Below are 72,089 nucleotides of genomic sequence, written 5' to 3'. Positions count from 1 at the left end.
GTCCAAAACCTCTCCATACAGGTCTTACTCTGGGATATATAACCACTGGATCTTTCCTTTTGTTTCTGCTATTTCTCTTTTGACTTCACTCATGTATATGACTGTGTTGGTTTTACCTTACTAGGCAGCTGAACTTCACCACACCTGCTCTCTCACTCCCGCTCCTTCTCTTCCAAGTACTTATTATCTACCAGCACAGCTCAGAATTACAAATGATTTCACATCTTGGTAGATGTCTGTGCTCTGGATGGAGACTCTTCTTGTTTCACTCACCTGATTCCATAAAGGAATGTAAGCATATCTTTTATTTCTATAAATTAAGATCTGAACGTTACACTTATTAATTTTAATGGTTCTTCAAACAACAAGAAAATAAAATGTTGTCTCCTTTTTCCCCTGTTTTTAGTAGGAAGCATGTGAATACTGTTACCTATACTTCTTTAGCCCCTTTACTTTTCCAGAAAGACTTGTTCATAGGTAACAGCTCCAGGAAGTCTGCTGTGATAACTGCAAGGGTGACAGAGAATCTACTTGACAGAAAATGAGTGTGGCTTGTGAGTGCTGAAGGCCTCCTGCATATTGGGCTGCTATAGCAAATTCATAGCCAGCAGGTTGAAGGAACTGGTTATTTCTCTCTACCTGGCACTTATGGTGCAGCAACTGAAATATTGTGTTAAGGTTCACCTCTCCATGCAAGAGAGATCAACCAAGTGTCAAGAACCTGTCACAGAGGCACCAAAATGATGAGGGGGGTGAAGTACATGTTATATGAAGAAGGGATGAGGAAGCTGGGTTTGTTCAGCCTGGAAAAAAGAAAGCTGATCTGATTTCAGTCTTCAATCACCAGAAGGATTTTATGGAGAAGAGATGGACTTTTCAAATTAGTACACAGTGAAAGGACAAGCTGCAGTGGTCACAAGCTGAAGGAGGGGAAATTCAAACTAGCTATAAATTCACTGTGGGTGTGGCCAAGCACTGGACTAGGTGCCTGGGGAAGCAGTGGAATATCTAGCCTTGGAGATACTCAAAACTTGACTGGGCAGGACCCAGAGAACTCTTTCCTGACTTTGAAGTTAGCTCTGCTTTGACTAGAGATCTGAATGAGATGACCTCTTTTGGTCATTTCCAGTCTGAATTACTCAGTCATTCAAAGCACCCTGATGCTTGGCATAGACAAGGAAACCTCTATAGAGAAAAGGAGGAAACAAAGCACTAATATATGCAAATAAGGAAGGAAAGAAACTTCTTGCAATTTGGCAATACTCTACTTAACTTTGTTCCTGTCCTTCATTAAGCATACCCAACAGATATCAGTCCACTTACTTACCTGTATCTTGACCCCTGCTGATGGAGACCCCTGCTCATGTGGTTTTATCATTGCATAAATAAGCTCTTCAGCAGAGGATAAGAACAGTCTCTCTCACCAAACCAGGATGAGAATTCACTATAAGTCCTTGAAATTTGAGCTCACCAGGTTATAATTATCTCCCAAGAAGATGGTTTATACAAAAGAATTTCCCTTTTCATTTAGTGGGGGTAAGGACAGATCTTTTTCCCATCTTCTGCCAAGAACTTACTTTTAGTCTTTCATTGAACTTTTCTCTTTTTTTCTTTGATATCTGATTTGCTTTTATTTTCCACGAGGCATTTTATTTTACTTTTAATTGATACATCCAAAAACATGTGAGGTTAGTGATGCTTTCAATTATCCTGGCTGAACTTATTATTATTTAATATAATATAAAGATCAGAAGCTCAGGAATACTTTATTTCCTTTTAATTATCTCTGATCCTCCTGTTCCTTTATCAGTTTGAATCAGTTTTATCAATTTCATACTAGCAATGAACAAAGCAATAGTACATCTTACAGATGAATGTAATTATTAAAAAAATGAAATATTAATATTTTTACCCACTAAATCCTATTGCAACCTATTGAAGCCCTATCCTAACTAGTATTTAGTATAACCAACAAGGAGCTCTACATTTTATTTCATTTTAAAACCTTTAGCTATTTACATATAGCTATGGATATAGCCTAGGGTCCTAAAAATTTAAGAGCTATTTTACCTCTGAAAGAGGTAAACATTTAAAAAATCATTACAAAAATATATCTTTGTTTGATTCTTTCCTATTTAGTCTTTACCCAGACTTTGTCTACACTCATTTTTAATGCTTTTTAGAGCATGAATTGTTATAAATTATTCTCTCTTAGATTTATACATCATTTTCACTCTCCAGAGATCCCAGAGTAGGTGCTGCCTGGGTAGCAATGCCTACAGCAGCCTTTCTGAGAGGGGATAGGACTGTGCTGGCTGAGAACTTCCCTGCAGTCAATATCAATCAACAATAACCAGGTTGGCACCAAGCAACTGAGTAAGTGCATGAACAGACCTCACAGGTTTTATCACCAAAGAACTCATATTTTCTTCAGGGAGTGGTATAAGATGCACATCTTTGGTGAAGTTCATGCGATTTTAAAAAGCACTGAGAAAACCAGACTTTTGAAACTCAGTAAGGTGCCTCAGGTACAATAGCAATTCAGCGTGGCAGACTGTTGTTCCATTTTTGGATGCGGAGTGTTTGCTAATAGATACCTGACTGATTTAAAAACGAAGTAAACCAAAACAAAATGCTTCATTTGACTTGCTTCTTTGGGGAGTTAAATTTCACATAGATATGTAGATAGGTTAATTGTGGCAGGACTTGCTGATTCAATTGGAATTACTTAAGACTTGGGAAAAGAAACAAATTGAAATCAACAGGGAGTCTTCCATATGATCCTTCTCTTACTAGCCTGTCCTGTTTCCAGAATGTGAGAGGGAAAAATGGACTTTGACTGGATGCTATTTAAATACTAGAGCAGGCAGAGAAAAATATTCTGATCCCAGAACCTACAACATTCTTGTGCTTCCCGATTTCTAAATATGGTCATCTATGCTAATTACAAGACTTTTTTTCTTTCCAAGTCATCCACATTGCATTATGTCTCCTACATGCTGTTGCTTGGCAGCTAGATACTTGGTAAGAGTACAGGATATGAGAAAGTAGGAATATTTTCCTCTTGGCAGTCATGAATGAACCTTTCCTAGGACGCATGCTTTCTTTCAAAGACTTCTAAACCCTTCTCTGGGGAAGTAGGATACAGTTGATAGTATAGAATTTGTTTTTAGAAATAAAAAAATGCTGTTGTATGCTGAATGAGTTTGTGTGCATAAATATGTTGTTATTACTTGGGGAGCTGAGAGAAGGAGGAGGAAATATTAAAAATAACAAAAACACGGTTACAGTTATCAACCACCCAGATACCCAAAGGAATGCAAATCTTGCCCTATTCTGACTAAGAAGAATTGATGTAAAAATACTGATCTCGGCAAATATGGTTGTTATGCTCTCATTAAAGTCAGTCCTTCAGTCTGAGACATAATATTACTTATGCTCAAAATTAGGACTGTATAATGACTGCAACAGTCAAACCTTTGTATATCATCATCACCTTGCAGTGCATACAATATAGGTTTGCAAGCTCTGAGACAGGAATTAATTTGTCGTGGTTGTTTTATCTTGCTGGTTTACGTAAATTAATTAACAGTGATAATCACAGAATTTTTTGAGACAGCTGTTCTTATACTTAAAATTCTGCAGGCAGAAGCTGAAATGTTTACAAATATAATCCTAGAACCAGTAATTATGTAAATTTTATGTTTTCAGAATGACAATCCACCTGCAAGATACCTGGTCACCAATGGAGGTACGTTGCTTCTTAAGCAATAACAACAAAAAAATTCTACGTACATTTTTCTTGTGTTTTAGAGATTTGTCTCATGACTTCAAATGTTGCAAAACAAGATGGCATGCTGTGACACAGCGTGGGAGAAAAGAAAATAATGCATCAGCAGTGAGAAATAAAACAGTTCTGCAACTTGTTATCGGGATAAAGATAGTGAACATTTGGTGGGAATATATTGCACTGATCTTCTTCAATTGCTTCAGGACTTCCACAAGAACATTTATTATTATTATTATTTTCTTTGCCATTCCTTTTCACATCCATGAGTAAAGGAGCTCTATATTATTATATCAAGCATATTGCAGAATAAATTCCCTAGCAAAACTATAGAAATTAGAGATAAAAAGTCCAATATAATGAGTGATTTCTGCTGATGTAGTGATCAGACATAATTTCTTCTGTTATTCTGCTGCATTTTATCTAGTTTAATTTTAAACTGTTATCGAAAATGGACTACATATATTATCCTTTTCTAACTAAAGAACCAGAGAGATCATCTTAAGGACAATTTCCTATTTTTTTTTCCCTCTGAATTTGCCTTGAATGTGTAATTTCTTTATTTTGAATCAAGTCTTTTAATTAAGAAATACATTTATAATTGTATATTATAAAATACATTTAAAATTGAAATGGAAAAGGGAAAGGGAAAGAAAAAAAGGAAAGGGAAAGGGAGAACAAGAAAGAAAAAGAAAAGGAAAAGGAAAAGGAAAAAAAGAGGAAAAAATACAAAAAAAAAAAAGAAAAAGAAGAAAAAGAAGAAAGAATTTTTAGCTATGATACATAAGGGATGTAAAACAGAAGAGCTCTGAAGTTTCCTTTCCCATAAACAAATGTGTGCATTTAAACTAATTTAAGTACACTTAAGCAGCATTTCATTAACAAACAAGTAAAATCATGGAATTCTAAAAACATTTCTTTATGACAAACTCAGGGAAAAAAATAAGTCATCTGCTGTGTTTGCAATAAAAAAGACTAACCTGTATAAAGAAATACATTGTGCAGCAACCATGGGAAAATGAGAGCAAAAGGATATAAAAATCACAGATTAACATATTTTAAGAGCTAACAACAATAATACATTTAAAAGATATAATGAAATTGTTTGTTAAATTAAAACTTGTGCTTTTTGTCCAGGGGTTTGCAAAGAGAGAACACAGAAAGAACATAAAAGACTATGTAAAGTCTCTAAGACGTGCATCTTGAAGAGGATTTTCAGGACCTGTAGTGCCATTCTGCCACCTGACTGAGTCATTGACCCAAAATATTCACTGACTTCTCTGGAAAATACTTATCCTGGTACATACAAAATTCTACAATTTCTGAAGGAAATAGCATAGCTCCAGATGACAGACACAGAAAACACTGGTTTTCATGAAAATTTGCTAAGTGCTAAAAGACATCGAGATGTAGAAGAAATCACTGGAAGTCAAGGTCATTTACAAGATGGTGGAAATGCTTGCGCTCTCTCGGTCCATTTCCCCCTGTATTTCTGTGAAAAGATGTGGCCAAAATCTGAGTTTCTTATCCGTTGGGCTGATGATAATACTGAAAAATATTAAGCTATACCTAAAAATACAGAAAGGTTTTGGTATTTTTTGAGCAAAACCCAAGACAAATGAGGGGAGTCCCTGTCAATGTGCATCGTGCTCCTGGTTCTATGTGTCACCCTGAAGAAGTTTCAAACTGGTTCAGAACATGCAATTACTGTCTTTAAGTCAGAAAGTCTCAGTCGGTATTTTACTCATTTCTTCATTCATAATGAATCACAATTAGAAAAAATAATAACTCAGTTATACTGAGTAGAATGTAAGCCACAGATTCCCATATATCACTAGAAGAGCAAACTAATATATCAGTCCCGACAGTTTCCTTGCATTTCAAATGAAAAAAAAAAAAAAAGTTTATGATCATTTTATCTTGTCTTCTTTCAACAGATTGTATCATTACTTAATGATGAAACTTCTTGAGTAATTTTAGTGGATATATTTTCCAGTGAGTCTGCTTTTGTTTCAATGTAATAATTTATTTGATTAGGCTTTTTGTGAATGTTATGTATGTTATTAGAAACTATCTTGCAAACCATCTGTTTAAACAGACCTCAGCCCGAGATTTATCACAAATCTATTCACAGGAGTTTTCAGGTAATTCTTCTGCTATTGGTCTCTGAAGTCATGTGACAGTGTTGATCTAACTTGATTTTTTTCTTTATTTGCATAATTGCATAAGGGATATCCATTTCCTTTTGAAACAAATATAATGTAGATCTCAAATTAAGTTTCATCAAATGTATTTTCTTCATCAAATAAATTACTACTATAGTCCTGAAATGTACATTTCATAGACATTCATATTATAAGATTTAGTTAGAAAATTACTAAGAAAGTTACAAGCAATGTGGGATCGTAGTATGACTAGGAAATAATAATTATAAAACAAGCAAATGAACACTTATTTCTTACTGCTATTACACACTTTCAGTGAGGTTTTGTTTACATACCTTCCAAAAGAATATCCCTACTTTGGAAATAATCAGAATTTCTTAGTTTGACAGAACAAAAGTTCTTACCACTCCTGAGATTTACATGGATGATTCAAATGGGCTGTTTTAAAGTCATTTCATCAGAGGTCCTTATTCCTCCATTGTTCTTCTCAGAGGTGAATGCTCTTTCCTGTAGGTCACTATAAAACTTGTTGGTGTTACCTGTTCCTAATGTTATTGTGCTGTTGCAATATTGCTGAATGTGACCCTTACACTTCCCACAGACAGTCAAAGAACTGGAGATGGGCAAATCAAAGCTTTATAAAATAATAAAGGCAGGCAGCATCAAATAAACAGTCTGTCTCCGCAGCAGAGGGGCAGTTTATTTTAGTGGTTTTCAAAGATGAAAGCAAGTTTCAGTGACAGACTGTCCATGTAATACCAGGAGGTTGAAAGTAACAGAACCCCAGAGATTATCCTGCTCTAAAGATATTTCAAGTACAAGGAACCAGTGAGTGCAAATGTTATTCTGCCAGAAGGTAAGGGAAAAAAAAAAATGTAACGGAAGGTAAGGAGTCATACAAACTCAAAACAGGCGTATCATATGGCTATTGTGAGTTGGTGTTTTTTGTTTTTTTTTTTCCAGTCCAATGACCAGTAAAATGTGTGTGAAAAGATTCAGCGTCTTTCCCTGTCTTCTCCTGTAATCGATCTCATTTCAGTTACACAGGAAAGAACAGAAAAAAAAATCTAACTACTCTTTTTTAATTTGAGAATAAAGTACCAGCAAAATAAAAAGGTTCCAGCCTAGCCAAGTCCATCTCATATGACTGCTTTTAAATGATTATTTTAACATTCTAAAGCCTTTATAAATCTTCCACATGTGTACAGCTGTCTTGCTAAGCCTCAAGTTCAATTACTGCAGTAGAGACTGTGGTTTAGTGCAGGATGTATGTAGTGTTGTGTACTAAATACAGGTCCTCCACTTAGGTTATTATACATGCATAGTATATTGAATGTATATTTGGATAGCACAAAAAATTCCTAGGAGTTTTATTCCTTGCAAGATTATCTGCTAAGAGTAATAACAATTATATAGTTGTACACAGTGGGTTATATATATGGCTATGTGCTAGTAAAGTTTTCCAAGTGCAGCTGGAACATAAAAAGGGCAGAAGTGGAGTTAGCAGAAGTCGGTTCCCATTATTATGGGTTTGGATGGTTAATATAGAGTTGAGCACACTGTAAATCCACCTCAATTTCCTGTCTACCTAATTCAAGAATGACCTAAAAATCTCTGATTGCTATAAATACCAATGAAGGAAATCACTATTTAGAGAATAAAGAGGGAAAATACATATTGAAAAATGCAGAAATATCTAATATAGGCCAAATATATGAAACTGTCTCCTGATCTTGATGATCTTTTAGAATGTTTTTTGGGTTTTTGTTTGTTTCTGTTTGATTGTTTGTTTTGGTTTGTTGTTGTTGTTTTTCTGAGGAAAGTGGCAAGGACTTCTGGTGTGGAATTTTTAAAATGTAAAATTATGGCATAGACAACAGGATGGAGTGAACCCTCAGAAAGTTTGCAGATGACACCAAGATGAGTGGTGCAGTTGATACACCAGAAGGAAGGGATGCCATCCAAAGGGACTTGGACAAGCTTGAGAATTGGACCCACATTAACCTAATGAGGTTCAACAAGTCCAACTGTAAGGTGCTGCACCTGGGTTGGGGCAATACGAGATGTGCGAACAGACTGGGAGAACTCATTGAGAATAGCCCTGCAGAGAAGGACTTGGGAGTTCTGGTGGACCAAAAGCTTGACATGAGCAAGCAGTGCATGCTTGCAGCTCAGAAGGCCAACTGCATCCTGGGTTGCATCGACGGAGGAGTGACCAGCATGTTGAGGGAGGTGACTGTGTCCCTCTATTATGTCCTTGGACCCACTTGGAGTACTGTGTCCAGGTCTAGGTTCTCCAGCACAAGAATAATGTTGATCTGTTAGAACAGGTCCAGAGGAGAGCCACAAAGATGATCAGAGGGCTGGAGCACCTCTCCTTTGAAGAAAGGCTGAGAGAGGTGGGGCTGTTCAGCCTGAAGAAGAAAAGGCTCAAGGGTGACCTTATTGCAGCTTTGCAATACTTAAAGGGGGCTTATAAAAAAAATGGAGAACAACTTTTTGGTTGGGCAGATAATGACAGGACAATGGGGAGTGGTTTTTAACTAAAAGAGGGGAGATTTAGATTAGAGGTTTGGAGGAAATTCTTCTCTCAGAGGGTGGTGAGACACTGGAACAACTTGCCCAGAGAAATTGTTGATGCCCCATTCCTGGAAGATCCCAGCAGGCTACTAGCATGGCTGTTTATTGGCCGTGCTGATGGGCAGAGGAGTTCCTTTTGCAAATATAGCCATCTGCTTCAGAGTGCAGTAAACCTGTTTACACCAGTTATGGATCCAAAGCTCTGTTAAGCAACTATTTATATCATGGTACTGACAGACCCCAGGGAGATACATTACAGCCACCTTCCTTGGGTATTATCTGTAAGAAGGGAGTATGAACACATAATTTTTGTTCATTAATATTTTATAACATTGGATGCATATATAGCATTATGTTTATGTATAATTTATATTTGTGTATAAATACATATTATACATACATTATATAATTACAAATATTGATCAATATAATAATTTATGCATAGTTATAATATTCTGTGTTGTCTATCTATATATTTATATTTAGTTTTTATGTAGAGAAGTATGTTTTAATCATTCTTTTATCTTGACAACATCTGTTCTTGGAGATGAAAGCTATATCATTTCTTACTAAGCTGACCCCCAGCAGTGTCAAAAGCCTCACCTTCTAACAACAAATTTGTTGTTTTGATAACAGAGATAATTAAACCCAAAAGAAAACAGGAACTTGCCTTCCATGTCATCTCTGCCTCCATGGAATTATCTTCATGTTTTGAATAACACCTATGGGTAAACCTAAAAAGGAATACTGAACTCTTAATATTCTGATTTTGTTGATGAATTAGCTAAATCTCCAGCTATTTATAGGACACTGGGAAAAGTTCTTTATGCCAATATTCCCCTAGAGTCTTTCAATAGCATTCACACAGAAACAAAAAAATTACCCTTTGCTATAGCAACTCATGTCAGATGTAGACAATGTGTAGCTGAATTTTTAGCCACACATTTTTGACCTTTTGTGACCAGTGACAAGGCTGAAAAAGAACACAGAGATGTAGATAAGAGATCTAATGAATATTTAAATATCCAACTTCCTCAGAGAAAAGATATTTTCAAATGTAAAAAAAAAAATCTTTTTCCTTTTTTTTTTTTTTTTTTTTTTTAAGAAAACTTCTCTGTTACAAAATAGTAACTCAAATGATAGGGCATTCTACAGCTTCCCATACCCCAAATCTGTTTCCTTGCTTTTATCTCCAGGCCAATATTATTTTACTGGCATAACTGGCAGAAGGGACAAACCAAATCTGTCTTGTTTAAGCTACAAGAATGAGCACACACACAAAATCATTTTTGAGCACCTTTTTTAAACATTCTTTAAAAATTCTAGGTAGTCTCGCTGGAATTTGCTTAACAGAAACCCCTACGCTTAGATAGCACAGACAGATCAAATGATAACTGTTGGAGAATGATGAGGGAGTGGTGGAAATTATCTCCAGGTGTCCATCTCTACCAATCACTGTTAATTTCTGCAAAATCTTCTGAATTGTGAAATTTCTATTTTGTATTGGAATTAACACAAAGATCTCACATTTTTACAAGGTGAGACTGACTTCCTTTCCTGATTAACTGAATTATTTGTTGCCACAGATAAAGCATTATGTGTGAAACAGGCCCTGAATACAGTAGCTGTTACTTCTATAGTTTTCTCAGTTGGTGACAATTGTATTACTGATCTTTAGATACTATTGAAAAATTTAGAGATGGAAAAAAAGTAGTGGCAAAAAATACACTCAGACCCATTTATTTTTTTCTCATTCACAGTGCAGGATGTTGTCATAGACATGTTTTTCCATGTATTGTCTTTTTATCATAGAATCATAGAACAGCTTGTGTTGGAAGGAACCTTAAAAATCACCTAGTACCAAGCCCCCTGCCATGGGCAAGGACACTTCCCACTAAACCAGGTTGCTCAAAACCCATCCAACCTGGCCTTAAACAGTTCCAGGGATGGAGGACCCACAGCTTCTCTGGGCATCCTGTTCCAGTGCCTCACCACCCTCACAGTAAAGAATTTCTTCCTTATATCTAATCTAAATCTACCCTCTGTTAGTTTAGAACCACTCTCCCTTGTCCTATCACTGCACTCCCTGATAAAGAGTCCCTCCTCATCTTTTCTGCAGACCCTCTTTAAGTACTGGAAGGCCTCTTCAGAGCCTTCTCTTCTCCAGGCTGTACATTCCCAATTCCCTTAGCCTTTCTTCATAGGAGAGGTGCTTCAGCCCTCTGATCATCCTTGTGACACTCCTCTGGACTTACTCGACCAGGACCATGTCCTTCTTAAATTGGGAGCCCCAGAGCTGAGTGCAGTGCTCTAGGTGGGGCCTCATGAGAACAGAGCAGAGAGGGAGAATCATCTCCTTCGACCTGCTGGCCATGCATCTTTTGATATAGCCTGACATACAGCTGGTTTTCATAGACAAGGTAGAACTGATGGAATGATCTGGGGACGAAGGCACTGATAAATGCACTCAGGTTTAGGGAATGGTTCCTTCCAAGAGACGGAAGACCTTATCACTACCCAGTCACAGTGAGACCATTCAGAACTTAAATACCATAAAGATAAAAGCATATATTTGCTTAGCTGAAATAGGCTAAAGAGCAAACAAGACATCTAAATACATAGGCATCCCAAAAACAAACAAAGAAATCTGTTTCAATTAGTATTTAGATTAAGTATAATTTTAATTCTACCTTTTGTGGCTCAGATCTTAAGCCAGAGTATAGCTCTTAGCTGAGTATCTTGACTGCCACAAGGTCATAGTCTCATATGAAACAGTAGCAATTTTTTTTCTTTTTTTTTTTTTTTCTTTTCTGTATGCCATAGGCCTCTCTTTGGGATTTGCTGAAATCTCAGATTACACATAATCAGATTTAACTGGTGTCTGTGAAAAAAAAAAAAAAAAAAAGTCATGGCTTTCCTCTTTTCTCTGACCCCAGGCTATGGGTTTCTGTCTCTCCCTCGCATTGGATTTAATATTTGAGCAGTTACAAGATGGGCTGGCTCAACTAGCTGGTCTCATTGAAACATTGATTTATTTGTTCAAGATACCTCCAAACTCAAAAGTTCATCAAAACTGCAGACTCTACATCTGACCAAAGCAGCAGGTAAAACTGTACCTGGGGTGGGGGCGATATTTGATGATTACATAAAACATAACATGAAGCTGCACCCTTACTCTTTAAGTTGATCAGAAAAGAATGTTGACTTGCTTGATACTCAGGCTGCAGCTTGGAAAATACCTTCATTTCTGGTCATAGCCCTGTTAAGCCTCTAGATACCTAGCTGAGCTAAAGTACAGGCTTATTGATCCCAAAAAAAAAAAAAAAAAAAAAAAAAAAAGCAATACTTTTCTCTTTCTCTTATTCTCCACTCCTCCAGCTGTCCCACATTCCCAGTGTATGCTCCCAAGGCTTGCCTGAGCCCCTGCAAAGCATTCACCAGACCTTTTTGTAAGGCAGTTCATCTCACAAGCTCGCCAAGCTTAACCTGTAAAAAATGGCTTTTCCTTTGCATTGCTGAGTTGAGTTGCATCAGAGAAGAGTCTTAAGAGCATCAAAGGATTCACTGAAATGAAGCAGAGAGAGAATTCACAGAAGCAGATGCTGCTTTTATCTGAAAGTTGTTGGGCATTGACTTCTCATCACTAGTTACTGCCTTCTGGTGTTTGAACCACAAGTGGTGCTTTAAAACAACATAACAGAAACAGCTAAGCAAACTGCCTCATGGTTTCTGAAACATTTGTCATGTTGACCAAAATGGCTCTTGAAATTCAACCTCAGTTCACATATGGTTTCATCTGCCCCTGGGGCTGTATTTTGGGGCTAAGAAAAAAAGAGTGCTTTCTGTAAGAAATTGAGAATTTGCTTTCCTCTTCTCCCAGAGCTCCACAGTGTGTCTTCAATACAATTTGGGCAAAGAATTTCTCTAGAAGTGAATCTAGTGAACCTAGACATGAAGTCTGTGACACATTAAATGTAGGATTCCCAGCAAGACAGCGGACACCCTCTGCATCTGACAGGCTTTGTGCTTTGATAGCTCAAGAGGATAGAATTATTATTGCCCTTGTCTGGTAATTTTCTCATGGATTATCTTGATTTTCTTTTGCATACATTGTAATGTCATCTAGTTTAATTCTACTTAAAAGGACTGACTGCATAAATGCCAGATGTGGAAACAAAAAGGCAATATGAGTTCAATAGATTGCACTTGTCTAAATTCAGTAGTGAATTTGGGAATCTAGGAGTTGGCTGGTGTACAACATAAAGCACAGAGCACAGGGTAAGGGGTTAAGAAAGTCAACTAAAGTGCATAGAATGTGCAAAACAGCTTCTTTGTCTTCTAAAGAATTGTGTCTGATTTGACTTATATAAATGGAAAACATCACTGGATATCTAACTGTGTCTGTAAAACCTTGCAGGTGGCTGAAATGTTTTTTTCTCACTGAAGAAAGTTGCATTCTAAATTTAAAGACAAATGCTTTGCTTGGTAGAAAGATTTAACACTTTGGAAGCTCTTTAGCTTTTCAGAGTCCTGCAAAAACATTAGCACAAGAGTGTTGACTCCTGCAAAGCAGGCAAATATTATTGTCCTCCTTTTATACATGGGCAACTTGTGAGACAGAGGCTGCGGCTTGCCCAGGCCCAAGACCACACAGCAAGCTGGTGGAAGAGCCAGCACTAGCATTCAAGCATTCCTGGATCCCAGCCTAGTGCACAATCCACTAGACAGCCTGTCTGCAGCACTTTGCTATTGCTGCATGAAGCTACCCAGTTTTTGCCTCATGAATATCTGACTGTGAAAAATTATGCTTTTTGCAAGTGTTTATGGGATTGCTCCAGGGCAAAGCTTCACTACTGCTGCCGGAAAATACAGATTACTCCAGCAGAAATGTGGGGGGAGGGAGAGAAACATTCTGGAACAAAATTGTAAACCAACTGTCTTAGTACCCAATATCAAGCAAAAAAATACAAAATAAAAGTTCCAGTCAAAACTGCCTTTCAGATTTACTGACTCAAGAAAAAAACAGTGAGGAGGTTATTTTATTTTCAGTACTCGTAAGGACAGATTTTCCTGTTTCCCTCTGAAATAATGAATTCACATGGTCCTGACTCACACAAAAGTTCAGTTAAGGAAACTGAGGTACTAACTGATTGCTTGTAATTGAGGAAAAGCTTTGTGGGTGCCTCTAGAAAATGCAGCTGCAGCCTGAGGAACGGGGACACACTGGGCCTCAGTGTGGGGGGGAAGGAACTGTATAGCTGCTTTATGGCAACATAGTTGTGTGACTAAAAAACACCTATACATGTGCTGTTGGTACTGCAAGAAAAACATTTGGACTTCCTTATTTTGCCCAGTAAATTCATATCTGTGTTTTGCAGATATGCTAATGGCATAGAGACATTACAAAAGAATTAAGAAACACATTGGTAGGGAAAGTTTGGTGAAGGTAATTTTTGATATTCGAGTTTGGCTAGCATGAGGGAGCGCTTCCATGAGGGAGCACTGCTGGAGCTTCAGGTATGGGGCAGGTTCTCCCTCAATGCTGGTGGGCTATCCAGGACCCTTTAACAGCTGTGTTGGGGCATGATTTTTGCATCAGCTCCCGAGGCAATGCTATTTTATGAATACTTAATACTGATTCTACTGTTACCTTTCAGTTTTATAATATTGGTTTGCTATCATCTGTTCCTGGTTGAGCCGGAGAAACTAATGTTAGGTATCATGCTGAATCCTGTATCTGATAAACGCGCAACTTTAATGCAACTCGTGAATCCAGTTTTGAACTGTTGCTTGGTGTGGTCCTAGTCTTACAGGCATTTACTGCCAGGGCCAGCCTAGAAAAAGGGGAATATGTGGGAAGGCAGTCTGGGACTTGGGGAGGAGAGGATATGCCTCATCCAGGGTGAAGAAAAGCACACTTCTTTGCTGAGCTCAGGAGAAAAGGAACCTTCCATGCAGCCTTTAACTCTATTTTTGCAGTGTTTCCCTGGATAGATGTAGAGGAATAACATTCCTTCCAACTCTCCTTCAAAAAGTTTTCATAAACAGTGCTTCATTATGTTGGCATCCTACCTTCAGATGATACAGATAGCACTGTATAGCCTGCAGTGTGATATTAAACACCTAGATAAAAATTCCTGTCTCTGTAACACACTGTAAACTCTGCTGAACTCACTTTTTTTTTTTTTTTTTTTTTTTTTCCTAGAGTCTGTCCTCCTTTCTCATTTCTGTTGCATCTTATTTTCTAACAGACTGCATTGGCTCCTAGTCTATGCCATGGCTACATATACACAATGAAATTACATACATCCAGGGCCTTGGCATGTGACTACCCATCCTGTTTAATCATTAGCACACTCCCTTGAACAATGTTAATCTCTAAGCACTGTCCTAGCCTCTTCCAGTCACAGTCTGGTGGATCACACAGGTCAGGCTGCTCTCCAAAAGGCAGCAAGGAGGGGAGTGGGGAGAAGTTTAACTGTAGGAATGCCAGCCATGCCACTCACACCTGGGGACAGACATCAGGCTTTGGCTATTTTTGTTTATTAATATAGAAGTAATATGTGTAACTAACATTTGTCCCACATTCTTTGTCTCCTCACCAATCCCAAAAAAGAAAAACAGACCTTAGTAAAGGCTTTGTTTCAGTATTGTGTTGGGTTTTTTTTTGGTTTGGTTTGTTGTTTTTTTTATTTATTTATTTTTGTGTGCATGTGAGAGCATGTGTTTGTGTACAGGGATATTTGGGATTTTTATTGTTTTGTTTTAATATAAAGCATTTAATGTTGATACGCTTTTAAAAGTTAGAAGAATCAAGGATTTAGTCGATTTAGGCCTTGCAGAGTAGAAGGGAATGCAGCCTGTGATGGTCTCAAGTCCCTGAAGGAGTTCATTTCAAAGCTTTGGGCCAACCCTGAGAAAGCTACCGTTCCTGCACAACTTAGCATTATGCTTTGGTACAGAGATCCCCTGTGTTTGAGCAGTGAAGACGTTGTACCTTGCTCATTGTCCTTGAGCAATAAAGATGTTGTTGAAGATGATGTAACCTTCTCAGAGGGTTACAAAGTTCTTTAAATAACTTGTGTCAAGGACACTAAGCACTTTGAGGCTAAAGGCTGAAACACTGTACTCTCAAGAAGTGACTGATCTTTTCGTTTCATATCTAAAATTGTGCTCTAAGGAATATTAGTCAAATACTACATTAACTCTGTCCATATGGAGTCAGAGAAAGAACAGGAAGTTTTCTAAAATGAATAGAAATTGATTTAAAATATCACGTGTGGAAACAATGATTTCTTCAGAAATAAAGAGGCAGGGATGAACCATGAAAAAACTGGTGGTTGACAGTCTGATATAATGAGGGAGTGAGGCACTGAGCAACTGTGTTTGTCGTGGTCATATAGATGTGTTGTTCTGGAAGCAGTAGACAATGTCCATGCACTTGTATGCTGCCTGGTTACCAATACAAGAAATAAATGTGTAAGTACTATAGACTTAAAGGCTCCTCCCTTTGAGTGAAGTCAGTGATTTAGATAATTAAAAAATAATTCAATGTCTCTGAGCCACCATACCCCTGTTCTCTGATGGGTTGTGAATATTTTATTTTTAGGCATTTCCAATTGATATGAATAGTGGTGAGATAAAGAAAGAAAACTCAAATCATCCATTGCTCCTTTTCCAATGTAGCCATGTTTTGGACAATTGGGAGCTCATATCGTATGTATGAATCCTATCTGAAAGCACTTTGATGGAAAAAGTTAGATTTCACCAAAATTCAGACAAAGGTCTCTGACTATTTATCTGGTAAAGGGACAATGGCATTTGCTGGCATAAACAACACTTAGAAGCATGTAAGAAAGTAATTTTTTGAAAAGCCATATACATGCTTCTGACTTTTCAGAAAGGTTAAAACTTTATGAGATTCAGAATCAAAAACTGATGTGACCTACATAAAAGAATCACTCTGATTTCTTAATTAAACCAAGCTGTATCTGCACACTTGGTTAACAGCCGCCAAAGAAATTATGCAATAAATCTTCTGACTGTCCTCCAAGAATGTGGAAAGGAAGGCAGTGATGAAGAGGACAGTGGTGAGGAAGAAGATGGGAATGTTACATCTTATCCTCTTTAACGTCCCCTTGTAGAGGGTCTGAGGCTTCCAGCACACAAGCCAAACAACTGAAATGATCACATCTGTAGCACTAGGCTGGGGGAAGAGTCCAAATGTTTTAACAGCTGCTTTTTTTTTTTTTTTCCTTTACCTAGTTTGCTTCAGGATCCAATTTCTTTCTGAAGGGGTGGGCTCAGTGCCTGCCAGGAGCCCAGCAGGGAATGTTTACTCTGAGACACACAGAGATTTTTCCCTCTCTTCTCAAGTGATTTTTTTTTTTTTTTTTTAAAGAGGGAGGGTAAGAAATTCTCTCAAGAAAGGGTCTCATAAAACAAACACACCTTATGAAAATGTGTTAATTTGAAAGTTCTTCTTCTGTTTTATGAAAAAGGTATGTGAAAAATAAATTGAGGAAAGCCACATCAGACGTTAATGCTGCATTGCTGTCTTCTGTGTCTGCTGCAAAAGGCTTGTCATTTACAGTGTCTCAGGCAAGGACATTAACTACCCTGTGGATTTCCTGCAATTTCTGCTTCTGCTTGCTCTCCATCAGAGTGGCTGTATCACTGCCAGCCTCTAGCAGAGCCAGACAAAGCTGCTTTGAACTGTGATTTGCACCAGTACAACTTACACCAGTTCCATGCAGATTTCTGTTATTAGAACTAGTTTACTCAATACACACCAGATGTAGCTGCACTTATGGTAAATTTACTGAATGGACAAACTCTCCCATGCCAGACAGTCTAACATACTGAGTGTGGTTCATCAGAGATAATAAGCAATGCCAAAGAGCCTGACAACGTTTCTATTTTCTTCTCCTGATCCCATAAACCGAGTTTCACTCTTATATTTGAGAGATTTCAAGGCAGTGGATATACACATAACACAGAGGGAACAAATATGTTCAAGTCATTGATGATAAATGAACAGGGTGACAAGAGCAATATACTTCATTCCTTCCCCCAGCTTCTGCACATGCCCACTGTTCACAGACACATGGGAGAACAAAAAAAGTTTTTAAAGACTGTTGTGGTTTAACCCGGCAGGCAGCTAAGCACCACACAGCCATTTGCTCATTCCCCCCCTACTCAAAGAGGGATGGGGGATAGGATTGGAAACAAAAGTAAAAACTCATGGGTTGAGATAAAGACAGTTTAATAGGACAGAAAGGGGAGGGAAATTGATAATAATGATAAAAGAATATACAAAGCAAGTGATGCACAATGCAGTTGCTCACCACCCACTGACTGATGCCAAGCCTGACCCCGACTGAGGCCTCCCCACCCCAGCCAACCACCCCATTTTACTGTTCAGCTTGACATCACATGGTATGGAATGATGACTTCGGCCAGTTTGGGTCAGCTGTCCTGTGTCTGCTTCCAGTTGGCACGGCAGCATGAGAAACTGAAAAGTCCTTGGCTGTGTGCAACAACTAAAACATCATCGTGTTACCAACATTATTAAATCCAAAAGATGGTACCATACCACCTACCAGGAAAAAAACTTACTCTATCCCAGCTGAAACCAGGACAACATCCATCCCTTAATTCCATGCCATCTATGTCTTGCTCAGGTCCTGCACTTTCCAATATATCCCAAATAGTCACCACCTTTCCTGTCCTTTGATATATACACATACACAGATATAATTCTCTTAGTCTATGGACCATCCCTCTCAAATGTCCAAAGAGTTCATTTAGTCCATGTCTTTGGACTCCAGCTGTCATAACTGTCTTTCAGGGCAGAAGAGATTGTGTGTGGTGTTGGATTGCTGCATATCGAAGCCAGTTCTGATTCCATTTTGTTTGGTTCCATCAAAATTCATTCATCATTAATCTGGGTGATTCTTACTGCGATACCATTGATATGGCATATAGAAACCATAGTAGTGGTGACATACAGCATTACAGAGCAATTAACATCATACAATTCAAATCATTGGTTATTCTCACCCAACACCAAATCCCCTTGAGGTACACATAGGACTTCCCCATCCTTCCCCATTATCCACCAAGTGCATCCTGGTCCTGGAGCAAATCCACAGATGGATTTGCCTTTGTCTGAGGTAGAGATAGCCCAGACTGTCCTCCCCAGAATATTTTTTTTATTATTATTTTTTTATGTGCACTACAGGGACTTTATCACCTTTTACAGTACATAAAAGTTTTGAATGGGCAGGCCTGGCTCGGTTGACAGATCCCTTAGTGTACTTACATTGTATCCCAATGTTTGAATGTCCCAGCACCCATTTCCTTCAGCGTAGTCTTTAACAGGCCATTGTATTGCTTGATTTTCCTGGAGGCTGATGCATGATAAGGGATGTGATACACCCACTCAATACCATGTTCTTTGGCCCAAGTGTCTATAAGGTTGTTTCGGAAATGAGTCCCATTGTCTGACTCAATTCTTTCTGGGTGCCATGTTACCATAGGACTTGCTTTTCAAGGCCCAGGATAGTGTTCCAGGTTGTGATATGGGGCCCAGGATATGTTTCCAGCCATCCAGTGGTTGCTTCCACCATTGTAAGTACATGGCATTTGCTGTTGCAGGTTTGAGGGAGTGTGATGTAATCAGTCTGCCAGCTTTCTGGCTTGCTTGATTGCAGCACATGCTTCACAATCGTAAATAACCTGTGCTATAGTGTCCATGGTCAGGTCCACCCCTCGATCACGAGTCCATCTGTATGTTGCATCTCTGCCTTGATGGCCTGAAGTATCATGGGCTCATCGAGCTACAAATAATTCACCCTTATGTTGCCAGTCCAGGTCCACCTGAGCCACTTCAATCATAGAAGCCTGATCCACTTGCTGGTTGTTTTGACATTCTTCAGTGGCCCAATTATTGGGCATGTGAGCATCTACATGGTGTACTTTTACAACCAGGTTCTCTACCTGGGCAGAAATATCTTGCCACAATGCAGCAGCCCAGATGGGGTTGCCTCTGCACTACCAGTTGCTCTGCTCGCATTGCTGTAACCACCCCCACAGGGCATTTGCCATCATCCATGAATCAGTACAGAGATCAAGCACTGGCCACTTTTCTCATTCAGCAATATCTCAAACAAGCTGGATGGCCTTCACTTCTGCAAATTGTCTCAGTTCACCTCCTTTGCCAGTTTCTGCAACTTGTCATGTAGGAGTCCATACAACAGCCTTCTACCTCCGATGTTTTCCCAAAATACAACAGGACCCATCAGTGAACAGGGCATATTGCTCCTCACTTTCTGGTACCCTATAAAATAGGGCCTCTTCAGCGTGTATCACCTCCTCCTCTGGTGTCACCTCCTCCTCTGATGCTATGCAAAAATCTTTGCCTTCTCACCAGTCCATAATCACTTCCAAGATTCCTGGGCAACTGGGGTTTCCTATTCGAGTCCATTGCATAATGAGTGCGACTCACTAATTCCACGTCACATCAGTCGCATGATGTGTAACAGGGACCCTCCCTTTGAACAAACATCCAGGCCAGCAATGGCAGTCAGAGTGCCAGGAGGAGCTGTGCTTCAGTACCAGCCACTTCTGAAGCAGCTCAAACCCCTTCATATGCTGCCAATATCTCCTTTTTACTTGGAATACAGTGGGTCTTGAATTCCCTGTATCCCTGACTCCAAAACCTTAGGGGTGGACTTCAAGTCTCCCCTGCTGCTTTCAGCCAGACACTCCAGGTAGGGCCATTCTCCCCAGCTGCAGTGTGGAGCACATTTTTTACATCTTATCCTGCCCAGACTGTCTACTATGAAGAAATTAACTGTAACCCAGCTTAAACCAGGACAAGCTAAAAAATAAGATTGTCAGCCTAATACAGTTACCCGAGACAGTATGTTGGAATAAAACAAACAGAAACAAACAAAAACCAAACCAACAAGAAAACCTGTCTGACAGTAAGATGTATTGGTCTGGTGATGATTCGAGTGTAATTTTGTCTTGTTGCTTTGAGAGAGTAGAGCTACATGTTCATGTGTGGTCCCAGTAATCAGGGTGTGGTCAGATTTTTGAGCTCTGGGAAGGGGTTTTTGGAACAGTCCTGCTAATTTCTTTAAGCAGACAGTGTTTCATCCCACAAGAAATATTATGAACTCATGGTATTTATAGCTCTCAGTGTCTGCCAGTCCTCATTGAAGTCATCAGTACAGAACAATTATGTTTGCAGCGCCCAACTTCTCAGTGATGAAGTCAGATCTTTTCCTGGCTTATTGAATGGTAGGTCTCTGATGAACATGTGTTTGTTTTTTTTTCTTGTTGTTGAGGATTTTTGTTTGTTTGTTTGTTTTTGTTTTTGTTTTCCCCATTTGTTGCCAGTATGGAGTATGGATAGAAACCTCCTTACTTTTATTTCCTGGTGGCACTTCAAGTCTAAATTATCTTTAGAAACTGTGTTTTGGTTTAGCCATCTGCTTACAGAGACCCATTTGCTTGACTTCTACTGAATGGAATTTGAGAAATGGCAATCTAAGTAAGCTTGTGATTTGCTTCTTGGAGATTACTACCAAAAGGGAAGAGGGAACAAAAGGGACGCCAACTATTTGACAACTGCGCTAACTTCCTCACTTCCACATGCTATACAGAGTATCAGCTTTGATCTAAAAACCTCTCAGATGTTGCCAACCAGGACTTGAGAAGTGTTCATTCACCCTGTGAACTGAAGCAACTCAGTATAGCAGACTCTAATCACCTGTGGTGTTAGCCTAACCTTCACTTCCCTCTGTGCTCTGTAAAGGACCCAGTTTGCTGCCATGTAGGCTGAGGTTCTGGTCAGAGTAGCCAGACTTAAATTCAAGCTGCTGACATGAAGGGCAGACTTGTCCCTGTTGCTATCTCCGCTCACCCATTCTTGCCCTTCCGCTTGTATCTGTAATCATGACTGGGAAGCTATGTTACTATTAAACCAACTCTTATCTGAAAAATGAGTCTAACAAATCCTAGCATGTGCATATAGAGGAAAGGGGGCTGCCTTTTTGGATGTTAACATCCCGTAGGATTAGAAACACAGAACCATTTAAGTTGTAAGGGGCCTCGGGAGGGCCCAGGTATCAACCTGAGTGGGGCCATTTGTAACTAGTTGCCACTTTGACTTAGAGCTATTGGCAGCTACCCTTTAAGCTGAAAAAAAATACAAATCTCTTTTTCATCCACCTTCTAATCCACCCATCTGGGCCATATTTCCCAATTTGGCTACAAAAAAATACTATGGCAGACTTGTCACAAACTTGGCTAAAGTCAAAATAACGATAAGGTTAAGTCAGTCAAAAAACTGCACATCTAAGCTGTGGTTTAACAAATGCTTTAAGATAACACAAACTAGCACTGCCACTGAAAGGAGTTGTTCCCCCGCCCACCACCACCTGGCCAGCATAAATGAGTATTGTGAAATCAGGAAACTGCTCTGGCTAGCCATGAAGAACAATCTAAATTTAGAGGACTACATTTCCACCATATCACCTCTTGATTTGATTCCATGTGAAATTACAGGGGTTAAGAGCTTAATTAGGGTGAAACTGCTTCCTTACACAGTGGTATTAGTGCAGGTTGAGTTGTCTGTCCAGTTATGAACTTAAGTATTGTGTCAGGGTCTCAGTTCTCAGTCAGTAACTTGTTTGCTCTGAATAACAGTGACAGCTTTGTTATATGCATTTATATTTCCAAAACGTGTGCCCAAGTCTGTTAGTAGGGGACTATGGATAAGGAAATCAAATAACCTATGTGACTGTGTTGAATCATCAGTTATGGTCATCTTGTACCAAGAGAGCCAAAAGAGCCAAAAAGCAACACAGGGGCCAAAAGTCTTCTTATACAATTTACAAGATAGCTTTTTATGTCAGGCATCACCAAACAGCTCCTTACCAGCTATGCAGCAGCAACCAGGTATTCTCCACCTGACAGAGCACAGCATGAGTACTGAGATAGATTCAGAGATGAGAGGAAATGGGCCCAATGTGATTCACCACGGGCTGGTCAAGGCCATCCAGGCCTACAGGTACCCTCAGGTCACCCCTACGCAAAGGGATGAACAAAACCTCAGGAAAAAGGAAAAACAGCCTTAAACTGAGACATCACATGTGGGGCAGGTAAAAGATGAATAAGAGTTTGGAAATAGTGTGGGGTTACAATGAAAGCAGCATCAGGGAAGTTGCAATTGTTCAAGAAACAATTAGATATATCTCTCATGAGAATACTATATGTAAACAACACCTAATGTCTATGGTTTCATGAGGGGCTCTGAAAGGGTTTTTTTAATTGCTCAATCTTATCCTCCAAAGAAAATGGAGTGATTGTCAGAAGTAGCAAAAGCAAGACAGCTCCCCAAGGGGAGGTGAGCTGGGCCTGGTGGGGGCTGACCATGGGGGGCAGCAGGACTCCCACAGCCAGGGCCCACCCCACCACCCTAGCCAGGAGCAGGGCAGTTTGAGGGGCAGCCCCAGCCATTGGGCACCTCCCTGCGGACAGGCCGAGAACAGGCCATCAGCCCAGCCTGGTGGGGCTAATGGCAGGGCTGCTGGGGCCTGGAGACTGGAACTGCTGCAGCAGGGACTGACAGCCCAAGAGAGGGCTATGGGCAGGGTCGGGGGAAGTAGTCAGGACCGGGCAGGCCTGTTGTCACCCTCAGGACCCCCACAGCAGCTCCCCTTCCTGCATTTCTGGGCACAGAAGGGCCCTGCTGCTCAGTGATTTAATTACAGTGTGGCACCCATGGGATACAGCTGGGAGAAAATGGCAGCAGGGACAGCAAACTGGAAATGGATGCAGCATAACGCACAGGGTTGGGATGTTCAGGCCATCAGTGGCAAACCCCAGAGGGGAGAAGGAGGTCCAAGATGCCTTTTGTAAGCCCTCAAGGCTGGGCGGGCTAAGCAGGACAGGAGCTCATTTAGGAGCCTGGGCCAGGTAGAGCACCACTGTGGGGAGACTGGGTCCAGGGAAATACTTGTCCCCTCAGGGAGGTTTGGAGGGACAAGACAAGAGAAAAGAGATTCCATGGTGCTCAGCTTAGGGCTTGGAGAGACCTGAGGTAACTTGTCAGCAAGCAGCAAAAGCAGGGCTGCTCTCTAAGGGTAGAAATCTGGGAGCCACAGGGGACCCACCAGCCAGGGCACATCCCACAGTGAGGAATCAAGGCAGGCCAAGGGACAACATCCAGGTCCAACAAGGAACACAAGTCATAAGGCAATAATGTGGTAATAAGGCAGGTCTGAGATCAACCTGGGAAGTCATTTTGTAGATCAGGTTTAGGATCGAGTCTAATGGTTATCAGGCAGGGCTGTAGTGACAGAGCAAAAGGCAAGCCAGCCCCCATGTGCTGAGACAAAACCCAACATTACCCTATAGATCAGCACTCATCCAACACAGCTTAAACTACTGCAAGATACCTTGGGCTGAGCTTAAATAGCTCTCCTGGGATCATGGGTGTGGGTAGATGTTCTCGGTGAGGCTGGTCAGGGCTGCTAAGACTTACTAGTGCCCTCAGGACCCTGACACACACATATGGAAATGAGAGTGAAACAGGTAGTCAGAAGTAATCACTGGTAACCACGTTGTTGCTAACTTCATCGTGGAATCAGCTGAAAATAATTATAATATATTTACCAGCTAGCAGAGTCCTTAATGGGTGTCATTCTCTAGTAGTCTGCACAAAATAAACTTAACTTTGCTGATTTGTACATTCTCTCTCTTTTTTTTCTTCTACCATGACCATATTCTCCACAACAATGTGGAGAATACCTAGACTTTGTGATCCAGAAATAAGAGTGAAATACGCTCATAAGTTGGGAAAAAAAGAAAAAAAAATCTATGGAGTTTCCTCAGTATAAATCAAAGTGTCGTTTCAAACAAATAACATATATGTGACATATGCCATCATCTAGATATCACCATTTCATGTAAATGGTGGTTTAATTGAAATCTCTTTTCATATAATATGGATGAAAATTGAAAAAAAAAAAAAAAAAGTGAAGAAAGAAAGTAAATGCCTGTTTTCACTTTCCAAATAAGAGGACTCCTTCAGAGTAGGGGGAGAATTTTGTCTTAAAGTCACACATTTTTCAGCCTAGTTTGAAAAAATCTTTCCTGTATACATGGGAGACAATTTTTAATCACTCACAGTTATAAATTAAAAGAGGAGGAATGCATTCAGGTTCAACAGACTTCAAGGTTAGACATTTATTGTCGACATTTCACATGTTGAGTGAAGGTAATTATATTTTACTTGCCAGTCTGACTCAGCAATTAATGGGTCAGTAATAAAACTGGAATTACATTAAAAAGCAGTAAACAGGAACAGGTGATCTCATGGTCTGTGTCTCAACTACAAGCCCTTAAAAGGAAGACCTTGGATGACATCTTTCCTCTCAGGTCCAGTTGAATATCCAGTCTGTGTTAGGACAAGACCAGTGTCTGAACCGTCTTTTCTTTCTGCTTTCACAGAAAAGGAAAATTAAGTGTGTGGAAGGGAAGCGAATCATGGCAAACCTTAGCATAGTCTGAAGTCCAGCTGTGGAGGGGGATCTGATACATATTATCATATAGATTTGGTGTAGTGGTACTGACTGGCCCATATTTCTGTATCCACAAATTGTTTTCCTTCCTTCAAAAAAAATCAAAAATATCTTTGTGTGTTATAATTCTTCACAGGAAAAAAAAAATCACAGGAAAGAATTGCTTTTTGCCATCTGTATTGTTAAACAGAGAATTTCCTGAGTTATCCAGAAATCAGCTGCTGTGCTACCTACAATGCAAACCATTTAGCAGTTTCCTGGCCAAATTCTCAAGATGAGTTTTGAGGACATTCTCAAAGAAATTATTTATTCTCAAAGAAAATTAGTAAACACTTTCTTCATTAAGCAGGAGTTAGATCCCATTCCAGTTCAAATAAAAGTAATAACTTCCACTAGAATGAATGGCACGGAACCAGTGCAGACCTGTGAAGGAAATTAGCTTGAATCCTGTTAGCAGGGCAGGCTAAAATGTGCATCATCATTCCCACTTATATAAAACTGACTGTTATAATTAAAGTACTTTGGAAACACTCTCAATTTCTTAATTTTATTTCACTGATATTTCATAAACCTGATAAAGAAAAACATACATTTCAATGAAGGAAAATCAGCAAGAAAAAAATAAGGTTATTTAATAATTTAATAATGTTGGGTCCTAAATTACCATAAGATTTACACCTTAATGTTTTTTTAACAAGGTAACATAAAAGGACAGAAATTAGAAAAGTCCCCTTCTTTATTATAGTACTAGAGTGCTCTTTATGTATTCCTATGACTTAAATATATCATTTCTATTTGAGCATCTCCCAGCATTTGAACTCATGTAACATTCACAGTCTCTCACTTATGTTTCTTTTCAGCCTGGAGAAGATTTATAATCTTTTCAATCTGGGAGATATACAACTAAGAATGGATTAAGCTGCAAAACTGAATGTATATGAGTACTGTACCAAGGAAAATGAAAACAAAAGTATAGTACTGGATGTCACTCCATTATCTCACAGTCAAAAGATTGGCTCTTAAGTAGCACACAAACTTCATGTGGGGAATTTTAGCCACAGGGAAGAAAATAAAGTCTGAGTTGCTATAAAGGAGCTTTTGAAAGTATTGATACAAGACCATGGAGTCAAGGTATGAATTTGACGTGCAATATATAAGCCACAGCAACTTGTAGTTTGAGAAGGAGAATAATTGTATTTAGAACCTTAATTTCCATATGAGGTTACGGGATTGAATTGAATTTTTGAGAGGTAAACAACCCAAAACAAATGAAAAAGTGTATTGCTTGGACTTGAGTGGCAAAAAATAATAATAATAATAATAATTTCAGGCTGATCCCAAACATCGTACTCTTCTAACTTCTCAATTTCTTGTTTCAGTATTTCCACTAAAGAATTCTCCTCTCTGCACAACTCCTGCAAATGATTCTCTTGATGAAGGAAGAAGGGGGTAGAAGAAACTATGGTCTCCCTATAGACCTCCCTTCCACATGTGTCAGATAACAGGGAGAGGCTCAAGCACAGTGCAGACCCAGCAGCTTCCAGACAGGAATGTGATAACTGAAAGTACCACGTGTTTCACTGAAACAGGCAAGAAAATCTGTAATAAGACCTACTGGATAATTTATTTGCAAGGAGTTTCTCTGCAATGTCCTTCTCCCTGTTATGATAGGCTGTCTTGCACTTTAACTGTGATCATTAGAGACTTTCTAAAAGATTTTTTGTTATTATTATGTTGTTGCATAAACATCTAACTGCCTTGAGAGATCTGCTATGTCTTTTTTTTTTTTTTTTCCCATGGTATTTGTTTCAAGTTCCATAGACAAACAATGGAAAATCATTTAGATCGGGGCTTATCCAGCCTAGTTTGTTGTTGTTGTTGTAGTTTGTCTAAAACTTAGGACCTTAGTATAAGTTATTCTGTCTTCTTTAACAATTGGTGAAGGAATGGACACCTCCAGGAGGCATTTCATTTGATACATGTACATGTTAAAATGAAAGTAGTAAAATAGCTTAGGGAAGTTTTTCTCTCTTTCTTGAGTCTCTTCCTGCTAAGGAAAAATTTAGGTGGCTAGTTTGAACTGAACATGTAACATCACCCTAGGTGCAGATCTTGTCTCCAGTAGCTGATAGTTAACACAAGAGCATAGGAATCAATGCACAAAGAGAGTGATTCATTCTCCCTTTTCTATAGTGTGATCCCTTTTTTGGATATTGTCAGCATCTGGCAGCCAGTGGTTTTGCAACTGCCTGAGCCACAGGCAATGTCTGGATCATCCTTCCCAGTAACCTGTATCCTGAAAATTTCTCTAACTCTTTTTTGAACTCATGTTCATATATTTATCATAAATGATAACCTGTGACAATGAGTTACACAAAATTATACCTTGTGCGAAAAAGCATTTCTTTTCATTTTCTTTAAAACCAATACCTGATTGCAACAAGGAATGAAATTAAAACAAAGGTTTTCTTTCATATCTACCCAAGCTGTTCTTAGATTTATACTTAAACAGGAATATAACTTGTTTACATTTTTGCAGTTTATAGATATTACGAGGAATTCCGTGGTCTGTAAGTGTAATCTATCTGAATTAAGGTCTCTGTCCCAGACCCCAGTGAACAGCTGTGTAATGGTAATGTTTTCAAACGTCATGCTGTTTGCTTCAGTTCAGGTGAATCAGAACCCACAGACTTTATGCATGAGAGAAGTTCCCTTTAATTGTAGTAGCAGAGTTGTTAGAACAGAAAACAAACAAGGAAACAACTACAAAACCTGTGAATTTTGTTGTTGCTGATACAAATTTGAGTGAGTGTGATGCACACTGTAGTGACAACTGGGAAAACCTTAGATGGATGGGGATTCATTACAATATATTTCTAGCTTATATTCTAGCTTATATTAATATATTGTCTATCTTATTTCTAGCTTTTGGGGAATATTATTTAATAATATATTATCTCTTTTATGATTATTACAATTCTTTGTAATCAAGTTTAAATGTCACATGATGCTGTGTAACTCCTCTTCAACCATAGGATTTAGGGGGAAAAATACTAACTTTAGATGATTAAAAAATCAAAATGTTTGGTTGAATTCATGAAATATATATTGGAAGATAATTGGTTGGCCATAAATTATACAGTCTTCATGTACTTTCTTCCTAGTAGAACATAAGTATATTTTCTGCAAGCCTGATCCCTACTTATGGTCTACATAAGTTTGTTCACTTCAGCCAGTTGTGTGTGCGCACAGGAACTTCATCTAATGTGTCTGTCAATTTAAGTTATACAGCATAGTATACATTAAATCACTGTGTCATCACTGTAAAGCACGAAACTAATTTTGTGTAAAAAGCAATCTTGGTTTTGAGAAATGAAGGAATTCCATTACTGTCACATTAACAGATACATTCTTCATTCTCCCCTGTTGTTAAAGCGTATGTATTCAGAATTGTTGCCACTTGTAATTAAACTGAATAATTTCAAACCATTCGACTTGTAAGAAAATGCCCTTTTGAAATTGCTGCACTTTTAGTAAAATACTAACTATTAAAATGTTACTGAGAAGCAGCAAGCCTTTTTTCATAGATTCTTTTTGTTCAAACTAAGCACAAACATCTTGCAATAAAGGAAGATTTGTAATTTATTTTTTTTTAAATCAATCATTCCATTTCTTCTTAATTACAAATGTTACTGTGAAGAAAAGCCACATGGGTAATAGGTATTTAAAAGTCTGTCTTATACCAGGGAGAATTTGATGTTGGCATTTAAAAAATAATAACAAAAAACAACAGCAGAGGAAAACAAAAAGACACTTTTCTTGAATAAGGTATTCAGCATTTTAAGGAACAAAATAAGTACTCCTGTGCATCCCAGGAACTTGAATACAAACACACACACGTGCACGCACACATACACAGAGATTTTCAATCCCAGAAAAAAATTAAGTAGGCAAATTGGCTATAGCTGGTGTAAAAAGAAAATCAGTCTGAAAAAAAAAAAAAGAAAGGAAGGAAGGAAGGAAGGAAGGAAGGAAGAGAGGGAGGGAGGGAGGGAGAAAGAGAGAGAGAGAAAGAGAGAAAGAGAGAGAAAGAAGAGAGAAAGAAAAAGAAAAAGAAAGAAAGAAAGAGAAAGAGAATGAGAGAAAGAAAGAAAGAAAAAGAAAAAGAAAGAAAAAGAAAGAAAGAAAGAAAGAAGAAAGAAAGAAAGAAAGAAAGAAAGAAAGAAAGAAAGAAAGAAAGAAAGAAAGAAAGGAAGAAAGAAAGGAAGAAAGAGAGAAAATACAGGTAATCAGGATTATGTTATTTCTTTAAAACATGTATAGTATAATTCTGTTTCCCCCAGATACTAACTGAAGAGGTGTGTATGCAAGTATGCAGATATGTTGTCAGTGCCCAACATTTAGATCTGGGATAAAGGCTTCAGTTTCAATTAGCTGGACAAGTAATTATATGCTGTTTTTATAGCTCATCATACTCATTTTGCAACAACAACAAAAAATGGGGCTAAGGTTGAATAAAGTGAAATAAAATTTCTGTTGGTCTAGTCATATCTGAACACACTAATTTCTGTTTTCCACAGTGTGGAAGCTGGGCTTTTAAGTGTTTAGCAGTTTGCAACAATGAAAATATTATGTTTTGCAATACATTTCTCTGGAATGATACAAGTTTATTTTTTTGTCTCTTTACAAAATAACAAATAAAAAAAAAATAAAAATAAAAAAATAAAAATAAAAGCATAAGAATGAGATCCTGCAGTAGTAAGCTACCAAATCTGCATTCCTGAAAACAATGCCTGTGAACAGTTTAATTATTTTGTTCTTTCTTAAATCTTCTTGCCAAGAATCTTTACTGGATTAAGTATTCAACACCAAGAGATTAAAGATGTATATCCCTGTAGCTACCACTGCACATATCTCCACATAATCACCAGGATTAGCTTTCTAAGGAAGTAGATCAAAGCTTTATTTCCTTGTGGGTACCCAGTAATAAAGGCTAAGGATAAACCAAACTCTCATCACTTTTGCATCTATCCCTCAGCTACCAGATCAAGACTAAATAAGAATGTGAATAAAGATAAAGTCAATGCGGAAAGCTGCAGTACTCTACAACAGCTATAATAATGGGAACACAACAGAGTAATGAAAGGGAACTAGAGGGAAGGCAAGTTACATAAAATCTTTAAGGGTACATAAAGGAAAGCAATTAATAAGCTGCAGAGCCTTTTGAAAGTATCTGTGAGTAAGTATTCACAAGAAAATACTACTTGTGTACAGATCTGTGAAGCATGTGTCCATGAATTACGAAATCCTGTACTTCATTATGATTTGTTCTTTGAAACCGAGGTTTTATAAAAGCTATCTGTACCTGATAGAGACAAAGCAATCATTCTAAGCAACAGCACCAGGGAGCTCCATTGTTAAATGCACAATAACCACATAATAATTCAAGCTGGCGCATTGCAAAAAAGGCCAGTGCATACTTGATTATTTTTCCATACAGTTCTGGACAGACATGAACCAATAAAAAGACCTGTACTTGTTCATAAGATCATTAATTTTTGCAGTGATGTATGAAAACAGATTGTTTGTCTAAGGCTCAGAACATGGCATTCAATGGAGACTGCTAAATCTTCTCCTTATTATCTTAAATATCTTAAATATCTTAAAGGCCCTCAAGTTCATGCTAAATTAGAAGAAAGATAGATTATTTAAAAAAAAAAAAAAAAAGTAGTCACTTGTTTTTAAAAGTCTTAGCATAAATAATTCAGTTATAGGTTGTAGCAACAGGTAGCTAAGCTAAGGAAGTTCCAGAACACTCTGCCTTGCTTGTGGGCCAATCTTGCACTTGAAGCTTACAGGTAATTGCTGCACTTCTGCTGCCTTTATTTACTCTGTAGTAAAAAAAAACATTCCTTTTTTTCAGCAAAACCACTGAAAGTTAAGGCTTCTTTTGACTTTGACAGATCACTTAGTCACTCTGATCCTCATTTTATCCACAAATATCTACCTCAGAGAAGTGTAGTGAAGCTCAATTAATAGTTACAAAGCACTCAGAGGTCCCTGTAGGATGACACTGTAGAAAAATGTTGTAGTATTTTCTTCTCTGAAAAAGGATAACTTTGAAATTCAGTCTTTTAGGTAAAGTACATAAACTATAACACATTCATGTTGTACAACTCTGATTAAAATAACTGGTCATTTCCAAATTGAGGACTAGGTTTATTATATTAATTTTCCTTGCTTGTGTTACATTTAAAAATCTGTGAACAACAAAATACAAAAAATATTTTTATAGACTGTACATTCTCAGCATGTACACAAATACATACACAGACATGCACAGTTTCTCCTGTGTTCATTTTAAAAGAAAATTAATAGACTATATAATACAAATATCAAAGATTTTGACTTAATAGGAAGTAATTTCGTCTTGTAAAACTGTATAAAAATCTACAAAATGTGTATCAATGTATATTTAAAATTATGCTCTGTTTTGCAGAATCAGTTAAATTCCTGAATACTTTTTTCTGCCTTTGCTAGCATGCAAACGTAAATTTAATTAACAGATAGTACCACTGCATGAGCAGAAACATATTGTTTTGTTGGTGCTTTTTTAGTACTTTTCATTTTAGTATACATTTCATCAAAAGACTAACTATAAAGTGTTATTTATTTAATAATCGTATTCCTCTGGCAAACCAAACCATGTTGTTTTGTCTTTGATTTTAAAGACAATCAATTTTAACATGCTTTTTATCCCCAACTCTGTCTTAGACACATCTCATTTCTTTAATACTCCTGTTCTTGTAGTTATTACTGTGTTTTTTTTTCCCCTTCTTATTCCTCTGCCTCAATTCAGATGCTCATGTAGAGAACCATGCACTAAAAGTGAACTTTTCTGTTTTTCAGGCTTGCACCTGACCCTCCCTGTCACAGAAAGGATAAATTAGATATTCCCAGCCCAGCATCATAGTTTCTCCCCAGCTCTCCATTGACACATTTTGGGCACCAGGAGCCTCAGGACAGGAGGAGTACACATAGGCCCAGAGCATCCCTCTGCCTGTAGTTTTGTCCTGTGCCCCCATCACAAGGAGTGTGCAGGGAAATACAGGGTGTTACAGGGCTCTCCTCAGGTGCACAGTGCCCACTATGGGAAGTGACTTCAGCCTAGAGTGAAGGGTTTCCTTCCTGGAACCTCTGGCTGACTTCAGCACCTGAAGTGTCTTTCGAAGATGCTCAGATGAAATAGGAATACCAAGGAGGATTTCCAGTCATTCAGCAGTGTGTATGTGCCAGGTGTCACACAACCAGCATTCCTACTTTCTGTCCTTGCGGATGAACTTCTAACATCACTGTTTGACCAACTGTACCATAAATAAATAAATAAATAGATGGATTTTGGAAAGCATTGCTGGAATAGAACAGAATAAAGAAAGGAATGAGAAGGTGTCCTGTATCACACAGAGGCATACAAAACTTGGAAAAACAATTCAATGTTACTGTCAAGAATTCCTTCTAAGCTACTGTAAGATACCTGGATGACATTTTTTGAATGAACATTTTTATAACTGATGATCAGATTTAGCAGATTTCTTTAATTGATGATCAGAGGACTGGAGCACCTCTCCTATAAAGAAAGGCTGAGAGAGCTGGGGATGTTCAGCTTAAATAAGAAAAGGCTCTGGGGAGACCTTATAGCAGCCTTCCAATACCTAAAAGGGGTCTACAGGAAAGCTGGGGGGGGATTCTTTGTCAGGGAGTATAGTGCTAGGACAAGGAGTAAGGCTTTAAGCTAAAAAAGGGTAGATTTAGATTAAACATAAGGAAGATTTCTTTACTGTGAGGGTGGGGAGGCACTGGCACAGGCTGCCCAGAGAAGCTGTGGCTGCCCCATCCCTGGAAGTGTTCAGGGCCAGGCTGGACGGGGCTTTGGGCAACCTGGTCTTATGGAAGGTATCCCTGACCATGGCAGAGGGGTTGGAACTAAATGGTCTTTAAGGTCCCTTCCAACCCAAACCATTCTATGATTCTGTGATTCTATGTTAGCTTGGTGCTGGAGGCAGCAAGGTAAAAATCTTAGACTTCTCCAGATTGCATCTTTTCAAGACTATAAAGACAAGCTATAAAAGAGGCCCAGTTATAATACTTCAAACTGAACGTATCTAGTACATTTAATCTTTTTCTGTCCTAAAGAAAAATTGCCCTCTAGAAATACTATTACATAAGAAATCATTCATTGTCTTACGCGGTGTTTATTTTTTGCTTATTTTTGTGAAGGATTAAGCCTTTGTGATTGAAATTGCTGACACTAACTTGCACAGGTAGTTTGTTTGTTTATTAAATTAAAATAAAACATTTTTTGTCAAGTAAGTAAAATGCTGGTACTTCTTATGTTTATGTTTACAGTTGAAAGATTGCAATGTTTCCAAAATAACTAGTAATACAAAAGTCAAATGTATTTTTTCTTTGTTTCAATTATAAAAACAATACATTTATTTCTTACCAGGTAAAAGGTCCATTAAACACCAGATAGAGTTTGCTACCTAATCAAAATTGTGTAGCTGAGTAACAACAGCAAAATGATTGTGGGGATGACATATTTGGTTTTCATCTTTGGTGTGCTGTTCCAAGGCATGTTATATATTGTTTTATTTTTCCAACTTTTGCTTATATTTGTTTGTACACAGAAATTCACAGCCTCTCTTTCTAAAATTCTACTATGCATTGCCTAGATTAATAATGAAAATCATTACCTTAGCAAAATGAAAGCTACTTAATTTACTTTCATTCCCTGAAATACTTAGCAGTAGGAAGCATTTTTAAGTTCATAGCATTTTTCTGAACAGTTTGAGTGAATGTGAATGAAAAAGATACAGAAGCAAGTAAGAAGTAGAAGAAAAATGTATAGAAAAGTACCACTAAGGTCTTATGGCCTAATCTGCTGCCAGTGTGTGTGGCACAAATTGTGTCTTATAATTATTCACCAGCAGTTAACAAACTTGTAACAATTAACTTTCTGGGCATTGATTATAGAAGTTCCTTGGCATAACAGTGGTATATGACTAGGTACGACATGTCAGTGGGTGCTCTGGACTTCTTGTGTTCATGAGAGCACAAGAATTCCACTGTATTTGGAACTGATGAGGCTACATGTGGAATTCGGGCCTCTCAGTTTGAGAGACATGGACATACTGGAGAGAGTCCAGCACAGGGCCATGAGGATGATGAAGGGATTGGAGCACCTCTCATGTGAGGAAAGGCTGAGAGAGCTAGGTCTGTTCAGCCTGGAGAAAAAGAGGCTCAGATCTTATCAACGTCCACAAATACCTGAAGGGAGGATGCAAAGACAGATCCAGGCTCTTTTCAGTGGTGCCCTGTGCCTGGACAAGAGGCAATGGGCACAAACTGAAACACAGGAGGTTCCCTCCGAGCATCAGGAAACACTTCTTTACTCTGTGGGTAACTGAGCACTGGCAGAGGTTGTCCAGAGAGGCTGTGGAGTCTCCTTCTCTAGAGATCTTCAGACGCAGCTTGGACGTGGTCCTGGACAACCCGCTCTGGGTGTCTCTGCTTGAGCAGGGATTTGGACCAGATGACCTCCAGATCAACCAGCCTTGTGCTTTTGTGTTTCTGTGAATTCATACTAAAATATCAAGCCAGATTTTAATGATCCACTGAGACACTGTCATCTAGTGAGGCAAACACAATGGATGAACCACTGACATCTGTAGCTAGTCAAAAAAGTTTCTTGATGAATCGAGTGATGACTCCAGCACTAGCAAAATTGTAAATGTACACTAGCAAAATGTAGATTTTGCATTTTTGTATCTAAAACCAGAAGCTACCCTTGCTGCAAAACAGATGAAAATGAAACTAATTAACAGACAGAGTTAAACCACTCCGAAATGACTGCATCATCACAGTTCTTCCTTCTCAGTACTGTTCCCTGTCATTATAGAGTCTAGATAAAGATGATCACAGATCTCATTAACTCCATTGCTAAATGAATCTTCACTTTTCCTCAAGATAATATTCCAGAGTCCCTGCTCATTTGCTTTTTATAGCTTTGAGATCCTATTGAAAAGAGGTCCTGGTATAGTCATACATGGGTTGAAGAATGCAAATGTAGTGATGTGAACTTCAACATCCTTTGTGACAGGAGAAAGAAAAAAAAAAAAGGCAGAAAACAGATGTATAAAATACCAAGGTTTTCATCTTCATGGAGTAAGGAATGCAGAAAGCACTGCAATGATTCCACATAGGATTTGTATAATTCTCATTTGGAATAAAATATGATGGGATAAACTGCTGAATTATTTCCCCTGAGTTTCTCCCTGTTTCCTTGCCAACTACCATCTCTTGTCATTCCTGTATTACTCATGTGAAGAATTGACATTTAATACTAATGAGCATAAGAAGAGGGAACAAGTTATCACCATGTGATTACCTATGTCTTTATGGACCATGACAAAATGCACTACAAACCATCAGCAACGAAGAACTACAGTGTGAAAAGAGATCTGCTGTCTGAAATGGATCTCTTCTTTTATCACTAGTGCTCATTTCATGTGAGGTGTACAGATAATCCATTTTTATCATTTAGCACATTAGAAGTTCCTATACGGCTTTCATATTGCCTGTTCATGACAATAAAATGTCAGCTTAGGCAGTTTGGGTCCAATCTTTAAGGACTTTTCATAGAATCATAGAATGGCTTGGGTTGGAAGGGACCTTAAAGACCACCCAGTTCCAACCCCCCTGCCACAGGCAGGGACGCCACCCACTAGATCAGGTTGCTCAGGGCCTCATCTAACCTGGCCTTGAACACCTCCAGGGATGGGGCATCTACAGCTTCTCTGGGCAACCTGTTCCAGTGCCTCACCACCCTCAGAGTGAAGAAAACTATCCTCTGAGTGACTTTTGAGTATGTGCAATCTGTATTCTAGCAGCAGTTGTAGGTATTCACCATTCCCCACCCCCCGGCACCTCCATCAGTACTGGCAACAATGGGAGTCCCAGTGCAGACAAGCTGTTTGTCTTTTTATCGCCAATGTTTACTATACAGCATTAAATATATACAGCGAAGTAGAGTGGCTGCCAAGAGGTTTTGTATACTTTAGCTGAAGTCACCACCAGCAAGAGCAGAGCTGTGCTAGTGTTAGTGTAATGGTGAGAAATTCCGCTAAAGGCCTCGTTGTGGACACACTGCTCCATACCGTACACCTCTGTTCAATAGATCATTCATGAGCACCCAGCCCCCCATCCGGAGAGCAAGGAGAGTCAGGTCATGAGCAGGAAGGGATGGAAACAAGGCTGAGTTTCTTACTTGCAGCTCAGGCTCTCAGCTGGTTTATTGTTGTCATGGCTACAAGCTCCACATGCCTCCAGCCCCTGCTTTATGAAAAGAATGATGCAGTGTCTAGCCCTACAGCTGAATATATAAACCAAATTAGTCTACCATGCCTCTACCTGTTTTGTGGCTCACAATGAAAGAAGTAATATATCATGCAATCAGTCTTGTAACAGTTATATTCTGTAAACACTAAGTCACTACACCCAGACTTTTTTTATTTGCTCTTTAGAGCCCCTTCTCACTGTAATAAACTGCATATTTCAATAAGAAAGCTAACTCAGAAGAATCCTCTGTGACTTCTCAGAATTTCTGTAACATATAACTTTAAAAGTGCATTTCAAATCTCTTCTCACACACCATTTTTGCATAATTCCACTGAACAAGAAGCAGAAAGACATGATGAATGTCTTCCAGAGCTGCTGTGCCATGGTATTACTAGAATCAAACTATTCCTAATGTAAGTAAAGAAGAGTTATATAGTCCTGCAGGGAACCGTTAACTTTTCCTGAATAGAGTAAGAGCCTCATATGCTCTCAACTCTACTACCAGATTAAATAAACCTATAATGGCATTGGGGTAGCATTCTGAGGGAAGACATGTCCTTTGATTTCACTGTTGTCAGTGTCATTTGAAAGCAGGGGAAGGACAGAAATCTTAAAAATTTGGTCCCAAATGAAAGATAAATGTATATGAGGGAGAAAATGTATCGGAAAAAAAGTGTGTGAATCTCAGTATACGATGATGTAGCCTGCATGCCAAGGGTTTGGAAGACAAGGTAGTAACGGGAAAAATAACTAGCATGAGGAGTAGGGAAAGTGTAAATTGGCTTTAATTTCCACCTCCTTACACATTCTTCCTTTTTTTCCCCAGCTTGTAAATTCCAATAGTTTTGATTCTCTATAGGCTCATTTAGACTATGCCTGTCAGTAAGTGGAGGTGGATGGTCTCATAGTTCATCATTTTACACTCTATCTATGTTTAGCAGGATGAGCCTTATTCTCACTTACCTCCAAAATCCATTAAAACACTTTGGCAGTGTAGGCTGTAAATGACATTTATAGCCAAGGAAGCATAGAGGGATCTCAGTGCAGATAAAGAACAGAAGAGAGTGTTATGTTTTTACAGATCCGTAATGTTTCTTAAAAAAAAAAATAAAAACAGCTTTATCATCTATCAGGGAAGGAATAATGCAATGAAGCATAAATTGAAAGTAGTCCCACAAATTATATTCGTCTTGGCTACAGCAAATTGAATCTTCTGACTCATCAATATATTGCCAGAATTTCATGCTACACAAAGTTTCCCATGCTGATATTTTCTATTTCTTGCTGCTGTGGAGAGAATTGAAAATAAAGAAGCGTGTTCAAAATAATATACCTGTGTGTTGTAGAATAGTACTAAGTCTCATCAAGGCTGCTACATCCTCTGCAATCTCTCACTTGAAGGGTTTTAATGACTTGGCCATTTCAGAAAACATCAAGACTAAAAAAGCAAAGTAAAATCCAGAGATTTTCTTTCCTGTAATTATATAACTTTTTCAATTTCAAAAAAGTTTTTGCATTCTGCATTTCTACCACCTAGCTACAAAATGATATGAAAGAAAAAGATGGATTTGGTTTTCTGTTTACTTTTGAGAAGTTTGGTTACCAAAATTGTTTAGAATAAAGTAGCCACTCAAGGAAACACATTTGACTAAGATTCTTTATGGCTGTGTGCAGCTGCAGCATACTTGTTTTTTTAAAAAAGATGCCTACAGCAATTAAAGAAATTACAAACCCAACGGGAAAATATCTGTAATTACCATGAGTTATATATAAGTATGTGTTTGAATAGATATGGATGGATGTATATTGTATATGGATTATAGATACTGACACCTTTTGCAGCAATAAATTTAAATAAAATTAATTTTATTTCTGTATTTACTGAGCACATAATTTCATACTTTGCTTAGAGAGACACATTCATGTGATACATTCTTAATCAGTGTTACGTGTTCATTCCATCTTAGTTGGGAATATATAGAACTTTCTGTATAGGCCTTAAAAGACAAGAAATACTGCATACATTTTAATCCATGCATTCATTTTTTATTTAAAAGTCACATTTAAATCTTTTTTACTCAAAATATATGGTATTGTGGAAAGTGTTTAATAAATATGGGCAAACTCTATATGTATGATACGGGGGAAAGAGTTTAATAAGTATAAGCAAATTCAAAATGTATGGTGTTGAGGAAGGGGCTTAATCAATGTGGGCAAACAGCCTACTGACAAAAATCTTACCTGTAAGAGCTATGAATATTAATATTTTGGCTTTGGAACAGGGAGTGTTTTAGATTCCTAAACAGTTAGTGAGTTTCCTGTTAAAGTTTTTCTTTTTTTGTATATATTTGTTGTTTTTTTAAAAAAGATCCATTATTGTTTTTCCATGCCACAGATGAAGCGATAGTAAGAAATTTAGTAACATGTATTTAACAGCTAAATTTAATTTAAATAGGGGACTATAAAACTAAGTAACCAATGGGGGAAACAGATTGTATAAATATTATATGTTAGAGTTGCATAATGCAAATATTATATAATTCATGTGCCGTATGGGATGACATAATGTGAAAGCAGGATGGCCATTAAGTTGCTGACAGATTTAGTCTGTGTCCTAAAGAATGAATTAAAAAGTTCTTTGAAACTCTTAATATTACCAATATTTTCACAGCTTTCACATGCAGTGTATTACAATTTCTTCTTCCTTTTAATAAAATAATTGAGGTATCACATAAATACACAAGAGAAACACATTTCTAAGAGAGACTAGACATATAACTGCAAGACAGTCTGCAAGTTTTAAGACCAGTGGAGACCTTTAGATCATGTATTCCAGCTTCCTGCATTTGCAACCCATTAAGTTTTACCCGGATAGTTTATGCTAAGGCCAACAAATGGAGTTAAACAAAAACATTTTTACTTTTGAGAGCTGAAACAAGTGTGCTCTCCCAGCAGCGAAAAGGAAAGACGCAGGTTCCACCAAGGCCTGAGGCTTCTGAACAGCAAGGAGCTCATTAAGTAAGGGATGTACAGATGATCTGATCGGGATGATTCATATCCCATGCCACAAAGGAAAGAAAATCACAAGTAAATAAACAACCTCTCCTCCTCAATAACAAACTCAAAACAGTGAAACAGCAATAACAAAAACCAATAGGCCAATCTAGTCTGTAAAACCAGAATATAGTACTGGTTCAAGACAGGACAATCAGTTTGAGCTCTGACATATGGATGGACACCAGCATTGCCCAGCAAACTAGAAAGATTCCTTATACATTCTCTGAATTTTAATCTGACCTATCTTGCAGATTCAAACTAAAATGTGGCCTGACAAAGCAACTCAAAAATACAAGTAAAAAAAATGATGAATTTCCTCTTGCATATTACTGCCTGAAATGCTGAAGCATGCTATGCTTGATCGTAATTATTGTCATGTGTTTTCTGAGGACAATGCCAACTGTATGTTCTCTTTTGACTGCTAGAAGAATGGAAAGAAGGAAGTTCCCTGAAGTGCAAAATGAGATGTCAAGGCCAAAAGAACCATTGTGACCACCTCACTCCCCTAACCCCTCTGACTTTTCCTGACATAGATTTTCTTCAAGAAGTTTAACTTCTTGTCCTTAAAAACAAACTACAATCTTGTTCTAATGATTCCAAGTAATCTAGTGTCTGCAGCCTTTTTGCTGTAAGCTATTTCCATGTTTAACTACTGTTAGGAAGGCACCTTCCTTTGAAGTTCAGTTTGACTGAGCCTTACTTTGCTAATCCTTGTTACATTTTTCTTCTCTTTCAGTATCAAAGTTCTCCTCAGTATCACCTGAACACAGGGAATGTCTTCTATGAACTAAGAAGTTCACAGAAACTGTGCTCCTTTTAACTTATATTATAGGCTTTATATTCTCAAGTTTCTGTTCAGGAGTGTTTGATATTTTTAATATATCTGCATTCTTCTAGATTCTGATAGCACTGATACACTAATCTAATCTAACAGTGCTATACTAGAAGTAATATTGTTTGTCTGCTTCCACCTGGTACTCTCTCTTAAATAACCAAGAATCACATGGATCCTTTTTTGTCATAGTTTTTCATTAACAATTCACTCATACTGAGAGACATTAATTGCTCTGAATGCTCAATTCTTATGTGTTTCATTGCTTCCCAAGGCTGTTTCCTGTCCTGTTACGCTCATCTGCAATCGTGGTTCCCAAATACCCTCTATTGCATTTTGATACTCAGAAAAGCTTTTGGCTGAAACACAAACATTTAAATTATATAATTCTCTGTAATAGTAACTTGCTCTAGCTCCTCATTATTTTTCATCCTACAAACTCTTCTGCACCTACTGTTTACCATGAAAATTATGATTATCTTCTTGATAACCAAAATAATAAATAATAATGATAAATAATAATAATAATAATAATAATAATAATAATAATAATAATAATAATAATAATAATAATAATAATAATAATAATAATAATAATAATAATAAATAATGCATGTCCTTTATACCAAGAGCTGATCCCTGCAATACCCACTACTGATTTCATTCAGTTAAATGCTTTTGTGATAACCAAAGTTTGGATCCAATTGACTCCTTATTCTGTCTAAAATAATTCTAAAATCAATGTGTCAGTCAGAGTTCTACAAAGGCTTCTGTATTCAAAGTTAACCTTGGGTGAAAACACCCTAGATAGTTACAATCTGAATCTGAATGTGTATCACCACCGACAGCCTGGAGTGATCTATAATTTCTGGTTCTGAATCATAGTTGTACAAATCTAGAATAACTTCACAGACTTCAGTGACAAGTATGAGAGTAGAATCTGGCACAAAGTATGTACATGGGCCTAGCTGTAACAATAAAACTTTGGGTAGAATACAGTCTAACTAATTTAGATGACAAACTTAGGTGCTGCCTCACCAAAAGACTAGTTGTCTGCTACGGATGAGCGTGTGTGTGTGTGTGTGTGTGTGTGTATGTTACCAATATTTCTGAAAATACACAGAGGGAAATACAGGCAAACATAATCAGGCCTGTCCAGATAGCAGTATAGTCTAGTTAAGTGATACATTGGCATTTTCCAAAGAGACAAGTGGCAAGAAATAGGAAAAAGTAGGTAGGGACCCTATTTGGAGCTTAGTCTTAATAAACTGAGTATCTACTGCAAACAGCATATTGGGGGCACTATCCAGCCTCTGCGTAATGTATGCTCAAAGTGTACACTCATGGGAGCAGGAGACTACAGGTTCTTTTCAGACTGTATATGTGGGATCTTGGACACTTGCCAAAGAGATGATCAGGCCATGGGATGATCTGGCTCAGTGTTACTTCCAAGTGAACCAAGAAGCAGCTGAAATTGTGACAATCACAGCCTGAGCCTCGGTTGTGAAACTCCACTAAGGTTCCTTCTCCATTTCCCTGAGGGGAATATATAAAGATAGCTATAGTCTAAGTATCCCTATGGCTAGGAATTACAGTGGGTTCAAAAAAAAAAAAAAAAAACTAAGCAGAGCCTAGAACTTCTTAGCCTTTCTGTGAGTGGTTTGATCTCTGCAGCATTTGCAATTGGGTTAAGCAGTGGTGGCAGTAAGTGGACTAGATTTCTGTCTGGACCTTAGTTGGGCTGTATCTTGATATTTTAAGGAGATTGTAAATTTAATATATTTTAGCCCTGAAATCACATCTATGTCAAAACCAAGAGAATGAGCTGCATCACTTTATAAATACCCCACTCCCCCAGAGGCACAGATTAGGTTAGTGCCACAAACATCTTACCATCTAAGCCATTTTTAGTCACCTTCTTGTAAGTTTTTTCAGCAACAAATGTTTTCACCTGATAATTAGATTCTGCATAGCTATAATTTGCTACCCTATATTAACTTGCACCTACCTGCATTTGGTACAACACCCACCATAAAATTCTCAGTGCTCAGACTCAAATCCTTAGCACCTTTAAAATAGTGGGTAGATAAACCAAATGTTACAGCTAAAACCTGTAAGGAAAAAAAAAATCTGTTAGGTTGTTCAAAGTATAGGCATGAAGGTGCCACAGATAATGTAAAATTACTAAACCACTGCATTATAAGTAAAATAAGAAACATTTAGAGCTAATAAATCATGCATTTTAATATGCATAAAGTGGATCAACACATGGAAGGTAAATGCAAGGATTTTCTGTTCAATACACAAAAAATGTGTAGTGTTCACTGTCCAGAAACCCACATTTTCTCCAGTCTTCCAATCTAGTCTTCATGTGTTATGGGACTTGGTATTATACAGCACAGAATTACATAAACTAATAATTAAGTCTTAAGATTCATATGTAGAAAGTGAACTGTAATGAGGAAAAAGAAGACAAAAACATCAAGTTTATTCGGGATCCAAGTTCTATGTCAGCATCTGAATTTCACAATAATGATTGTTATCTCAAATATTCCGAATACACACTCTGAAATCCTCACATTTTTTGATAGGTTATTTTTCAAAATCCACATCTGGCTTTGCCATTTTAAGGTCCTCTTTGTGGTAGTAGAAAAAATGATTGTAAAATTATGCTAGAATTTATTTCATATGCTGCACATGTTGTTTGTTTTTGCTTTATCTATAAATGTTTATGTATATCTTTCATCTCTTCAAAAAGGGAATGAGAAGATTTGACGAGCGTGCCTTGAACCCAACTGTCTCCTGGTACAATGAAATATGTTGCCTAGGTTTCCTGGGAATACACCACAGGAACAGATGAAGATAATGTGGTTGTGTATTATGTGATAATGATTATTCTGACTGAAGTATTCACCCCAAGGTATGCTTGAGCATCTGTTGTTTATTTTGGCAGGACATTGCATTTGTATTTTTAAGGTATTTAAGTGGGTGAACATATTTCTCCTTAAAGAGTATCAAATTGGAAAAAATTAACAAGCAGCACATGGGATTATATACCAGTGATGACAAGGAACATAAATCCAGGTGGGAGACTTACTTTAGTTCTAACACTGTTGATTGCCATAGGAACTTAGGAGGTACATTTGAGAAAGATATTAGTATTGACTTTGCAAAGCAATGAAACCACTTTAAGTGTGAGTCTTGTGGCTGTAAAGGCTTATTCAGTACTGTACTTCTTTAACACTAAGGCTGATAGATCACTAGTAAAGTATAGTAGGGTATTTCTATCATATAACTTCTTAAAATCTGATTTTGATAATTTTCCAAGGCATTGCATAAGAAATTTTATGCTATATGAAGTTGATTGCATGGTAAACTTTTTTGACCTGAATTATACAGAAATCAGACCAAGTGACAAAATGGCCCTTTTTTATCTGAAAACACAGGATGTCTGAACCATGTATGAGTACAAGTCTACCAACTATACTAAACGTAAATACAAAAATGGTAGGTTGAAAAAGCAGTTCATGACTGTAAGTGGTTTCTTCTCGTTGCTTGAATGACTACAAATGTAAACATTGTACTGCACAAGCATCACACTCACATCTAACTCTGATTTCCAAATCTCAGTATCCTCAAAACTGTCCATTACCCTTGTGGGAAGAGTTTTCTATGTCACTCCAGTTTCACTTCAATCTTTTTATGGAGCTCAGCAAAGCCCTTCAAAGTAGACACTGGGAAAAATTACAGCCACACTGGCTACGCTCCTTGGATTTTTTTATTATTTTCCCTGCTAGTTTTATCATTGGCAATGGACATTTTTACCAAAACATTTTTCAAAATAAGAAATAATAATAGTAATAATAAAAATAAATTGAAGCAAAGACTAAGCATGATGTAACTAAATCTGTTAGAGGACTTACATGTTCCATCAAACACAGGTTTCATAGGAATTGATCCAACCTTAGGGATGAGCTATAGGTAAAAATTCCTGAGTAGAAGGTGGCTTAGTTTGTCTTTAAGGATCTCCAGTGATGAAGATTTCACAGCTCCTCCAGACAATCTACTTTTGTACCACAAGACAAAAGTGTCCCATTCACATCCCCTTGCCTCTATTCTAAATAGTTCTCGCTAAAATGAAAGTCTATATACCTATGCAGGTATGCAGAGAAATGTTGTTCTTCTTCCCTTTTGCAGCTGCGTTAAAAGATTTTCAAACATACACATGGGTACCTCCTTAATTTTTCAAACTAGAAAATTTACTTTGTTCAAATTTTCCTCTGAAACATGGGGAGAACTTTTGTCTTCTAACCCTCTAATCATTCTTATTGGCTTCCTATCAGTTACCTCAAGCTAATATAAATTTTTACCCAAAGGCACACAGAACTGGAATAGTGTTGTCCACGTTATACTTGTTGGGTTTTAGTTGCTTCCACTGCAATTCTTCATGTGTCACAGGGTTTTGACAAGTCACCGCTGGTGGCTCTGTTGTCAGTGGTTTAAGATGTTACTGATGCCAGTTGCCAGTCCCACTTTTCTTCCAGCAGTAACACCTGTAGCAGAATTGGCAGATGAGGATGTGTCTGCATCAATTACTCTTCAAAGATGTATGCTGAACTGGTGCATGGCTTTTAAATGAGCAAAAGAGGGTCCATGCACAAAAGCTGCTACCCATTATGAAAAAATGTCTCTCCCCAAAACCACACAACTTAGATATAAAAACAAGTTTTATAAACAACTCTTTCAACAGACTAAATCATACCTAAACTCCACCTGATCTGCAATGCTGTGTCCAGCAAAGGTCAGTTGGGCTCCTGTGGTCTAACAAAAATGGCCTGATTGATGTTGCTCCCCCACGAATCCGTAAGACTCTCTTTCATCTTACTTTGTGGTTAGCTGTCTGCTATACCCATTTTCATTCTCGGTTCTGTGGTCTCTTCGCCTGATTCTTGGGAAAAATTATAGTATTTTCAGATAGATTTAGTTTTTATTTCCTTTTTTCTGATGCTTCAGCTAGTAGAAGAAACCAAGGGAAGACTAAAAGAAAAGGGAGATATACAGTGATACTTATCTCAAGGAGGGTATAATTCTTTTTAGAATGACAGCGGTTTGCACTTAGCATCTCTATAACTTCATTTACACATTAGTTGTTAAGTTTTCTTGACACTTGTTCACAAACATTTCACTTCTCCTCTTTCCTTCTGTGATGCTCAAAGTAGCCCCAGCCATGGTCGTTTGACTGCAGCTGGTCTGTACAATTAAGAGAGGAAGCTGAGAAAGAAGTTTTCAGGACCCTTGAAAATAGCAAGAGTGTATATGGAGGACAAGAGCAATAAACTCCAAAGAGTTTGGGATAGTGAAGACTATTTGGGAAGCTGAAGAAAACTAAGAACTATGAGGATGTTTGCACTTCGTTAATGGAAGAACAAAAATTGCTGATGGTCCCTACAGTGTAAGCTCTCCAAACCCAGCTGTAAGATCAGTGCTTACAGTTTATGTAGGCTGAACCAATCACACTAGAAAAAAAAAAGATATTTTGAGACCACTGTGCTGTGGGCAGTAAAAATTACTGAATCCCAGCTAAGTGAGAGACTATTTATTGTCTTGCTTCCACCATTGTTCTTATTCAGCATATTTTGTCACATTATAAACTATGCAGAGATGAAAGCTGTTCAGTGGTGCCTGGCAAAATCTCAAGCATCCACACATGAAGAGCACTAAACACCTGACTCCTAGTATTTGCTGACACGTTGGGTTTTAATACCTTGGGGCATTTTGACTGTGTTTACAGATAGGTAAAGAGGCCAAGCACTTTCTGCAGGCCTGAATACACAGAAGCAAATGTTTCTTAAACTGAATGTCTTTTTTTTCCCTCCCCTACTCTGCCTTTTCAAACTCAGTTTTTCATTATGAGGTTATGTTTCAAGAAAATGAAGATTGCTTAACAGGATATGGGGAAAGTTTGTGGATATTTTAGTTTGGTTTATTATATTTTGGAAAACATAGAGATGTCATTTGTTTAGACTTTGTAAAAACAACAGAATTTCTTAAAAACTGAAAGGTATTTTTAGAACCAGTTTTCTGGACTGAATATCTACCCTGAAATCCTCTAAAAATATGCTTCAGAGTGATTAAGGAGTGACTAATCCTCTTACTGTCTATAGCATAAAAAGGTAAACATAATGAGGGTATAATGATTATTGATTAAAGTAGAGCAAACTCTTTTAGAGGTCATCACCATGATTTGTAATGTCACTGCAACAAACCACAGTTGGTGATTTTGGTTAGGTCCGTTCCTCTTTCATATGAAGGAGGTAATAGAAATCATGTCTTTGCTAGCCTGGTTTACCATACCACTTGAAAAAATAATAATAATAATAATAAAAACATACATGAAATATACAAGGTGGATAATATGACATAAACGAACACAATAAAATCCAGTCCAGATAAATAAAAACAGAATTGCTAAGGCTTAGCATGCCTAGGCATAGAGACTATACACTTATCCCTCAAGAGAGTTATTTTCAAGTTAAAATTTCAAGTTCTTGCAAAGACATGGAAGTATGCCTAGTATTCAAAGTCAAAACTTATTTTTATGAAGAAATTTCCCCCTCTTGTCAAAGACATCTTGAAGGTCGACATATCTATGAAACAGAAGTGATACTTACTGTCATATACTGTCATATACTGTCATGTACTGTCATATACTGTATATACATATACATATACAAGCTCAACCTCTGCTTAGGATCAGTTTAAGTGGGCGTCATATGAAAAGCTTAGGTCTTGGTAAGTCTTTTTGAAAGCCTGGTCAGTCAGAGTTTCTTGCTTCTTAACACTACTCAAAATCTTAACTGTAGTTAAGGTTAGGTAAGAGCCAAGCTCTTCTGAAAAGCTGGTTTGAAGTGACTGAGAACTGCCTTTGTCGTTCTGAGGATCTTACACGCTTACTGACAGTATTCAGAACTTGGCTGCATGTTAGGTGTTTGCTGAATTTCTAAAGGACCTAGAACATGTGCACACTCATGCAGGAAAGCTCTGAGACAATTGGGAAAACCTGAAGTAATATATGAATACCAGAAGTTAAGCCTCATTTTTATTTGCTTATCCACGAAAACGCAATTGTCAACATTGTACAAGCTGTCTTTTTTTTTTTTTTTTTTCCCCCTGCAAGCGCAGGTGATTCTTGAATTCTAAAAGCTGAGAATTTTGACTCGTATGACCCTTACAGATAATTTCAGCCTTCTGACCCAAGCTGAAATTAGTGTAAACTTTAAAGCAAAAATAGGCAAAAGTCTCATGAGGGATCATTAATTAATTTCATACTTTTGAAAGTGCTTTGCGTTCATTATGAGATAGCAGTTAGAGGAACATAAAAATTAACAGTAGTTTCTGTAGCCAAAATAAGTGAGGGGCTGTAGCCAATAGTCTGAACCACTTAAACATTCCCATGCATGTTCACTGTAGTTTCAGAATGGAAAACAAGGACACTGTAATCAAGGAGGAGGAGGTTAAAGAGAAGTGTTTTAGTGAGAACAAGGGAAGATGGATGACAAGTGGATGAAAAAAGGTGAGTGAAGATTGAAGACATTTTGCAGTAAAGAATAGGAAAGATTCCTGCTGAATCACTATCACTGTTTACTTCTCTCTCAACACCTTCTTCAAATGCATTTGTTCACTTACCAGTTGCAACACACTTCTCCAGCTCATTTGTCGCTTTACTTAGCTCTCTTTGCATTTGGTCCTGATCAGCCAAGCTCCCTAGTCATAACTTCCTCACTCACTTTCACACATCAGCTTAGTTTCTATAGTGTAGGCACACCACAGAACAAAAGCCTAAACTGATAATCCCTCCTCTTCACACTTCTCCGTGAAGCTCTTCAGCTCTGAAACTAACGCCTTTTGACCTACATAAATGTCTATTTAAGATCATCATATATGTATGATCTACTTGACCTAAGAATCCCACCCCAATCTCAGAAACTCCAGATCACTGGGTATTTACTGGTATTAGCCTCAGAAGTTTTAGCATGCTAGATATCAAAAAGCAGAAAAAGAGGATGGGCTCCTGTTGGGCACTGAAGTGAAATAACTTCATATTAGTGTCTCTTACATTGAAACCTACACATAGCAACAGTAGAAAACAATTTTTAATTAAAGTCTGTGCTCTTTGTGGTTAAAGAAGGAAAAGAGCACCTGTATCCCTCATTGAAGCTATAGGTTTCTACACAAGCTGCATTGCATATTGGTTACATCATCTGTAACCACCATTTGTAAGACTCTCATTTACTCTGGACTTTCTGGGTCATCTAAACAACTAACAAGCCTCAGCCCTGTCCTAGCAATCAATCACTTGTGATGTTAATGTCTGGTTATCATGTATGTAACACTCAAAATAGTTTCATATATAAAACAGTGCCAGTTTTATATAATCTCTTTTTATGTAATTAGCTACTTGTTTTCAACCACAGGCAAAAATTAATCTCCTCCCTGTAATCTGAAGTAACTGGTATAAATATGCTTAAAAGATCAATGAAACTTTGGGCATTTTGTCTTTATTTTCATTTCTTTTTGGATGAATCATTTAAATTACTGATAACAGAACACTTCCTCTGAATGACTTTGCTAAACAAAACTTCAAAATCAGTCTGGCTTGTCCCAGCAGGAATGTTGGGAAAATGTCCACAGTAAGGGTTCAGAAGTATTAGGGAGGATATGGAGCACAAAGAGATATGTACTAGAAAAGAGTCAGAATATTTTTCCTTTACTGACAAACTCTTCAAAACCCTTTCAGGTAATCCTAGAGTTTCAATAAGCTCTATTGATTTAAGGAATGATTCACACTTGGACTGGAAATGAAGGAGCTTTTAAAGTGCAATCACCAAACCCATATGGTTTATTTCACAACATCTTACTGCTCAACTTTAAAACAAATATAACTCAAATCACAATACAATGATGATTGATGTTTTTCATCAACACCCAATTATCATTCCATCATGGCACAAGACTTTAAAGCAGAGTGGTCTGAGCCAAGTAAAACACAAAGTGAGCATCTGAAAATCCAGATCTGTGCTCTTACAAAATAACTTACCAAATCACATTTATTATTTTGTAACATGTTAGGTCATGTTAGTTGTATATGGTTGTACAAGATGAGGCATTTATTTGAATCTTATGCTAAGGGTGCTCGTTTCACTAATTTCTGAGTGAGCATCATATCTGCAAATAGATTTTGGTTTTGTTTTAAACAGGGCTTGATCTAGAATTCTTCTAAGCATTGGTGGGATCTGTTCTCAGTTCTTTTTGATTCCGCTGGACTTGTCTTAATATTGAGCATTCATGGGGTTACCTACATATGTTGGTGAATATTTCATGATCAAATCATTACAAGTCCAGTAAAATTCCCGTTAATGTGCAGAAAATATTAGAATACGTATTGTATATTAGATAGATGAAGAGAGAGAGAGAGACTAACACAAAACAGAGAAACAGGCATCTCTTGCTGTTTCTCTGCAGTGTCTGACATGACTTGACATGATTTTAGTTGGAAATTAAATTCCATAATTCAGAAGTAGGTTGTTTGGGGCTGATTTTTTCAACATTGTGCAGTAATGGCAACAAAATGATGGGATGTTATGTGAATAGAAGGAAGTGGTTTATACATGCAAATATATATATATTTGTAATCTATGCAAATTGTTACACTATCATAGGTTCTACGTTTCTTTTATACAAGATAAATACTACCACATTTTCAGGCTATGTGTTACTCAAACATTACAGAGCACAGTATATATTTTGTCCTCAATGATTGTAAAAGAACTAATATACTGTTTACTTAACGAGCACTTCATATTCATCTGTAATGCCATCAGTCACCTCAGGTGAACATAAAATCAATTACCTAATAATGATATTCAAAAATAATACATATTAATTTAGAAATAAATAGAGAATGTTATATTCTTAAAAAAAAAAAAAGTGCAACTTAGCTAAACAGCTAAACACGGAATAATAACCAAAGATGGAATTTATCTGACACACTTTGCCTGATACAGTTATCTTAAAATGATGGCATTTTAAAATTTCATCTGCAAAAAGGATCTTGGTTTTATGCTGCAGTGCAAATTATGGTATCTCCTGTACTGCACTTCCTAATTCTAAATTGCTGAGTTGAATTACAGATATTTGTTGGTTTATAGCTCTTTGTGAGAAGAAAAGAGAGAAACATTTTAATTGGGGGAGAAGGGAGGCATAGTTTTAATGCATTTGATCTTTTGTGGGAATGAAAATTCTGAAATAAAATGTTTGTTTTCCAAAGGTGATCTGTTTTTCTTAACAAAAAGCAAAATTCTTACAAACTCCAAAAAGGATAACATTTTTTTTTACTTAGTTCACCATTTAAATCAAATATGAGTGATTTAGTAGTGATTTTTTTTTTCAAAAGGCAGACTTATTTACTTCTCATTTTCATTGAAGGAGAAAGAAGATATCTGTTTTAACACATTTTTTTATTCTAACCAGTTCTTACTGAAATAAGTAATTTTGCCTCTTGATCCACTAGAAACTTTTCTTATAAGATTGAATGGAATCATATATTTAGATAAAATGTCTTCAGGTACATGCTCCGTAGTCATTAGAACATGTCATTACAGCATCAAAACAGACAATATGACACATACTTTCTGCATTTAGGCACTTGCTCTTCTCTGATAACCATTGACAGCAGAAAAGCAAATGCACTTTTCATGCAGAAGTTTACAGTGATGTTCTTGACTATGCGCTTGGGTAACATTTTGTGTCCAAACCCATTTTGGTTTTGAATTTTGTTTGTGTTGTACTTCCTGTATGTTACCTTGGGGAAGAGAAGATTAGAGATAATGCTTGTTAAGTTTGGCTTCATCTCTTATGAAAACCAAAGTGAATATATTTTCCCTTAGCAACTTTCGAGATTTCTTCAATGATTCCCGAAAGCCCCTTAATACCAGTCTGGTAGTATAAAGTAGACTTAAAGCAGATGCAAATAGAATATTCATTCCCTTTAAATACAATTTGCATTGTTGGTGTCATACATAGTGTAAACAAGAAACATGTCCCAGACATCTTGTTTCCAACAGGACTGATTTTTGTTATTTGTTCAAAATTGAATACAAACAAAATTATCATTAGGAAAGATAATTTTTTGACCTAAAATAATCCTATAAACTAACACTAATTGTTATGACTCCATTTGACTTATACATACACATTACTAGATGTTTACTCATACTATTCATCCTGTTGAAAATAACTTCATTATGTACAGGTAACAATTCATCATTAGCCACCAACTAGAAATTCACGAAAGAGTGCGAAAACACTCTACATTCTGTCTGGTTGCTTGCACTGTGAGGTTGCTTGCAGTATGAGGTCTATCTTAAAAAGAACAATTCAATGTCAGACTGAATTTTGTGCCGTGCTGCAGTCCTGAATTATAATAGTAACACATGCCAACCCCTGTTCTCTTGTTGCAAATACTAATTCTTCTCTTTTGACATATCATCACCATAAAGTGATGTTTCAGCTGGTAGCTCCCAAGCCAGAAGCTGTGGCACTTGCAAGTGTGAGACACTAATAGAAATTCGCTTTTTTCTGCTCTTATCTGGGATCATGAGCCTAGCAAATCATGTTTGCTTTCCTGCCAGTGCCTGGTTTGAGATAGATGCAGGAGACAGCACCCCTCTGAGTGAAGCTCATAACTGTAACCAAAGGTGATATATCTTCAAAAAAGCGTGATCTCCTAATAAGCAGCAAAACAGACACAGACTGAGTAGTGAGTAGGAACAATTATCTGGTATTAAATTATTTGCAGGAAAATTGTTTTCACTGCCACTGAAAAAAAAAATATATATTTATATATGCATTAGAGCTGTTACAGATATTAGTTCTCAACCCATGATCAATAAACCATAGGTGAAAACACTAATCCTCCCACTCGCCCTTTTTTTTTTGGTTAAAAGTTAAATGATGCACTGACACAAAATGATGAGAATTGTTTGGACTCATCCCTTATGCATGCATTAGGAAATAAGATTAACCACCCACCTCTTCTTCCACGCTAAATACTAATGGTTATCAAGAAAGGGGAAGAATGCAGACACCCCATGTATTCGCATGGGCTACAGTTCATCCAGAGCCCACAACATTCACAGGCAACAGTTTTGCCTACTTTCTTTCTGGGATTATTTGCTTTGTAGGCACCTCAGTTCATGTTCCTGGCCACTCAATTTCAGCTGCCATACATACCTATTGATGATGTACCCTATTTGGGTAGGACAGGCATACATCTCCCATCCAAGATTATTATTAACAAAAATGATCTAAATTTCTAATTATAATTTCTAATTATAATTTCTTGCAGTCTGCGATCAGGCAGGTGCTGAATTATGTAAGGAATGCATATGAATACAAGCTAATTAGCGAATTTTCAGATATGTCCTTTCTCCAGCAGGTTGAATGTTGTGGCCCAGCAGACCATGGTTTGCAGCTAGTAGGCAAAGGGAATTTTGAGTGGTGTCATAATACACAGATGCCTCCTGGTACCACCAGCACAGGTCAGCCTTTATCTGCTCTTTCTAAGGTGCTGCACCATCTTGCATCTGCTCTTTGTTGAGCTCTATTGACACTGCAGTAACTGCAGCTTAGACTGCATCTACACAGGGCTCAGATAAAGACCCATATGAAAGCTATAGGCTGTTAAACTTTGTCTTGTATCTAAGTCACTGTAGTCTAAACCAGGTGTTTCAGCCAGTGTCAGGCAGATGTCTGCCTTCCTTAATTTTATCTGAACTGGTAAAGCTAGAGAATCTATTGGTCCTCATGTTGGTCTGAAGATATTTTCACTTAGGATATTTTCAGGACTAGTTTGAGTGCTAATTTTTCAGCAAATGTTGATGTACACCTTTATATTTCTATTGCCACTACTTGAGCCAGTTTTTTAAGAGGGGTTTACATTCAAAGATCAAGTCAATGGGTATGAGTGACAGCAAGATTACTATATAAAAAAGTGTAAAAAAGCTTCAATGCAGTCAGGCCATGTTCAGGATGTATGAGGAAACCCTATGCAATACAAATTTCAGCACTGGATTGTGAACTGTTGCTGTATAGCATGAGAAGGAACTGTCGTCCTAACTCCATGCTGCCCATTGCATGCGCTGTTTATACAGTCCATGATCTGAGGTGAGACATTAGCATATTAACACAGTTTATATTCTAGGGCACGTTTACAAAAAAACAAAAAGTAGGATGGAGAACTTTCAAACTGCTCAATGTGCCAATCTTGGCCACAATTTCCTAAGATTACTCAGTTCATAATTGCACATGATAATCAACACAAAATTAAATATCCATATTGCCTAATTACATGTATATACCATAATGGCATAATTAAGATACCCAATTTTACAATTAGAATGTGGCATACTTAGTAAACAGCTTTTCAAAGCTTTATTTCACTCATTTCAAATGACTTCCAGAAAACGCAAATTCGCATGCAAGATACGGTACATTGCAAGAACATTAAAAAATGTTTAATAATGCATATTCACAAGCGGCAAAATTAAGACTTAATATGCATACTTGACTACCTTTGTCTTGGTTTTTGAAAACTTAGCAGTACAACTTTAATGTTCTGTTTTTACGGTTTATGTCTGGTTGCTTAAAATAAAGCTTTTGGCTTTGTTTTTTTCCATGCTTTACAATGGTGTAACCAGTCAGCGCTGCTTTTATATTTTCTAAGTGTAGACAGTATTATTTTTCATAAAAAACTGACTGACCTGAGAATTGTCACTTCTAAGCAGAGGTGAATTCATGTTAAGCACACAAACGCTTATCTTGCATATTGTTCAATCTTGTGTTCAGTGGATAACTTTCTACTTTCAAAGATGAATGATTTTTGCAACATGTAAAATCCTGTATCCAGGATTTTGTATATAAAGGACCAAATCTTGTATTTGGTCTTGGAAATCTTGCCATTAATGTTATATATATATATATGTGTATATACATATATATGTATATATTTATATATATATACTACCAACAGCAGACTTCCATAATTAAAAGCAGCAGCATGCACCTCAAAGTTATTTTCTTCCAGATGCGAACTGGGGGTAAAAAAAGGCTGTTCTCACAGCATTATACCTCAATTTTTTAAAACTCAAAGACATAGCCAAATCAAAAAATAACACTCACATTGTCATCAGTGTCCATTCTTTAATCATTTTTTTCAGTATCTAAGATAATCAATAATTCCAGAAATACTTATACTGCAGAAAATATCCATTTTCCAGTGTCTTCTCTTAAAAGTAGCTGAATGCTTTAAAAATAAAGAAAACAAATAATACTTTAGGGGAAAAAAAAGGTCTGGAAAGTGTTATCTAAAATAATAGATGTTTGAAACTGTGAGATTGACACAAGCACAGAACCCAACACATAGATGCCACTAGTGGGTAAACTGTCACTAGAAGATTAATAACATATTGTGATTTTTCAGTCTTTCTCCTGTGTAGTTCATTGGACTGATTCCCACCAGATATCTTTATTTGAACTTCCACAATTATTTTAGAAAAATACCAAGTATTGATTTAAAAATATTGGTTGAAGAGTTGTTGACTGTGTACCTTGGGAAGTATCTCCAGTGACTAATTGTCCTCATTCTTAACTATTGTGTCTACAAATCTAATTTGATTTTACTTGGATTTAGCTTCCATACATGGGATTGTATTATAATATTTTGCCTGAGATCACACAGTGTACAAGTGAATACAGGCCTAGGTAAGTGCCTAGCAAGAAGTGAGTCATATAAGGCCAAGTTATGATTCCTGAGGGATCTTGTTTCAGTACAGACAGACAAAGAACAAGTTTATATTGTACTTACTGTTTTAATCCACTGCACATACCCTATATTAATATTTTCTCATTCAAGTTTCTTAACAAAAATGTAATATTATGTGATACTGAGTGATATATCACACGGGTCCAAAACTTCATAACATTTATTTTGATTAAATTTATGACCTCATTAAAACAAATGGATTATGCTATTTTGACAAGATCAAATGATCCTCTTGATACTCTTTTGATTGTTTAATGAACAGTATTCATCATTGAACATTTTATTTAGTCTGTCAGATGTCTAGCTGCTTATTTAAGAATTAAGAGAACATAGCTAGAAACACCAACTTTATTGCAATTTCTGAAAAAGTTCATGTTTTCTCAGACTTATTAGAAAGAAACAAGCAGACTATAGGTATCACTTGAAAAGATCTAAGATGCCAATTACCTATAACATTTTAATTGATAATTAAAAATCTATAATAGGACTTGTTTAATAATGTCTTTATATACAGCTGGAAATTAAAATAATTTAATAATTATCATATGGAAGAAATATATCAACTGTTGCTTTTTCATTTTTTTTCCCCAAATGCAGAAAAGCAGTATTTGTCAAACATACTTTTCTGCTTATCAATTGCGTAGTAATCAAAGGAAACAAATATTCCCCTTTCTTATCAAGTAAATTTACCATTATGGTCCAGATGAAAATTATATCCCAGTATGTGTCAGCAATGTAAATATCCTATTACTCTGCATCTGAAGGACTAGAAATTATGTAACTCCCAAGTGCTTTCAATATTAATGTAACTAAATGAACAACTACTGATAGCAACTCTCAGTCCTGTTTTGTATCCTAATTTTATAGATAAATATAAGTAGTAATTTTTCTGGATTTAAAATATGGAATTCAGAAAGACTAGAGACAGAATTCCTGGTCAGCTGCTAGCAGTAACTGAAGCTTACAGAGAAAGGCATATCTCCATGTGGCTGATATATTTCTTTCAGTAGCTGGTACAAGAATAAAAATAATGCAAATTCAGAATTGTGCAGGTTAAAAAAAAAAAGTCTTCTTGTTAGGAGATGGATGATTTCTTCTTCCTTCATGTTCAGACAAGTCCTTGCTAGCTTCAGACTTACTTTAAATTCCTTGGAAATTATGTAATAATAGCTTTAGTTCCCACAACTGCAGTGCAGTTTTAACTAGAAGATCATCTCAGCAAAGCTGCTAAAATGATTGTACAAAATTTGCTTGATTTGCCCCTAAGTGACCTGAACTTCACAGCTCTGTGTAATTATTATCATCAGGTTTTGGCATGAAGTTCCCACAGTGAAAACTGCTGATAGGCTTATATGTGATCTTAAACAGTGTTTTAATGGTGTGGAGTTTTCCTAAAGAAAGAATTAGCATTGGCTGTGCTTCAGCCTTTCTCTATAAGGTAAGTTGCTTGAAAGGTCTTCTTTTTCAAACTGGCATCATGCCCAACTTGGAAGAAAGCATTTGAAGAGGCTTGGAAATTGTCATACACCCACGTTGTTGGCATTTGTGCACAAGCACATACATGCACGGTCACATGCATTGGTGTATTAGCACACCTCAACTGATCATTTGCTTTGTTGCTGATTGATTTGCTATTGATTTGCAGCATGCTGTATTTGTTATTTTATTGTTAGGGTTATACCAGAAATATACTATTTTCCAAAAACAAATTGTATAAGGGTATATATCAGAATAACTGGGTCCTTCTCCATGCACTGGTGGAAAAACAGTATGATTTATTGGGTTATCCATGATAGCCTGAAACAGATGATTAAATTGTGGATCATTTGTGGATTCTCTACGAGAATGGGTAAATTAGAAAAGAATATGTATTTTCTTCACTACCTAACGAATGAGAAATAAACTGCTTGTGAAAAATGGTCCGAATTTAGACATTCTGGTCATTACAGATTCTATGTTTGAGACCAAAGATGGAATAACTTCATATGATTTGCTGTTCCAGAAGATAGGTTCACTTGGCTGCCATGCTAAAATACAAAAAATGTCCTATTCTCCATGTCATAAATATATAAATAGCAGTGGATTATGTTTCAGAATTTAAGTTGCATTCCTGATCACATTTCAATCATCTTTTATTGATAAAAAAGCAATTATCAAACTAAACAGACATTCTTCCAGAATATCCTGGCTACAGTCTGCTCATTGCTCTAAAGCAGAGTAGTTTTATATGTCAGCATTATATTGCACTATGCCTTATGAACAACTATAAAACAGCTAAGTCCTGTCAGTTCATAGCTTGTAGATATGCTATAGAAATAGATCCTAGCACTATGATATCCTGATCACAGCAGAGAAAGCGAAACAGCATTCATGGCAGCATTTCACTGCAAGGTAGCTGTCAGCCTTGGAATCACACACACTAATTTCTTCAAAACAGTTTGGCAGGTTATCTTTTTTCTCCCTCTATCTGTCTCTTTCCAGCTGCTCATAACCCTCCCTTACTGCAGGAACTTCCTGTACTTTTTCTAGCCCTGATTTTTATCCCACTCCAATACGGAAGATCTAGGTTAATTGGAGCAGGTTATATGGTGACTTGTGGGCAAGTTGGATCATCCTTGTCTCTAAATTGGAGAGATGTAGATTTGACAGATGGATCACTTGGCAAATAAGGAATTGGCTGTGTGGTCATGCTCAAAGAATCTAAGTCAGTGGTTTGATGTCCAGGTGCAGACCAGTAACAAGTGGTGATCCTCAGGGGTCAACGTTGGGACCAGCGCTGTTTAACATCTTTGTTGGTGACATGGACAGTGGGGTTGAGGGCACCCTCAGCAAGTTTGCCGATGACAGCAAGCTGTGTGGTGCAGTCAACATGCTGGAGGGAAAGGATGCCATCCAGAGGGACCTGGACAGGCTTGAGATGTGGGCCTGTGCAATCCTCATGAAGTTCAACAATGCCAAGTGTAAGGTCCTGTATCTGGGATGGGGCAATCCCAAGCACAAATACAGATTGAAAGCAGCCCTGAGGAGAAGGACCTGGAGGTGTTGGTTAATGAGAAGTTCAACATGAGTGAGAAATGTGCATTTGCATCCCAGAAAGCCAACCGTGTCCTGGGCTGCATCAAAAGAAGTGTGGCCAGCAGGTCAAGGGAGGTGATTCTCCCCCTCTACTCTGATCTCATGAGACCCCACCGGCAGCCCTGCATTCAGCTCTGGGGCACTCAGCACAAAAAGGACATGGATGTATTAGAACAGGTCCAGAGGAGGGCCACGAGGATGCTCAGAGGGCTGGAGCACCTCTCCTAGGAAGGCAGGCTGAGGGAGCTGGGATGGTTAAGCCTGGAGAAAAGAAGACTCCGGGGAGACCTTGTACCTAACTACCTTCTAGCACCTAAAGAGCACCTACAAGAAAACAGGAGAGGGAGTCAGGAAAAGCACACAATGTACAGAAAATTACATGCGGCCCTGCCATAACCACTGTAGTCTCTGTTGTGCCCTGGCCCCGGAGTTCCCAAAACAGAAGTTAATCCATGTTTTTATAAGCAAGCAAGAACCATCTTTTCAAATTTCCTAACAATAAATACACTGAGAAGGCAAAAAATGGGTGAAAGATATATGGGTATTCAGACAAATTCAGGTTACAGCAAGGAAACCAGCACCTCACATACAGTCAGAGGGAAAAAAAGAAATTAAATAAATAAATAAATAATAATTAAAAAAAAACAAACTACACACAGAGATTTAAGTAGCCAATAGTTGAGTTACAGATTCCTACCTAAAAATAAATATGATACCAATGACTACAAGATATCACATTCCACTATGGAAACAGTGCTCCACCATTGTGTTTACTTTAGTACATAATAGAGTCCTTATGAGTCATCTGAAATCGGAAATGAAATCAGTAAGAAAGGTAAACTGTCTTTTATCTTTTTATCTCCTTAACTCTTACTCTTATTTTTTATTTGTTTGTTTCTTCAAAACAATCCATTTAGTAGCTGGAACAGCCACTTTTTTTTTTTTTTCCTTCTAAGTAGTATTAGATTTTCACAAGTAATCCAAGCTCAAGAGTCCGAAGTCATGTACAAAGCTTTTGAAATTTGTTGTTCTTCAGGTTTTTTTGGGGGGGTTTCTTGGTTTGTTTGTTTACTCAAAGGCCTGATAATACTAGAGAAAAAAAGATAAATATTAAAAAACCTTCTTCTGTTAACATGATTAAGCAAAATTCAAAGCTGGCAGAAAAAAAAAAAAAAAGTCTCTTCTGACAGTTGCACATCCAAAGCAGATTATATCCCCCCACCTTTTTTTTTTTTCCTCCAATCAGAGAAATTCTGGGGAGAATAAAAGCAACCAAACTCCTAGCCAACAGCTTACTACTGCAAAAATGTGGTTAGATAGCATTAACAATTCAAGATCCCTGGCCTGGCTATTATGTTGGCCTGACCTGAAAAGGAATGAGGCCTAACCCTGAAGTAGTACTTATATTCTGTAGAATGGAGGAGTAGGGAGAAATACAAGCACATTGAAAAATTCAGGACATGAAGTAAACTGGACATTCAATTACATTGAAGAAGACATGACTGGTGTGGTAATATGTTAGAAAAGACACATGCTTTTCCTGTACTAGTGTTTTTTTTTGTTTTTTGTTTGTTTTTTTTTTTTTAAGAAATAGACTGATGTCACAATAATAGGATGATGCTCAAAGTCTATGAAGGACTACTGGAAAAAACAGAGAATGAGCTCAGGCTTAGGTTCTCCTCCTTGAGCCGTTCAACATTTACCTTAGCTGTCAATGGGGAAAACTGATAACTAGATTTTTTTAATATGTTTAAAGATATAAAAGGACAAATACATAAAATATACTCTGGAAATTAGACTAGCAGTTCCTCATATGGTTTGTATTTTCATGCTTCTGTGAACAAAATCAAAATGCCATGCCAGGTATTCATCCTCTTATCTTAAACATCAACAAAATATTATTTTGCTATTTCAGGATTGTATCATCGTTGCCAGTTATATTAATTAAAGCAAAGCACGGTTATTTTCTTCTGCATGGAAGCCTTTGAAATAGAATCAACTTCCTTAAGTCTCTCTCTTTTTTTTTTTCTTTTTTCTCAATGGAAGAGTAGTATTTTTAGTAGTATTTTTAGTCCTAACATTTTCAGTTATAAAACCAGTGCACCACTGTACTTAGAGGTAGACTTACATATGTATTTAGACATTGAAAAGTGTGGGGTGAGCATATATAATGGGATTTTCAATGCGAAGCCCATTTCCCATCAGCTTGCTCCAGCATGTGGACACTAAAAATGCATATAGGGGCATTTTATAATCAGTGGAAAGGAAGATTTATGTGGTTTTGCTAACACTCTCTACTGGCCATATGATGAGCTCGGGCACATCACCCAATCTTCTTAGATTCCTATTTTTAAAAAAGGCCTGAACCATCATCTGAGGTAAATACATGGGGAAGTACGGACCCAATTTGATTCTGTAAATCTCTCTCAGTCTGCATCTTTAGATGGCTGAATACTACCCACACTTGGCATGCTTGTTTGGAAAGTTCCTAAATGTATTTAGAAATGTATTACAGAAAAGTGAATTTGGAAATTACTTGATATAATTTATTAGCAGGTCTTTATTTTTTTCCTCAGATCTTTTGACAGCAAACTTTTTTTTTTTTTTTTTACTGAAATATATAATTGTGTGTGTTGGTTCACAGCAGGCACTCCAAGGCACCCACACCCTTGTGTGCACTGACACTCCCACTGCTAACCTGGCACATCTAGACACCAAACTACCCTGTAGCTTTTTTATGTTCCAGCACATTTTCAGGTGTAAGACACTTGATGAGTTACTGACCTGGATGTTTTATCTTTCGGTTCCAGCCTTTGTTGTTCTCTTGATGAATTGCTTGCTTAGTGTCTAGAAAACATAAAGCTATCAATATCAACAATGGTGCCAATGAACTGTGGCAAACTAAAGGATACAGCAGATTAACAATCATTACATGTCAGAGGTTTATGATATGATGATGATGATTATTGGCATACATGTTTACTTCTACAGAAAATAATATTGTAAATAATTAGAATAAATGGCAACTCTAAATTATGCACAGCCTGTTTAATCCTTAGAAGAGAATTACGAATACAATTATAGAAGGGAAGAATTATGAAAAAGCAATTTATTTTAAAATTTATGTTACACATATACAAGGCAATATCTAACAAACCTCACTGTGATATTCATAAGGAGCATATATTCTAAATTATATTAAATCTGATGTATAGCATTATAAGGGCTCATGCAAACCTCATGAGGTTCAACAAGGCCAAGTGCAAGGACCTGCACCATGGTTGAGGCAAAATCCCAAGCACAAAAACAGGCTGGACAGAGAACGGATTGAGAACAGCCCTGAGGAGAAAGACCTTCAGGTGTCAGTTGATGAGAAGCTCAACATGAGCCAGCAATGTGCACCTGTAGTGCAGAAACCCAACCATATCCTGGGCTGCATCAAAAGCAACATGGCCAGCAGGCCGAAGGAGGTGATTTTCCTCCTCTACTCTGCTCTCGTGAGACCCCAACTACAGTACAACCTTCATCTCTGGGGTCCCCAACATAAGGAGGACATGGACCTACTAGAATAAGTCCAGGGCCACAAGGATGATCAGAGGGCTGGAGCACCTCTCCTATGAAGACAGGCTGAGGGAGTTGGGGTTGTTCAGCCTGAAAAAGAGAAGGCTCCAGGGAGACCTTATAGCAGCCTTCTAGTACCTAAACGGAATCTACAGAAAAGCTGGGGAGGGAATTTTTGTCAGGGAGTGACATTTTTGTCAGATAGGACAAGGGGGAATGGCTTTAAGCTAAAAAAGGGTAGATTTAGATTAGATACATGGAAGAAATTCTTTATTGTGAGAGTGGTGAGGCACTGGAACAAGTTGCCCAGAAAAGCTGTGGATGCCCCATCCCTGGAAGTGTTCAAGGCCAGGCTGGATGGGGCTTTGGGCAACCCGGTCTTATGGAAGGTATCCCTGCCCATGGCAGGGGGGTTGGAACTAAACGGTCTTTAAGGTCCCTTCCAACCCAAACCATTCTATGAGTCTATCATAAGTATTTTATTCAACCCTGATTAAAGCCAAAATAATCTGAATAATATTTAAACAATATCAGGTTAAAGAAAATTTCTTGGGTTTACCAGTAAGATTATTTATTTAATTTGGGAGTTAATGGTACCCATATGCTACCAGGTTTTTAGAGGTAGACATGCAGTAGTCTTTAAATCTAAAGAAAGTAGCCTCATTAATGTGATAAATACAGTTTTATTTCTACTGATGATATGAAGAGGGAAATTGTCTTTTTGCCAACTTTCACTCATTCGGTATACAAAAGATATTAAATACTTTAAAGCTCTTTTCACATGGTTGCATAGTCACTTCCTAGTTAAATGAAAACCGAAGTCTAAAGCATGTGTTAGCTCTCTTCTGCCACACAGTAATTGGTCTAACCTCCCAAATGAAATTAAATTAAACTGTCTTTTGATGACTCCAGTCTGAAAGGAAATAAGCATACCTTAAAGCCCTATTTACCTTCTCCTTTGTTTTCTTAACAGAGATAATCTTGAGCTTTGTCCTAGCAATATAGATGCTAATTTTACTATCTGGGAAGATCACAGCCTGTGACTCTATCAGACCACATAGAAAACTTCACTCCTACTTTTTCATTGTTGATATCAAGGATAAATTTTTGTGAATATTTTTTTCTCTCTTTCTATCCTTCTCTTATAAGATTTCTATTAGTAATGTCTTTCCTTCTTAGCACAGAAGAGCAAAAAACTTATGAAAGCTGAAATGACTTTAGCAATCTGGAAGAACAATTTTACCTCTACAAAATAAGTATATATCAGGTGCCCCCTAGTAAACATGCCAAGAAATCTTTATGTATAATTTTGATGAACTGTTTAACTTAGATGTTACAAAACCAAAAATACATCCTTAGAATTTACTCCAGTATAAAACCTTCTTCTGAAATAGCTTAATATTAGCAAGGTTTAGTTTCATGTCAGCAGTGACCTTGCTGGCACATGAAACCCCAGTTGACTTTCTCTTCTGGCCAAAGTTGATCTTGGTCAGAATTTATAGCTCATTTTACTCTAAGCTCCACCTCCTCTTTTAATTGCACCCTTCAGATCTGCCAAGATAAATTGCTAACAATTTATTTCTTACTCAGTTTGGTCAAAACAATTGGAGCCATGTGGTATTTAATCGGCTGAAACCGATGTCTGTCTGACCCAACTGGGTTAAGGAGCAGTTACACAAGAAGTTGTGCCAGAGGATCTAGGGTTGTGGTTCCATATCTGGCTGACTGCTGGCTGCTGCAGTCCTGATATAGACCAACCCATCCCCGTCCCTCTACTCTCCTCTTCCCAGGGGCCATGAGAAAACTTGTTGAAACTCCTAAATGTCCAGCAAATTGCCCAGTATGGGATTAGACAAAGACCTGAGCTGGTAAAAGGGAGGTGACAAAAAAAAGCAACCAGTACTGGGGAGAGAGGAGGTGAGGGTTAAGAAGCTAGGACCTCTTCATCCAGCCTGGTAGAATGCAGAACGACAGAAGAGACTACCCTGCATTGCTTAATCTTGTTGTTGCCATATTAAATGCATCTTGGTAATAGCTTTGAGGAAACCAGAACTGGACTCCAAGTGAGCAATAAACAGGGCATACTGTAGAAAAACAAGATGAGGTAGTGGCTTAGGCCACAGAGGGATTTAGGAACATCTAGACCTTTTAAATCCATTTTGATAGAGTTTTCAGCATGGAAGTATGGAATAAAAGGAAGAACCTCCTGCCTGAGGTAATTTTAGCTTTGAACTGCTTCCTAAAGTTAGGGCAGAAACAGATGTTTTCTCTTTTCCTGGCTGGAGAATCCTGCCCCAGCCCACCTGTGACTGAGTCAGTATGTGGGGCAACTCCCTAATTCACCCCAAGGAGATTCAGCCAGGCTCATGCCAACAATCTGCACTATTGAGCTAATCTCCGTTTATTGAGCCTGAAGCAAATTAGGACATGCATGTGTTAACGCACAACCTGCAGAAGCGTAGGTATGAGCAACTACTGTGAACCAGAGCTGGCACTCCTGGATCCAGGAGAAAGTGTCTGTCCTTGATCACAGGTCCCTATGCCAACCCCCTTCTCACAAAACACAGCATTCTCTCTCTCTTGCTCTATAGTGTAAGGATTAAAGCCTTTACCTCAGGCTGGAGAGACAGAGTTTTAACATTTTTCCTGCTCAAGGGAACTTGAATCCACATGCTCTGTATGTCCAGTTTTCAGATTACTGAGCATTTCAGAACTGGATACTTTGTTCTTCCAATAGGAGCCTTCTGCAATGAACTCTGAAATAAGATAACAGATGCTCTCATTACCTAGTGACACTCTTGCCTACAGGTCATAGGATGAGAAAGATCAGGAGCCAAGGCTTCTCTGGTGAGTACTCCCCATTTAGCTGAAACATGTGTCGTCTTATCCTATTGATCATCCCTCTTTGGTGTTTAAAATGTGCCTCCACATAACTGCTGTTGGACACAGCTTTCTGTCAGAAGACACACCTGAGATAAGTGTACCATTTGACCAAGCAGAGGAGGAAATTAACTATACTATAATGACATTACCAGAAAAGTAAAACGGGCATTACACCGTCTGGCTGCACTTTAAATGAAGAGCAGAAATGAAGATCTCCTGTGAGTCTGCTGACTGGATTAGGCCCTGCCAGCCAGCCAGCCAGCTATCACAATGTCTAACTTATATACCCCAAACATGTTTGAAACCCAGATTAAAGATGCTTACATGATGATGTTTTGGCAGCTCCAGTGTATGAACAGTTGCAAACATTTAGACATAGGAAAAATTTTAGTGATACAAACTTCAGTACTTATAATAACCAGCCTCCCCAGAGTTAAGTGGCAGCCAAATAGTCATTTTGAGGCTATGTATTTTAGACTTAGCAAACTTGAATGGCACTCAGATACCTGAATCTATTTTGTATATTGAGGATAAAATCCAGAAAGTCTCCCCTGGCCTACAGCATGGTTTCACTGCCTTAAAGGATGGTGGTTGCACAACAGCTGCCCTCTGGCAGGAGGACCGCCTGCACAGCTCCTGTCTGGCTTGGTCCTCTCCCCCTTCATGGCCAGCGCTTGAAGGTGCAATGACCAGCACGAATCCCACCTTCTGGAGCTGGGGTTGTGTGTGAGCAGCTTGTTTACTAAACCTCTGATCCTGGCTTACTTTCCACTGCCAGGAGTTTGGGGCCTGTTTTCCACCAGCATTCATTAACTTTAAGTTATCATGCAATGTGCCAAGTTTCCATCAGCCCAGCAAAAACATTCTCAATTCCAAACCTTGTTTTCCCGATGGCAGCGCTCTGTGCTGTAGCCTTTCTGAGCTGTCTTGGCCAGAGGTATCTGTTTATGCAGTTAAATTTTCCTAAGACGCTGATGGGAGCACACACACACTTTAATAAGGCAGAAGATGATAGCAGCTAGTCCTTTCTAAAATCAAAACAATGGGGGGAAAAAACTCCCTACCATAAAAACACAGCCACAGGGAAAAAATAAAAATTAAAAAAAAAAGCTGTAAATATATATACAATTTTGGTCCAAGATGACCAAAATTTCTGGCCTTATAAATCTAGATCCTAACTCTGTGATCCCCAAATTAGCTTGCTTTTCATAAGAATCAGTGAACCAAAACCCTTCAGGCCTTATTCAAAGGTGAAATAGGAATCAGTGGCAATAAACATGGCAAATAAAAATCTTGCCTGGCTGAAAACTGTGAATTTATTTTGGCAAACCTCAATCCTTCTCAACATAGTCTGTGAGCATGCAGGTATTCAACTCCCAGTACAATTATGTGAGTCCTTAATTCCTGTCCACTGAAGTAAACAGATGTGAAGCCATTGATTCAGCTGGGTTCTCAGCTTGCCTCAGTCTACAGATTGCAAGGATGTGACTGCAATGACTAACTGCATTACTAATACCTGTTTGTTTCAGTCATGAAGGGGAAACCGTTCAGTGGCTGTTCAGTGGAATAAGGTGTCCTAAGCAAAGCAGAATTTTGTGATTGTTTTTACTACAAAGAGGACATCTAGAAAACTGCATTCTGTTTTGAATTACACAGTTCACTTAAAGACATATCCATGTTTGTGCAAAGCGTGCTGGAATCCCTTTATGAAACAGGGGAAGCTGACATTCGAAATGGTCTCAACAACATAGTAATGAGATATGATCTAAGGGATGAAGACTTTTAAAAATCTTCCTAGTGGGATTGAAAGAACTGAAGGCTAGGAAATCTTTTGTTCAAATTAGGAAAGCTGGTAGAAACTTGTAATAAAAATATCCCAGAATCAATCAAAATGTGATAAACATTTTCTAATAGGGAAGAGTGGATACTGCATTTGAACAGGGAAGTCATACCTTGCAAATTTACCAAAGTTTTTCAAAGGTACTCAAGAGTAGGCAGATGTGGGTAATCATAGTAGATTTTCAGTCCAATTTTCAATCAACATTCCTCTGGGGGAAAAAAAAAAAAAAAAAAAAGCTACCATTGCAGCAGGGAAGATCCCCTCAAAACTTTAGATCTGATCAAATTATAGAAACAAAAGGTAGAAATAATGAGCTGATTTACAAGAAAGAGAGTTTACTGGGGATCTGTGCTGAGGCTTGTGGTGTTCAATATAATAATAATAAATGACCAAGAAAAGGAAGCAGATTGTAAGGCAATGACATTCTCTGATAATTCAAGGTTTTAAAAATGAATATTCATGTTATTTACTGGTGTGCTAGTAAACTAGCAGGGGAAATCTAATGCTCCTAAATGCAGGATCATAAACAAAACCAGTCCTAACTAGATCTCTAAAATGGTAGCCTCAATATTGAGTATTAATTCTATGAAAAATATTTTTAAGTTAGTATGGACAAGTCCCCATTAAAAATCCATTCAATGCTCAATGCTAGTTAGAAAGGTAAAGAGAGAAAGTGTCAGAAAAGGAATAGAGAACAAAAGAGAAATCACTGTTATTATGTCACTATTAGGCTATGACAGGTCCAGATTTTTAGTATTATTTGCTGTTCTGATGACATGCATGTCAAAAAATATGTCATCATAAGAACAGGTGAATTATATGAACAATAGATATTAATACACTTGATTTTTTTAGTTTGGAAGGGAGAAGACTCAAAAGATTACGCTAGAAATCACTGGTGTTAACCATAAGTGGTGGAAGGTGAATAGGATATGATGATTCAGATGTTTGTGGTCAAAATTAAAGGACAACAAATGAAGTTATTAGACAATAATTTGAAAGCAAATAGAGAGAGGGGTGCAGTCATTTTATCTAATTAAATCATAGAATTCACTACCAAAAAATGGTATAGAGGCCAAAATCTGAAATGGTTAAAAAGCAACATAAGCATTTATAGAAAAATAATGTATTTGGGGCCTTAAGTTACAAAGATACCACTAGGAGTTCAGGAAGAAAAGGCAGAGGAAGGATCAAAGTATGGCTGTCTCTTCCTGAGGCACCCACTGCTCTCCCTGGTGAGAGACAAGATACTTTAGTCTGACCTCCAAAGGCAAATATGGATAGGCTTTGATGACAGAGTAAAAAGAAAAGACAAACAGAGGTAAAGGAAATACTAGCTGTAATGAGGTCTCTGCATATGGATCTCATAAGGGATGTACACTGCAGCTTATTGTTGAACAGATAAACAGTATACCTATTTCCAAGAATCAAATTAGGCATTCCAGGGGATTGTCATCCAGGACAGCTTTACACTGTATGCAACAGCTGATGTATCAGACTCTTTTAAACAATACTCCAAGAATCTTTTGATTTTCATCATATTTCTTGGACTGCAGGAGACAGATGGTACTGCTAAAAGGCTGGACATGCTTGAGAAGGCTCTCCTTGGGGCTCTTTTAGAAGTCAGTGACAAAATTCTCATTGATTTCTGTGTGGTTAAATGTTGTTAAGTCATTAAAAAATGATGGGCTTTTTGACAATTGATTTAAAGACAGGGAACTGGAATATGCAGGTGCTTATACTTCACTGTTAGTTCTGAGCAACCATTATCATAACATTTTACTACATTGCTTTCTTATTACTAAGTGTGGGCAGAACTACATTGTGTCTCAAATGGTACGATGCTTTCCCACAAAAAATTAGCATTGCTCTTTTTCTCATCTGGGAGCTTTGCCACTTGTTATTGAGTTGATTACTCCACTGAGGACATTCCGTACACTGCTCTTATTAACAAAGGAGTAACATTTAAGCCAGGTTGTTTACTAGAGTTATTGCCACAGTCATACCGCCAGACTTATCAGATCTGCGTAGGTAAAGAGGCCACCCCATATGGATTCATTCTTACAACATATGTGTATGCAAGGAGACTATAGAGTTTCAGCATTAGCTTTCTCTTAGAAAAATCAGACTTCATGAGTTATACTATATAACCTCTATTTAATTTCCTACAAGTACAATATAAGACTTAACAGTAAAGAAAAATCATGCAAGCCCCCCCCCCAAACAATCAAAAAAACAACACACAAAAAAACACCTTTCCTATAATTTGAGTGACAGCTGTCTACTCTCTAGTGCAGACTAATACCTTTCACGTTGACAACTGTGGAGAAAAATGTTGACCCAGTCTTGTATTCAGGCCCTGTGACTGAGTGTCCATTGTGTGCTGTACTTTTCCTAGCATCTCATGAGCCGAGCACCACTGCACAGCACTTCTTCAGGAACCCTGGAATCTCATGTTCTGACCTATAAAGCACTTCACGCAGCAACATCTGAATCAGCTGACATCAGTAAGGGTAGCTGGTGTCTGTTCACCAAGGTATTGCTGTAAAGACTTCATGGGTAGTGTTGAAGGAGCTGGCCCTTTAAGTTCATATAAAACTTCTAAGAATTTTGGAATTTGTTATCTTGTAAGTGATCTATATCCCATAAGAAAAAAAAATGGCTGAGAGTAATATATCCTATGACTTCTTATATATTCTTATGATAAATAAGATTTAGTAACAGTATACTCTACTGATTATCACTTTTAGATGTAATAGACTTTACTTAGGTCCTTCGCATTAGAGAGACAATTATCCTATGCAAAATTATAAAGCCACGTGAACTGTACAGGAGCTGCTAATATTACTGTATGGTGAATGTAGCCACTGCCTTATAACCTCACTGTAATTCTTCACAGATATACCAGTACTTTAATTGAATGCATCATAATGAACAAAATGCATTCCAAACAGGGTAGGAAATACTTTATGACCCCTGAAAAGACACCTAATTCATCAGAAGTCCTGCTTTGTAAAATCTTATTAAACATAAAGCTATTTACAAAGCACTCTGTCATACATACTATACAAAGGCATGGTGATTTAGAAGACACTGAGGAATGCTCAGCTAAGACAGTAATTCTCATTTGGCAAAAGTAATGGGAAATTCAGATTAGGATTTCTCAAATATTATTCCTGCAGACATGCCAGACTCTGAATACTTTGCATCATATAAGCTAGTGAATATCCGAAAGCTATATGAATTGCAGAAGGGCAAACAGGGGAAGAGTGGGATAGTATTAGGGGTCAACAGCTTCTGGCAGTCCTAACTGCAGTCAGTTAAACCGTGGCTGTCAGCAGTCATCTCCACTCCTCTGCTGGATGTTAAAATGGCTGTTTCTGCTCAGATTGGGTTCTTACCCTAAACCCTTGCAGCTCTTTGTGTTTATAATCTAGCAGGCCTGACCAAATTCAGCAGGATTACTCCTGTTACTCTCCCATGGTATAGTGAGTGTATCGACCACGAGTAGCTTTCATGCTAGTCTCTTTTGGTTGGGGACAAACAAGTATAGAGAAAACAAGCCATAAGACAGTCAGCAATCTGCACACATCTTCAGTTTGCTGTTAGGTGTGCCAGAAGCTATAAACATAAGTTCATAAAACTGTTCTAGTCTGTGTCTTTGCGTGTCTATTGCACTCTAGGCTGGGGTCCTGCCTCCAGCCTGTCTCCTAAAAAAAAAAAAAAAAAAAAAAAAAAAAAAAAAAAAAAAAAAACCCTCTGTGTTTATATGCCTTTTCGAACTAGTGCAACTTTCCCAGAGGGTGGTGCTTTCCCAGACTTGTTTACCTGTCTGGGGAATTTGCATTAATCTCTCTCTCCAGTGAACTGGGAATATAATACATAATACAGCATTTTTTTCAAGCATTCCCTGTTCTAGCATCTAAGACATAAGACATCTCAGTATAATTGTTTTTGAAGTTTCCAGGCTTCCGAGACATCCTGCCTGTCATATGTTATTACCATTTATTATAGATTGTATAGAAACCCTGAAAGGCTGAGGAGAGTTCCTGTCTCACTAGTACCTGTTCTTTGGTGAGGAAGCAAGTGATAGAGCCAGTGGACATAACTCACACATATGAAGGAGACCTAAAGCATTGGAGAAACTTCAGGAAGGAACAATATTTAAAAAGACCATATTGTTATGGCTAACATAAATTTGTAAATCTTGAGCTAAAAAATAAAAATAAAAAAATATATAATTTTAATTTTTCCACTGACTGTCTTAGATCCAGTTTAAGCAAGTTCTGTCTAAAATGGGAAACAGGTGCCCAAATTTTCCCTCAGTCTCACAGAGCAATACAGTCTGTCCTACTTTCCAGGACTATCTCATGTATAGCTACATAAATTCATTAGGTAACTCCCTTCTTAGCTTGACATCTTCTGAGGTATTTGCCTTTAGTCTCCCACATATACTCAGAAGTGGAAAGATGGGTGCTTATCTCCTTCCTACACCTCTCATTTAATGGGTTACTTGGACGGGTACTTGAACTCAGTTAAAAGTCCCTGGAGAATACTGAATTGTTAATTGTGGCCAGGACTACAACTAAGCACGCCTGATGCTATGCACTAGGCGTAATTGTTTAGTTGCTGGAATATTCACCCAGGAAGCGAGGTAACTGAAATTTAGGTCTTAACTGGCACAGGGAAGCAAACATGCATCTCCAGCACACTAGTGGCAACGTACCAAGTGGCAGGATAAATCTGAGGAGACAACACCCCCTGGGGAAGATAAACTGCTGGGCAGGTGGGAACGGCAGGGCTAAGAGAAGAGCAGAGCAGAGGCTGCCCTGCTACAGGCCGCAGGCCAAGGCCCTCAGCCTGTAGGGGCAGGGCCATCTAGCCCATCTAGCCCCCACTTCCAGCACTGTGTTTGTTCATCGGGCAGTGACAGATTAATATAAAACGCCTACACGTTTCAGGAGGCAGCTGCATAACACCTGATCTGGTCTGACTGCTGTTTTAGCACCAGGCTCTAAGATTTCTCGTTTGTTCTCGGAAATAGAGAGACAAGGAAGCAAGGCCTGCATTACTTCCGCTGAATTCAGTGGCAGTGCTCCAACACCAGTAAGATCAGCAATTAAACTTAAATGATGAACTCAAACCCACAACAGAAATTAGTGGCAAAAGTGAGATTAGAATGGAGGAATTGTTGGCAGGATTTAAAAATGGACATGTCAGTCATGTTTCTGAGACGTAACTGCTTAAGTAAAGCTTAGATAGATTAAAATGACACAGGAGAACTGGAAGAGCTAAAGTCATATTTCTAAAGTTTCTAAAAAAAACATATTTTCTGAGTTTGGTAGAGGCCACAGAGGTAGAGGTAGAGGTTGAAACCTGGGTAGGATGCTTTAAAAAGAACTAAAGGTTCGTTAATCCTGAAACACCAATGTC

General features: G+C 37.7%; 1 long non-coding RNA gene across 1 annotated transcript; it reads right to left on the bottom strand.

Moving 5' to 3' along the window:
• Positions 1 to 38,405: 38,405 nt before the first annotated feature.
• Positions 38,406 to 48,496, bottom strand: LOC121067476. Its single transcript, XR_005818310.1, has 4 exons — positions 48,103 to 48,496; positions 44,764 to 44,969; positions 42,425 to 42,527; positions 38,406 to 39,565 (listed from the first exon to the last, which is right to left on the bottom strand). It is a non-coding gene; the product is annotated as an uncharacterized LOC121067476 (long non-coding RNA).
• Positions 48,497 to 72,089: the final 23,593 nt, after the last annotated feature.

This window comes from Cygnus olor, chromosome 1 (genome assembly GCF_009769625.2).
Source record: "Cygnus olor isolate bCygOlo1 chromosome 1, bCygOlo1.pri.v2, whole genome shotgun sequence".
NCBI lineage: Eukaryota > Metazoa > Chordata > Aves > Anseriformes > Anatidae > Cygnus > Cygnus olor.
Note: the sequence above shows the minus strand (reverse complement) of the source record. Positions and strands in the feature narration are given on the sequence as shown.